Here is a 72,089-nt window from a genome sequence, read left to right on the forward strand (position 1 = left end):
CCATCCCCTTGTTCAGTTTAAAACCACCTGTGTAGCTGTGGAAAACCTGCCTGCCAGAAAGCTGGTCCCCCACCTGTTAAGATGCAATCCGTCCCTGCAACAGTTCCCCCTTACTCCAAAACAAAACTTCTTCCACTTGCTTCTCCAGTTCCCCAACACGGTGCTTCAGGAGCTATACCTGGATGCACTTCTCGCATTTGTATCAGCCAGAGGCACTAGTGGTGTCCTTGGCCTCCCACATACTGCAAGCATCACACTGAATCAGCTTGCTTGATATCTCCTTTCGTCTCTCCCTCTCCAGCGTTTTGCGTAGCCTCCTCACCGAAGACTCTCAAGCCAAAGACACACACGTTTCTCACAGGGCACTTCCCTCACAAGGCCGCTCCCTCACTGACACTCCCTAAGAGCTGTCTTGCAAATATTGACTGCTAAATTGCCTAATTTACCAATTTACAAACCAAATTAATCAGTTTTCAACTGTTTTCCCCCTCTGACTCACTTCTAACTCTCCTCCCACTCGGGCTGGAGCCAATCAGTGCTTTCTCCTGCTTATCTTTATCCACGGGAAACAACATGTTCTTTGTGCTACTCTTAAAGAAACAAAAGAGAAAGTATGATTCAATAAGTGTGGATTCCACTGCAGACATCTCACACACTGATCAACTGACATTTACTGTCTGGTACATTCGAGGATGTGAGCCTGTGGAACGTTTCATTAAGTTCATCCCCATCTTTTCTCATGGAGCAAATAATCTAGCAGACACTATTGTGGATTCCCTTAATGAGAACAAAATTCCACAATCAAACTGGTCAGTCATCTGCCAATGCCTCATATATGTCTGGACGCTATACTGTATTGCAAGCACAGATTCATCAACTGAATGAGTTCACCATCTATGTCCCCTGTGCTGGACACAGCCTGAACTTGGTGGGTGTAAAAGCGACAGAGTGTTGTCAACAGACTGTAAAACTCTTTGCCTTTGTTCAGTGTCTGGATTCCTTTTTCTCTGCTTCTACACATCAATGGAATATTCTGGCATCTTTAGGACAACATTTTGTAGTCAAGCGTCTATCTGCCACGAGATGGTCGTCATTTTTATTCCTGTGAGTGGTCGTGTGAGTAGGGGCCCCAGTGCACTGCTTTGTCCGGGGGCCTATAATGCTGTTATGACAGTCCTGGGTGCAACAAAACCTGGGTGTGCTCGTACATCAGTCACTGAAAGTAAGCATGCAGGTACAACAGGGAGGAGTGCCGTTTAAGAATAAGGGTAGGCCAGTTAAGACTGAGATGTGGAAAAGCTTTTTCACCCAGTCAGTTGTGAATCTGTGGAATTCTCTGCCACAGGAGGCAGTGGAGGCCAATTCACTGGATGTTTTCAAGAGAGAGTTAGATTTAGCTCTTAAGGCTAATGGAATTTAGGGATATAATAATAATAATAATAATAATACATTTTATTTATGGGTGCCTTTCAAGACTCAAGGACACCTTTCAAAATTTAGTAACAGAATAAAAAAACATGTAAGCGGAATGAAACAAAACAAAAAATAACGACAAAAAAAAAAAATAATAAAGACATCAACAATACACAATTCAAAGACACAATTCAAAGACACAATTCAAAGAGAGAGCAGCGGCAGCTAATTGCGCCAGCGTTCACTCTCTCTTCCGGCAGCCATCTTGGAAACGGAACAATAAGGATCTTTAACATAGAAACATCCCCCCATAATGGTTACCATTATGAGGGAAGGCACAATGTCCAGTCCCCATCCCCAGTTCACCCATAGTTGGGCCTATTGAGGATTCCACAGTTGCCTCTATGGAGGCCCGATGTTCCAGGCCGTTCTCGCCGGGTGATGTTGGTCCGGTGTCGGGAGAATCCTCTCAGCGGCTTGGAACACCTGGAACGTCCGCTTCCTTACCGGAGCCGACAAGGCCGCGACTGTTGGAGCTCCCGCAGCTCCGCAATATTTTTCTCGGCGGTCTCAGCTCACCGGAGCACCAGCGCGGCGACCCAGGCAAGGCATCGCCCGCTCCGCACCGCGATAGCGCTCCAGCGCTGTGCCGCCGCCTAAGCCGAAGGTGCTGGGCGGTCCCCGACAGGAAACGCCGCTGCAGGCCCGATGGTAGGCCGCGAGGACGGGTCGAAACTGCAGCCCGGAGAAAAGCTGCCTCTCCGACCAGGTAGGGACCTAGAAAATAGTTTCCCCCTCCCCCCCCCCACACAAAAAAAGTCTAGACCTTCTAAAACAAAACACAAAACTCACTAAAAATTAAAGAAAAGAGTGGAAAAAACGGACAGCTGCTGGCTAGGCAGCCGTGCCCCAAGACGGCGGCCCCTTCTCGGGATATGGGTGTAATGTCTAGTGTAAAACCTGGTTGTGACTAGCATAATAAAGAGACTTTAATAAAACATAATAAAAAGCATTTGATGTCATCCCACACCAGAGACTGCTTCGGAAGCTTGACTTCTATGGTATTCGTTCCAACACGAAACGTTGGATTTCCAGTTTCCTGACAAAACGTCTTCAGCGTGTGTGTGTGAACGGAAAGAGGTCCAATTGGCATCCAGTGTTGAGTGGTACACCCCAGGGCACAGTACTTGGCCCACACCTATTTTTGCTTTACATAAATGACATCCATGAAAACGTCGCAAGTACGACCAGACTTCGCTGATGATTGTTTGCTGTACCGTCCAATTAAGTCAGCTGATGATGAAGATGCTCTCCAAAAGGATCTCGATACTATGGTTGAGTGGTCACAACAATGGGGCATGCAGTTCAACCCTTCCAAATGTGAAACCATGCGTGTCACCAGAAAGAGGAATCCAGGTGAAACATCTAACAATATACTTGGTGCCACCCTTGAAGAATCCAAACAAACCAAGTATCTTGGCATCAAATTGCAGAATGATCTGCGTTGGAATGGTCAGACTCATCATGCAACGGTGAAAGCAACAGGTGTCCTAAACTTCCTGAGGCGCAACTTTCATCATTGTTCAACTTCTGTCAAGGAGAAGCTATACTTCACCCTCGTTAGACCTCATTTGGACTACGCAGTTGCAGCATGGGACCCATACACAAATAAAAACATTTCTTCCATCGAACGTGTCCAAAGACATGCAGCTCGATTTGTTACTAACACCTATGAGAGAGAAGCAAGTGTCACCAAACTTCTGAATTCTCTGGGGTGGAACCCTCTCCAAGACAGATGTGAAGCTCACCGTTTTACCTGTTTTTACAAAATGGAAATTCACTAAACTAAATTTAAAGTAGCTCTTTCTTCCCAATGACTCTTTCTGGCTTAATCCCTCCCTTCACCACGTCCAGTTTAAATTCCAGTTGGAATATTTTGGAGGACCAAGAAACCAAGAACCAAGAACCAAGACGTCCGACACCGATGAGATCTGCAAGTCATTTAATGAAAGCCTCCCCTCCAGAGGGTGCATGTTGATGACGTGCACAAACGTTGCAGACATTATATCTCCCCCTTCAACTTCGGTATCACAAATTAATCGTAATTTTCACAAAAGGGATTTATCATTTAAACATTAAGACAGCATCTTATGAGGCTTAATAACTGCTTCTAATTAATAAATTCAAATAAACCAGTTAGATTGAGGGGGGATCTTATAGAAACGTACAAAATTCTTAAGGGGTTGGACAGGCTAGATGCAGGAAGATTGTTCCATATGAGAAAAGCATTTTTCACACAGAGAGTGGTGAATCTCTGGAATTCTCTGCCACAAAAGTTGAGGCCAGTTCATTGGCTATATTTAAGAGGGAGTTAGATGTGGCCCTTGTGGCTAAAGGGATCAGGGGGTATGGAGAGAAGGCAGGTACAGGATACTGAGTTGGATGATCAGCCATGATCATATTGAATGGCGGTGCAGGTTCGAAAGGCCGAATGGCCTACTCCTGCACCTATTTTCTATGTTTCTATGTTTATACTTATCCTGACATAAATCTTACTTCGACCTTAGTCGTCAATATAAGCTATTTATAATACCGTGGGGGGGTGGGGGAGGTTTGGACATTGCCTTCTTTTACTCTTGCCTAACTATTTTACATAACACGTCGAGTTGTGAGGGTTGACAATCGCGTGCTTCACGTACGAGTCATATTTCCGCCTCATTCAGTGTTGTATTCCTGTGGTGTGTGAGTGTGGCTTGACACGCAGCGAGCAGGTGCCCACCACATTACCTTGCAATGTGCGCTGTCATTGCTCTCTTGCATTAGGGACACTTGCTCCATCTGGGAGAGGAGCTCCTTCGTCTGGTTAACTTTCCGTCTAGTCTGGGAGACTTGCTCTGTCTGGGGGGCTGTTTCTAACGTCTGGTAGACTATCCATCTCGTCTGGGAGAGTTTTCCTGCTCTTTTACTGCATGTTGTCGGGGCATGGCTCAGCTGCTTCATGCACGAATCGCATGTCCTTCCTGTTTCTGCGGTTCTCAGTACCACTCAGTGTCGGTGGAGTAACTCCGAGGGGCCAGGTGTTTTCGTGCAATCTGGCCACGTTGCCACTCGGTTGGTTTGGCACGAAACCACACCTGTTGTTGGCGCTCCAGGCACGGCACCGGTTCGACGCTTGTCTTATCGTTGAAGTATGCTGCCTGTTTTTCTTGCCGGACAGCTAGTTGCAGTCCCATAGGAGGGACAGGATGGGGCTGTAGGAGCGATAAAGGCAACAGCAGTTTGCTTCTTATCAGTCTAGTGTTCAGTAGCTGTGGGGGCATAACCGCATGTCCCATCAAGGGGGCTGTTGCAATATTCGAGCATGGCATACATGGGGTCACGGTTGCTGCGCTTGGCTTTCTTCATGATATTTTTCATGGTTTACACACAGCGCTCCACCTGCCCATTGCTCCGTGGGTAGATGGGACTTGAGGTGACATGGGCAAATTCCCATTCATGCTTGAACTTCTGAAGTGGGATCTTGTTGTGGCTAGATCAATATATACATGTCTGACACCGACAACATCTTGTAAGAAGAGTTTATTTTCAAATTGCAAACAGAAGCTTCTAGAAGGTCACTTGACCTCAGTCACGAGGCACAGGCCAACTCGACAGCTTGGACTCCTGGCCTCAAGTGGCGCTGGCATTTACATTACATTTACATCACAATGGGGAGAAAGCAGGAACGGGGTACTGGTTGTGGATGATCAGACATGCTCATATTGAATGACAGTGCTGGCTCAAAGGGCTGAACGGCCTACTCCTGCAATGTTTCTATGTCACCTGACACCTGAGGTCCTGACTGATGTCGGACTTAATGTAGCTCTGTCTCCCTACACACTTCTCTATCCCAGCGTCTCTTAATACCTGAACCTTTAATCTTTCAGCACTTATAGTCACGCATTGCAGGATATTTAACCCACCAAGTCCAGTGCTTGACCAATGGATGCCTGGATGGTTCGAGCTTGTTCAGACGTTTGTTAAAAGGTCTCAGTGACTCTGGTACTGTCACTCTCTCTAGCAGTGTGTTTCAGGTACTCACCACTTTCCCGGTTCAGATTCCCACTAAGTCTCTAAGTCTCCGACCGCCGGCCTGCGGCCAACAACATCCTGAAGCCGCGGTCTCCAGTAAGAAAGCGCCGATTCGGGACCTGAAAGCCGCGGAGTGTGTTCGAATGTCCCAATAAAAGGGCCTGTACATCGGGCCGTCTGTAGCAGCGACTGCGGAGGTTTATGGCCCCGACCACGGGTGAACAATGGAGGAGGACTGACTGAACTTTGTGCCTCCCACCACAGTGAAGAATACTATGGTGGATGTTTGTGTTAAACCTTATTGTGTATTGTGTGTTCTTTTTTTTTATTGTATCGCTGCTGGCAAATTCATTTCACTGCACTTACATGGGTATGTGATGAATAAAATTGACTATTGACTCTTCCCCCTCACCCTAAATCTATATCCTCTAGTTCTATCCACCTTAGAGGGAGAAAACTGTTGTACAATCTACCCGGTCAAAGCCCCTCAGAATTGTATACCCCTCCATCAGGTTCCCCCCTCAGCCTCCTTCACTAGAACAGACCCATGTCTCTGCAGTCTCTGCTCGCTCATAACTGAACCTTTCATTCCAGGTAATATCTCTGGGGAATGGTCTTTGCATCCTCTCCAGTGGGATGAAATCCTTCTTATCATGTTGACCACAACTTTTTTCCACATTTCTTCCCATTTCTTTCACATTCCAGCATGTGCAATATTTATCTTTCCCATTAATGGGCTACAAAGAGTGTTCACATCACCCGGAACCAGGAGCAAACGTGGATCTGGAGTGTTCACATCACCACACAGAATATTACAGAGACATTGATTTCTGACACCCACAGTATCTTTAATTTTATAAAATTACAATCACAATTTGAACTGCCATGTTTGATTTGTGGGATGGATAGTTCATAGCATTACAAATTGAACCTTGCAGTAAATCATATATTAAAGAATATAGTATCTGGAGGTCATCAGAGATCTGAATTTTCTGGGTGTGAAGTTAGAAGACAGGATATACATTAGTCAGTAAGATAAACACATCTCAAATAGGGAAAATTGTATTGTTCATTAAGAAATGTTTCTGATCTTTGAGTTTGTTAAGCCTACACTCCACTTGCATTTTTATGCTATATCTTCACAAGTTGCTCAACGTGTGCTTGACAATTTTCGACAAGTAAGGGAAGGGATTGGGACTGTGACAGAAAGTTTTGCTTCTTTAGCCATGGGTTAAGTATCAGATGACTGGAAGGTCACTAAGGTCACTCTTTAGATTCTGGAGTAGTTCCTGAGGATTGGCGGGTAGCAAACGTAACTCCACATTTTAAGAAGGGAGGGAGAGAGAAAACGGGGAATTACAGACCAGTTAGTCTAACATCGGTAGTGGGGAAACTGCTAGAGTCAGTTATTAAAGATGGGATAGCAGCACATTTGGAAAGTGGTGAAATCATTGGACAAATTCAGCATGGATTTACAAAAGGTAAATCATGTCTGACGAATCTTATAGAATTTTTCGAGGATGTAACTAGTAGCGTGGATAGGGGAGAACCAGTGGATGTGGTGGATCTGGACTTCCAGAAGGCTTTCGACAAGGTCCCACATAAGAGATTAGTTTACAAACTTAAAGCACACGGCATTGGGGGTTCAGTATTGATGTGGATAGAGAACTGGCTGGCAAACAGGAAGCAAAGAGTAGGAGTAAACGGGTCCTTTTCACAATGGCAGGCAGTGACTAGTGGGGTACCGCAAGGCTCAGTGCTGGGACCCCAGCTATTTACAATATATATTAATGATCTGGATGAGGGAATTGAAGGCAATATCTCCAGGTTTGCGGATGACACTAAGCTGGGGGGGCAGTGTTAGCTGTGAGGAGGATGCTAGGAGACTGCAAGGTGACTTGGATAGGCTGGGTGAGTGGGCAAATGTTTGGCAGATGCAGTATAATGTGGATAAATGTGAGGTTATCCATTTTGGTGGCAAAAACAGGAAAGCAGACTATTATCTAAATGGTGGCCGACTAGGAAAAGGGGAGATGCAGCGAGACCTGGGTGTCATGGTACACCAGTCATTGAAAGTGGGCATGCAGGTGCAGCAGGCAGTGAAGAAAGCGAATGGTATGTTAGCTTTCATAGCAAAAGGATTTGAGTACAGGAGCAGGGAGGTTCAACTGCAGTTGTACAGGGTCTTGGTGAGACCACACCTGGAGTATTGCGTACAGTTTTGGGCTCCAAATCTGAGGAAGGACATTATTGCCATAGAGGGAGTGCAGAGAAGGTTCACCAGACTGATTCCTGGGATGTCAGGACTGTCTTATGAAGAAAGACTGGATAGACTTGGTTTATACTCTCTAGAATTTAGGAGATTGAGAGGGGATCTTATAGAAACTTACAAAATTCTTAAGGGGTTGGACAGGCTAGATGCAGGAAGATTGCTCCCGATGTTGGGGAAGTCCAGGACAAGGGGTCACAGCTTCAGGATAAGGGGGAAATCCTTTAAAACCGAGATGAGAAGAACTTTTTTCACACAGAGAGTGGTGAATCTCTGGAACTCCCTGCCACAGAGGGTAGTCGATGCCAGTTCATTGGCTATATTTAAGAGGGAGTTAGATGTGGCCCTTGTAGCTAAGGGGATCAGAGGGTATGGAGAGAAGGCAGGTACGGGATACTGAGTTGGATGATCAGCCATGATCATATTGAATGGCGGTGCAGGCTCGAAGGGCCGAATGGCCTACTCCTGCACCTAATTTCTATGTTTCTAAGATGTCCCTTGTTCACAAACAGCAGCATGGATAACCCTGGGAACTATAGGCCGATGATCTTAGATCAGCGGGAGGGGAGACGTTGGTTAAGATTCTGAAGGAGCAATTGATGTTCACTTGGAAATGTCGGGAGTGGTTGGGGATCGGTGTGGTTTTATGCAGGGAGATGAGGTCTCACAAATCTGAGTTTTTTGAGGAGGAGTAACTAAGACAATTGACAAAGGCAGGGAGGTAGAGGCAGTTTGCATAGAGTTCAGAAAGGCTTTGACATGGTCCCACAAGGTAGGCCAGTGCACATATTTAAGGTACAGGTGTGTTAGCTAATAGGTCCAATATTAGCTTGGTGGCAGAATGCAAAGGGGAGTGTGGAGGGTTGATTTTCAGACTGGAAGTCTGTAACAAGTGGTGTACCACAAGATCAGAGCTGGTACCTTTCCTGACTTGAATGAAAAGATATGTGATCTATATTAGTAAGTTTGCAGATGACACAAAACTGTGTTGTTGGTGAAGAAGGTTGTGTCAGAATAAATGGGGGCATAGCTGGATCAGCTGGAAAGTTGGACGGAGCAGTGGCAGATGAAATTTGGACACGCTAGAGGCACGAAACATATTCCCAATGTTGGGAGAGTCCAGAACCATAGTTTAAGAATAACAGGTAGGCCATTTAGAACAGAGACGAGGAAATACTTTTCACACAGACAGTTGTGAATCTGTGGAATTCTCTGCCACAGAAGGCAGTGGAGGCCCATTCTCTGGATGCTTTTAAGAAAGAGTTAGATAGAGATCTTAAAGATAGCAGAGTCAGGGGATATGGAGAGAAGGCAGGAACGGGGTACTGATTGTGAATGATCAGCCATGATCACAGTGAATGGCGGTGCTGGCTCGAAGGGCAGATTGGCCTATTCTTGCACCTATTGTCTATTAACCAGACAAGAGTGAGGTGATACGCTTTGGGAAGTCAAGATCAGAAGAACATGTAGAGTAAGTGGCCTTCGTGTTGATGTAGAGATACCTTGACGTGCAAATCCTTAGCTGGATAGGATGGTAAATCTGGCATTTGGCACCTTACATTCACCAGCCGGGGCACTGAGTGTGAGAGTTCGGACGTCATGTTGCAATTGTACCACACTGAAGGGTACTATGTGCAGTTCTGGTTGTCACACCTCAGGAAGGATGTGGTGGCAGTAAGAGAGCATGTTGTCTGGAATGGAGAGCTGTGGTGACGGGGAGAGATGGGTTAAGCTGTGTTTATGCTCATCAGAATGTAGGAGGCTTGGGTGCTTTATATCATATACTAGACCAAGTGCAGACCCGTTGGGTCTGTTCCCCCAACGTGCAGTTGTGGGGGAGGAGGCGGAATGCAGCGTCACACACACTAACTATCCCCCCACCCCCCCGCACTCACGCTAATTACCCCCCTTGATATTATATTAATATTATTAATTTGCTCCTTTTACCCCATAAACACCCTATCTACTGACGCATAGCCCCCAACTTGCAGTCACACCTAGAGAGGGGTGGGGGGGGGGGGGGGTAGAGAGTGAGGGCAGAGAGAGAAGTGGTAGAGACAGAGAGAGAGACAGAGACACAGAGAGAGGGGCAAGAGGGAGGGGGGGGTGGAGAGGAGGATAAGAGGGAGGGTTGGGTGTGGGAGGAAAGGAGGGGAAGAGAGAGGATGAGAGTGAGGGGGAGAGAGAGGGGGGTGAGGTGGGGAGCAGGGAGGGGGAGGTAGGGTGGAGGGAAGAGGGTAGGGGGTGTGGAGGGGAGGGGGTTTAGGGGAGGGAGGGTGAGGGGATGGAGGGGAGGGGAGAGAGAGGGGGAGGAGAGAGGGGGAGAGGAGAGGGGAGGGAGAGGAGAGGGGGGAGAGGAGGAGGGGAGAGGAGGGGGAGAGGAGAGGAGAGGGGAGAGAGGAAAGGGGGGAGAGGAGAGGGGGGGAGGAGATGAGAGGAGAGGTGAAGAGAGGGAGGGGGTAGAGGAGAGGGGGGAGAGGAGAGGTGGGGAGAGGAGAGGAGAGGGGGGAGAGGAGAGGGGGGAGAGGAGGGGGGAGAGGAGGGGGGGGGGAGCGGAGAAGGGGGGGTGAGGAGGGGGGAGAGGAGGGGGGAGCGGAGAGGGGGGGGTGAGGAGGGGGAGAGGAGAGGGGGGAGAGGAGAGGAGGGGGAGAGGAGAGGGAGGGGGAGAGGAGAGGGGGGGAAGGGGGGAGAGGAGAGGGGGGGAGAGGAGGGGTGAGGTGGGGAGAGGGAGGGGGAGAAGGGAGGGGGGGGAACCTAAAAAAACATTTTAGAACCAAAAAAGACACATTCTGCAAGCATTGTAGAACCAAAAGAGACACTTTTTGCAAACATTTTGGAACCAATAAACACTTTTTGCAAACATTTCAGAACCAATAGACACATTCTGCAAGTGTTTTAGAACCACTAAGGACACTTACATTTGAGTAGACATTTGTTCAGTTATTCACAGCTCAGAGAAACGTGACCCTCTGCCTTCCTCCAGCTTGCAGACACTGATTGAGGCACACAACTTCCTGGTTTTATAGTCCCTCCCCCCTGCCGCCAGCAGGGGCAGCGGAGATAATGGGGAATTTTGTAAAAGCATTAATATCTCTGTCATTTTTCATCGACGGAAAAAGTCCTCGGCACACATACGGCGGAGGGGGGCTCTGAGCAAGGTGGCCAAAAATGACGGCCGTAGGTGGCGGCGTTCTCTCGGAAATCGCAGCACAGATGGCCAAAACCGGTCAAGAACAGACTTTTAGTAATATAGATATCATTATATCTTAATGTTGAGAACATTAAGATGGCCATGGATAGGATGGAAAGTTGATCTTTTTCCCATGGTAGGGAAGTCTAGAACGAGAGGGCATTTGTTTCTGGTCGGGGGGGGGGGGGATTTAAAGGAGGACAGAGGGATAGGATTTTCACACAGAGGGCATCGGGTATCTGGAGCAAGCTGCCAGAGGAAGAATTGGAGGCAGATAAAATTATAATGGTTAAGAGGCTTTTGAATATGTACTTCGAAAGGACATGTTTAGACGCCAAGTTTCATGCAATAACTGTCTTTTTAATTAACAGCAATGTGTGAGTTGAAACTTTATATCCATATCTTTGATAAATTCTCAACATTCATCAGACAGCAGGTTGACACATTGGAGTTTGTAAAGCGAGCTAGTTCAGGCACTGGTCCGGAGTTGGTATGAGTTCCAGTTCTACAGTTGTGTACACGCTTGGCTCTGCTCTTTACGCTGGCATTTTCAGATAGCGGTCGATGTTTCTGATCATGTTTTCCAGAGCATACAGGGCAAGAATACGTTTTATCATTGTGATATGTCCACCTTTCCATTGATTAGAAACCACAAACATGCATTGCTTATCCATTCCAGTAGATGCTGACAACTGCTGAAACTGAGGGGAAGAAAGGAGAGAAACAAGTATTACCTGAATGAGTTCTAATTCAGGTTTGACAAGCAGAAACATAACCTTGGTCCCCTCTCCCCCCTCCCCAACAAACACAGCCAGACCCCAGTCTGCAAAGACTGGGCCCTTCTACACCCACTCCTCCCCATTCACCACTTCACACCTACTTAAAGCAAGACTCCAGTCTGAAAAGACTGGACTCTTTCCCACCCCAACCAACATTTCACACCCACTCACAGCCTGACCTCAGTCTGCAAAGACAGGGCCCTTCTGCACCCACTCCTCCCCATTCACCACTTCACACCTACTTAATGCAAGACTCCAATCTGAAGAGACTGGACCCTTTCCCACCCACCCCTCTCCAATAACCCCTTCACACTCAATCACCCACACCCTCCATGCTGAACGTTTGAATATGTGTGTGTTTATGATTGTGTTTATAGTTTGTTTGGTTGTGTGTTTGTCTTTTTGCACAAAGTCCGTGAGCATTGCCACTTTTCATTTCACTGCACATCTCGTATGTGTAAACTTGACTGACTTGAACAACATCACTTCTCCATCATCAACAATAAAAATAGAGGAGGTGGAGAAGCTTGTCGGAAAACAGAAATGCCGGAAATCTCCAGGATCAGGACAATGTTTCCCCCTCTACTCTCAAGCTCTGTGCCGTACAACTGGCACCGGTCTACACAGACATTTTTAACCAGTCCCTGCAAACCTGTGCTGTCCCTGCCTGCTTGAAAGTCTCCACCATTGTCCCTGTACCCCAAAAGGCCAGGATGACTACAGACCTGTCTTAATGACTAGAGACCTGTCGCACTGACCTCTGTAGTATTGAAGACCCTTGAAAGGCTTGTGCTGGCCAAGCTCAAAAAATCTCACAAACCCCTGCTGGACCCTCTACAGTTTGCATATCGGGCCAATAGATCTGTGGATGATGCAATCAACCTGGGCCTGCACTTCATCCTACAGCCAGGGGACCTATGTGACGATTTTGTTTGGTGATTTTATCTATGCATTCAACACCATTGTGCCAGAGCTACTACACGCCAAACTTTCCGAGTTGAATATGCCTGAACCCCTCTGTCGGTCGATCACCAGCTTCCTGACAGACAAGAAGCCGCATGTGAGGCTGAAAGCACATCTCGGACCCGCAAACCCTCAGCATAGGTGCAAGGCTGCATATTCTCCCCACTCCTCTACTCTCTCTACACCAATGACTGCACCTTCACGGACTCCTCTGTCAAGCTTCTCAAGTTTGCAGGTGACACAACCATGATTGGACTGATCTGTGGAGGAATCTGCCTACTGACAGGAAGTGACACAGCTGGCGTCCTGGTGCCATCGCAACAACCTGGAGCTCAATTCTCTTAAGACAGTGGAATTGATTGTAGACTTTGGGAGAGCTTCCCCTCCCTACACCCCACTCACCATCAACAACCATCACCATCACAGTCACATCTGTGGAGTCTTTTAAGTTCCTGGGAACCATCATCTCCAAGGACCTTAAGTGGGTGGCTACCATCAACTCCACAGTCAAAAATGCACAACAGGATGTACTTCCTGCGGCAGCTGAGGAAGCACAGTCTGCCACAGGAAATGATGGTCCAATGCTATACGACCATCGTAGAGTCTGTTCTCAACTTCTCCATCAGGGTCTGGTTTGGCTCAGCCACCAAGCACGACACCTGGAGGCTGCAGCGAATCGTCCAATCAGCTGAGAAGGTTATTGGCTGCAACCTTCCCTCCATTGACGAACTGTACACTGCAAGGGCCAGGAAGTGAGCGGATAAGATCATCTCTGACCCCTCTCACCCTGGCCACAAACTCTTTACATCACTTCTCTATAGAAGGTGACTCCGAATTGTCAAAGCTGCCACAGCCAGACATAAAACAGCTTTTTTTCCACGAGTAGTAGCTGTACTTAATAACCAAAAATCTGTAGCCTCCTTTTGCTCTGATATTTTGTTTGGTCACATGTTTGATCAATGGTGTTTTATTATTAATGTTTAGTGTTTTATGTGTCATTTGTAACTGTCACCGTATGTCATGTCACATGTGGGCGGAGCACCAAGGCAAATTCCTTGTATGTCAATACTTGGGCAATAAACTTATTCATTCATTCATTCATTAACATCTTCAATACCTTAACTACATTCATGTGAAGATGAATCTTGGATCCAACTCCATAGCTCCCTAAAAGTGATAACACAAGCAAATAGATTGGGAAAGAAGGTGTACAGTATTCCAGGTGTGGTCTCATCAAGGCCCTGTACAACTGCAGTAGGACCTCCCTGCTCCTCTGACATTTGTTGGGGCATTGAGTATAAGTGAAGAAGTTAAGTGAGTGAGCAACTCCATCAGACTCCAATAATGGTGGGTGCCAGGGATAGTTGTGGAGGAAGATACCTGGTTGTGTTTAAGAGGCTTTTAGATAGGCACATGGATATGCAAGGAATGGAGTGGTATTGGTCACAAGCAGCAGAGGAGATTGGTCCATCAGTACAGACACTGTGGGCAGAAGGACCTGTTCCTGTGCTGTACTCTTCAACCTTTTATGACAAGATTAAGGATGACAAAGGATACTGAGGGTTTGATCCAGAAGAAAGCAGGAGGCAAATGGCAGTTAATGGCAAGTGAAATCAACTGACTGCGTCTCTTGGCAACTGTGTCTCTCGAGGAAGATGGGAGATGTAGCAGAGAACTTCAGCAATTTAGATGGACACAAAGGGGGCATGAATTAAAGAGATAAAGTTATCAAGAGCAAAAGAGTAGCCAAGGAAAGTGTGGGTCCACTGGGAGGTAAAGGTTCTATGTTTACTGCCAGGCTATGTGGCAGGATGCTAAATAATTTCAGAATGACAGGCAGTGACTAGTAGGGTGCCGCAAGGCTCCGTGCTGGGACCCTAGTTGTTTACAATATATATTAACGATTTATATGAGGGAATTAAATGTAACATCTCTAAGTTTGCGGATGACACAAAGCTGAGTGGGAGCTGCGAGGAGGATTTTATGGGGCTACAGGGTGACTTGGATAGGTTGAGTGAGTGTGCAGAAGCATGACAGATGCAGTGTAATGTGAATTAATGCAAGGTTATCCACTTTACTGGCAAGAACAGGAATGTAGATTATTAAATAAATGGTGTCAGATTAGAAGGAGAGGTGCAACGAGACCTGGGTGTGCTTGTACATCAGTCACTGAAAGTAAGCATGTAGGTACAGCAGGCTGTGAAGAAAGCTAACGGTGGCCTTCATTGCAAGAGGATTTGAGTTTAGGAGCAGGGAGGTCCTACTGCAGTTGTACAGGGCCTTGATGAGACCACATCTGGAATACTGTGTGCAATTTTGGTCTCCTAATTTGAAGAAATATATTATTGCTATTGAGGGAGTACAGCGTAGGTTCACCGGGTTAATTTCCGGGATGGCGGGACTGACATATGACGAAAGAATGGGCTGGATTAGCTGGAATTTAGTATGCGAGAGGATTTTACAGAAACATACAAAATTCTTAGAGGATTGGACAGGCTAGATGCAGGAAAAATGTTCCCGATGTTGGGGGAATCCAGACCCAGGGGTCATAGTTTAAGAATAAGGGGTAGGGCATTTAGGACTGAGATGAGAAAAAAACGTTTTCACCCAGAGAGTTGTGAGCCTGTGGAATTCTCTGCCACAAAAGGCCAAGGAGGCCAATTCATTGGATATTTTCAAGAGAGGGTTAGATTTAGCTCTTAGGGCTGAATGAAGGAATATGGGGGAAAAGCTGGAACGGGGTACTGATTTTGGATGACCAGGACTGTTTGGAGTCTGTAGACTGGGCAATGTTCAAGGACTCGTCAACGGACTTGAACGAATACGCCACAGTCGTTACAGACTTCATAAAGAAATGTGTGGAGGACTGCATCCCTACAAAAACCTTCCGAGTGTTTCCCAATCAGAAACCTTGGATGAACTTTGAGATCCGCACTCTCCTGAAGTCCAGACACAGGGCATTCACCTCCGATGATACAGTGGCCTACATGAAGACCAGATACGACCTTGGTAAGGCCATCAGAAAGGCCAAAAGGGACTTCTGCTCCAAACTGGAGGACGAGACAGATGTTCGGCAGCTGTGGCAGGGTCTGAATGCAATCACCTCCTACAAGGCAAAACCAGGAGGCAGCTCGAATGCCGGTTGTAACATCACTCCCTGACGAGCTCAATGCATTTTACGCACGCTTTGACAGGGAGAATACTGATGTGCCTTCCCGATCCCCCATTCGCTGCGATGGCATTTCAGTCTCAGTCACAGAGGCCGATGTCAGGAAATCCTTCAGAGGGGTGAACCCCCGAAAAGCACCTGGTCCTGATGGTATACCCGGCCGTGTTCTAAAAACCTGTGCGGACCAACTGGCGGGAGTTTTTACGGACATTTTCAATCTCTCACTTCTGAGGTCTGAGGTCCCCACCTGCTTTAAAAGGGCATCAATTATACCGGTGCCCAAGAAGAGTAAGGTGACATGCCTCAATGACTATCGACCAGTGGCACTAACGCCGGTGGTGATGAAGTGCTTTGAGAGGTTGATCATGGAGCAAATCAACTCCTACATCGACAAAAACCTGGACCCACTGCAGTTCGCGTACCGCCACAACAGATCAACGGTGGATGCGATCTCGGTGGCCCTCCACTCCGCACTGGACCACTTGGACAACAAAAACTCATATGTCAGGCTGTTATTCATTGATTACAGCTCGGCATTTAACACAATCATCCCCTCCAAACTGGTTACCAAACTCGCAGAACTGGGTCTCTGCGCATCCCTCTGCAACTGGATCCTCGACTTCCTCGTCCACAGACCACAGTCTGTTCGTATTGGTGGAAATGTGTCAGCCTCAATAACAATCAGCACGGGAGCACCTCAAGGCTGCGTGCTCAGCCCCCTGCTGTACTCACTCTATACCCATGACTGCGTAGCGAACCACAGTGCGAACTCCATCATCAAGTTCGCTGACGACACCACTATTGTGGGGCGTATCACTGATGGGGATGAGTCAGAGTACAGAAGAGAGATCGAGCAACTGTCCATATGGTGCCAGCGCAATAACCTGGCCCTCAACACCAGCAAAACCAAGGAACTGATTGTGGACTTTGGAAGGAGTAGGAGGGGGACCCACAGCCCCATTTATATCAACGGGTCGATGGTTGAAAGGGTCAAGAGCTTCAAATTCCTGGGCGTGCACATCTCTGAAGATCTTTCCTGGTCCGAGAACACTAATGCAATCATCAAAAAAGCACATCAACGCCTCTACTTCCTGAGAAGATTACGGAGAGTCGGATTGTCAAGGAAGACTCTCTCTAACTTCTACAGGTGCACAGTCGAGAGCATGCTGACCGGTTGCATCGTGGCTTGGTTCGGCAATTTGAGCGCCCTGGAAAGGAAAAGACTACAAAAAGTAGTAAACACTGCCCAGTCCATCATCGGCTCTGACCTTCCTTCCATCGAGGGGATCTATCGCAGTCGCTGCCTCAAAAAGGCTGGCAGTATCATGAAAGACCCACACCATCCTGGCCACACACTCATCTCCCTGCTACCTTCAGGTAGAAGGTACAGGAGCCTGAAGACTGCAACAACCAGGTTCAGGAATAGTTACTTCCCCTCAGCCATCAGGCTATTAAACCTGGCTCGGACAAAACTCTGATTATTACCAACCACTTTCTGTTATTTGCACTATCAGTTTATTTATTCATGTGTGTAGATATTTATATCATGGTATATGGACACATTTATCTGTTTTGTAGTAAATGCCTACTATTTTCTGTGTGCTTAAGCAAAGCAAGAATTTCATTGTCCTATACAGGGACACATGACAATAAACTAACTTGAACTTGAACTTGAACTTGATCATATTGAATTGCATTGCTAGCTCAAAGGGCTGAATGGCCAATCCCTGCACCTATTTTCTATTTTTCTATGTTAAATGAATACTTCTCTTTCATATTCACCAAGAAGATGATATCACTGACAGTGAGGTCAGGGAGAGGTAGACACAAAATGCTGGAGTAACTCAGCGGGACAGACTGAGGTACTTTGATAGTGTGGACCAGGTCAGTATTAAGAAGGTGCAGCTGTTGATGTCTTGGAACACATAAGGGTGGATAAATCCCCAGGGCCAGATGAGATTGATTGCAGGTTGCTGTGGAATTAGATGGCTGAGCCCGTGGGTGTTTAGCATCTTCGTTAGTTGCAGGTGACATACCGGGAAGCTAGCGAACATTGTTAGTCATATAGAGCAGCAGAGATAAGACAGATAACTATACACCATGAGTCTTACATAAGATTCTTACATACACCATGAATCTTACATAAGTAGTAGGGAAATGATTGGAGATAATTATACACAACAGGATTTCATTTGAGTGTAAGTGGGGGGAAATCTGTCTCACCAATTTGACTGAGATTTTGGATGAAGCAAGTAAGAAGGTTGATCAAGGCAGAGTGATAGACATCATCTACTTGGAAGGTAGACAAAATATGCTGGAGCAGATGCTGGAGACATCATCTACTTGGACTTCACTCAGACAGTTGACAAGATCCTGTATTCTAGGCTGGTTCAGAGGTTAAGGCCAATGGAAGCCAAGGCAAGATGGCTAATCTGATGCCAAATTGACTGTGATAAAAGACAGAGGGTGTTGGAAATCTGACTAGTAGTGTATCATCGGGATTTGTGCTGTATGTTACATTTTTTTAATGAAGCATCATTGCTTGTGTCAATAGAAGTGAATCTTGTCAATCTGAATGATCATGCTCAGTGAAAAGACAATGGCAAGAGGAAGAAGCATAAGTAAGGTTTAGGACAAGACCTTTGGGGAATACAAAGAAAGCAAGAACTAATTAGGGAACTAGGTATATGGCATGCCTGGACACTTGGTAGTTGAATTCAAATTTGGCTTGGCCATATAAGGCAGACAGTAGTGGTGGAGGGGTGTTATTGTGGAATTGTGGATGGGGAGGAAAGTTGTTAAACGATACAGCAGAATGTAGATCAGTTGGAAAAATGGGCAGAGAAATGGCAGCCGGAGCTCAATCCAGACATATGTTGCATTTGGATAAGAGAAGAGTAGACATGAAATGTCGGCAACATGAAGAGTATTGATGTACAGAGTGATCTTGGAATCCATGTCCATAGTTCCCTGACAGTGTGAACACATAGATAGGGCAGTAAAGGTGTACAGCATACTTGCCTTCAACAGTCAGGGTGCTGAGTGTGAACGTTGCCAAGTCATGTTGCAGTTACATACAACTTTGGTTATGCTGCTTTTGTAATATTGTGTGAGGTTCTAGCCACCCGATTAACAGAAATCTGTGGAGTCTTGAGAGAGGATGCACAAGAGGTTTACCAGGATGTTGCTTGGATTGGTGAGTATTAGATATAAGGAGAGGTTAAACAAATTTGGATTGTTTTCCCTGGAACGTGAGGCAACCTGATAAAAGTTTATAAAACAATAAGCCGCATAGTCAGGGTAGACAGTCTGAACCTTTTCCCCAAAGTGGAAATGTCAAGGACTAGAGGCAGAGCTTTAAGCTGAGTGGGACAAAGTTGAAAGAAGTTGTGTGGGGCATGTTTTTTATCTATAGCATTGTGACTATCTGGAACATGCTGCCAGGGGTGGTGGTGGAAACAGATATGACAGCAATGTTTAAAAGGCATTAACAAACACATGAACAGGCAGGGATCAGAGGGATATAGACCATGTGCAGGCAGATGGAATTAGTTAGACTGACATCATGTTAATTAGCACACATATGGTGGGCCGAAGGGCCTGTTCCTGTGCTGTATTCTTCTTTGTTCACTAGGTTTAGTGGCGGCTCCTAACGGCAGCGGCTCGACTACAGTCGTCTGTCTTTTTTTATTTTTGTCTTGTTAAATGTATGTCTTTGAGTCCGTTTTTTTTTGTTTTTTTTAGCTGTGTATATGTGGGGGGGCTGTGGGGAAACCGTTTGAATCTCTTCCCTGTGCGGGAACCCGACTATTCCCTGTCGGGTCACGGATGTCGTTGGGCCTAACATCGTGGAGCCGGCGGCGACCTCCGGCCGGGACTAACCTGAGGGCTCCAGTTGCAGAGTCTGCGGAACTGAGATCGCGAAGCTGGACAACTTCGGAGCGGGGAGAGCTGTGGTGACGTGCGGCTGCGACCCGACTTTGGAGTTCGGAGGCACCGGCCGCAGACCCGGTGTACGGGAACATCGGGAGCTCGCAGGTCCCTGGTGGGAGACCGCTTTTACGAGCTCCGCTACGGCGACTTCTCCTGCTGGAATCGCGGGTTTAAGGACATGGAGCCGGGGCCTAACATCACCCGGCGTGGCTTAAACGGCCTTAGGACTTACCATCGCCCGCCGGGGGCTTTAACATCGGAGCCCCAGTTCGCCTCAACACTGCAGTTGGACTGCTGGACCACGGGAGAAGGAACAAAGGGAAGAGATAAAGACTTTGCCTTCCATCACAGTGAGGAGATGTTGGAGACTCACTGTGATGGATTTTTATGTAAAACTGTGTTAAGTGTGGGTGTTGGATTGTGTGTAAACTAGAAATGATATTTCGTTCAAACCTAGGTTTGAATGACAATAAATTGCATTCTATTCTATTCTATGTATTCAATCACAGTTTGTCTGGGAATTAATAGGAGGAACATCCAAGAAACCAGAACATTTGCAAGTCCCAGGAATACTGGATTATTAGCCTTTTACTGTTTTTGAGGATGTAACTAGTAGAGTGGATAAGGGAGATCCATTGGATGTGTTATATCTGGACTTTCAGAAGGCTTTCGACACATAAGAGATTAGTATACAAACTCATAGCACACGATATTGGGGGTTCAGTATTGGTGTGGATAGAGAACTGGCTGGCAGACAGGAAGCAAAGAGTAGGAGTAAACGGGTCCTTTTCAGAATGGCATGCAGTGACTAGTGGGGTACCGCAAGGCTCAGTGCTGGGACCCCAGCTATTTACAATATATATTAATGATTTGGACAAGGGAATTGAATGCAACATCTCCAAGTTTGGAGATGACACGTAGCTGGGGGGCAGTGTTAGCTGTGAGGGGGATGCTAGGAGGCTGCAAGGTGACTTGGATAGGCTGGGTGAGTGGGCAAATGCATGGCAGATGCAGTATAATAGCAAGATTAAACGAGAACTTACCAGTTTGAAGTTTGATCTGTATTTTATGAGGAGGAACGTTGAGGGAATACGTGAAGAACCCGCTTCCAACGCATGCGTGCCATTCTTCAAAGCAGCGGTGTGAGGTCACAGAAACTATAATGACCTAACATAGTAAGATTATCAAAGAGATACCAGTTTTGATATGATCATAGGAGGGTGGGAGCGGAGGGCACGTATTCCCTCAACGTTCCTCCTCATAAAATACAGATCAAACTTCAAACTGGTAAGTTCTCGTTTAATCTTACTATTTTACTTCGGAGTCACGTGAGTGACTACGTGAAGATTTCAAAGCTCTGTGACCTCATGCCGTGGAACGAGTCCATGCTTCACAACTGCCTTGGGTATCGGGAGAGAGTATCATTAGCAATTTTAGACACACTTATACAAAGACTTGTGTGATATAACGAGTAAATACATTTATTAATTGAAATCATAGCCCTGTAACCCTTCGGGCAAATTATAATATTGAACGTAAAATGCTTTCCGAAAATGATGATGGCTCCAAAAACTGGTTTATTATAAAACCTTTGGAAAGTCCTTTCGGATGACCATCCTGCTATTCTGAGGATTTGGTCCGTGGGTACCTCAGAATTTTTGCTGCGGATTTTGCTGCAGCCCTGGTGGAATGAGATTTAAAACCATTAGTGTTTATTCCTGCCATCTTTAGGACACATTTGAGCCACCTTGAGATAGTTTGGGTCGTGACCCTTTTGTGCGGTTTCTTGTAAGAAATTAACAAAGCCATTTCCTGACCTCGAATGCTCTTAGTATATTCCATGTATAATTGGATATGTCTTGCTATACACAGACGTTCGTCATATGGATATGCCATAAATTCAATCACTTGACCCGATGAACCTGGTCTGTTTGTTTTATTAACTCATGTATGACAAACACCAGTTTCTCTCGTGAGATGATCAAGGAGTCCAGGCTCAGTTTGCTTAATGACTGGACTCGTTGTGCAGTAACTAACGCCATGAGCATAACCATCTTCATGGTCAGTTTCTGCAGTGATAATGCTGTTTATGGGCTACCAGCTCCTCAGCATGTTTAAAACGACACCCACATCCCAGATTTTGGAGTACCTGGTTTTAGGGGGATTTGCATTGAATATGCCCCTCATAAGTTTTGTTACCAGGGGGTGCGTTCCCACCGTGTGCCGCTCCGTTCCTTGTGATAGGTAATTGGAGAGTGCACTTCTGGCAGTATTGATGGCACTGTAGCCCAATCGTTTATCATAATGGAGGTTTGTTAAGAATTCCAATACGGCCGGAATATTCTTGGCCCTTAGGTCTAGGTTGTTGTCAAAGCAGTATATGCCCCATTTCTTGATGTGTCCGAGTTACTGCTTCCGTGTTGACAGTCTTTGTGCGGATGTGATGAGATTCATCGTCCTGTCTGACAGCCCCATGCCGTGTAGTGGGTCTTTCAGACTCTACAAATCAACAAATCCATAGTCTTATGGCATGGGTGACTGCCCCCCCTCCAGTTACTGGATGAATTAATAAATTCGGGCTATGTCCAATAATGGAACATGGTTCTAACACCATCCCCTGTATGACCGAATACCACGGTTGAGTAGGCCAATCGGGTACTATGAGAATCCCAGATGCCGAATATTGTTGAATTTTCCTTTGTACCCGATTGATGATGCAGAATGGGGGAAAAGCATAAAAAACGCCATTTCCCCCAATGCAGTGAGAAAGCATCTGTAGCTTCTGCCCCAGGGTCTGGTTCCCAGGACACATACCTTGGTAATTCAACCTGGACGCAAAAATATCAATATCTGGTCTACCATATTTTGCTGTAATTTCAGCAAATACATTTTATTTAACATCCATTCCGTGTTTTCATTAAATTTACGTGACCTGGTGTCTGCCACTGAATTTAGCTTACCTTTATGTTGCCGATATCCAAATGTTTCTTTGGATACACCATTTTGTAATACCATAGACGAGTTGTCAATAATGATGGGGTTGGAGCAATACCTAATGCTATGTTCCCACCACTGTAGTTCAATTATAGCTTCCGTAGGCAGCTCCATAGGTCTATCAAAATGACCTTTGTTAAATTTGAGTGATCTAATTTTTGCTCTTTGCAAATTTTGATAATTTAATGGCCCAAAATGTGTGGCCGGGAATGTAGCCACAATCTTCCCAATTATCCGGCCTACCCGTCTAATGGAGGGTCTGTTGGTGTTAAGAAGCTCGCTGCAATCCTCCTGTAGGGCTGCGGCTTTATTTATTGGTAAAGTTACTAACATATTGACCGTGTTAATGGTGAATCTAGATAATCCATATTCGTTTCTGGTATCAATTTACACTTAACTACCGTCTGTGTTCCCCTTTGATGGGTACTGTATAGTATGCATCTTTTAAGTCAATGCTTGTCATATAGAAACCAGCTGATACTAATTCTTTAGCAGTGATAAAGGTATCCATCTTAAAATGAACATATTGAACGAATGTGTTTAGGGTTGAAAGGTCAATGATAATCCTGCAACCCCCATCTTTTTATTTTTAATAAATATGTTTGATACAAATTTTAATTGTTCATGAGTAGTATGCTCAATCACACCTTTTGTATACAATCGTTGTAGCTCCATGTGGGCTTTAGATTGTTCGGTTTTTGTAAGGACGAAATGCCTTTCTGGTGTATATTGTACTGGGGGGTTATTGGGATGAGTAAATTCTATCAGATAACCCTGAATACTGCTTAGAACATACGAGTCTGTAGTGATTTTACACCATTCGTCACTGTAGTATTGCAACCTCCCTCCCACCGTCGTGGGTCCCTTTTTTACAAAAGAACCACACCCACCTACCTCCATGGTTACTGGTGGTTGTATTATTTTCTTTGTTTTCTGAAAAAAGGGGGTTTTGTTTTTATTCGTGTTCGTGGTTGTACTGGAGGTTTAGGCTTCCGCATCTTCCAGGGTGGCCGTCCCTGGCCATACCCTAAAAGAAGGCTGCTGCAGGTTATATTGGGTTCTGGCACTGCCACTGATATAAGCCACACTTTTCGGTCTTCCATGTGGCTGGTACCGTGATCCAAAATAAGCCTTTGCGCTGGTTTTGATGAGCCCCAGTGTCTTGGCTTCCCCAAACAAAAGGGTTGGGGTTTTAACGGCTCTTTGTTTGCAAATTGTTGCATATTTAGGATCCAGTGCTGGCTGAATAGCCGCCCTCCGCATGCTATTCAGCTCATATTGTACATTACAGAACAGGGCTAGTTCGTCTTGGTGGCCTTTAGTTTGCTCTGTTTTGTCCAGGGTGCGGATGTAAGCTGTGATCCCTGCCGTAAGCCCCTTTAAGGCTTTCTGGATTTTGAGATCATGGTTCCTGATTTCCTTCCCCATATGCTTCCAAATGCATTGGTTGACACTGGGGATTTGTAATACATCACAGTTACCAGGTGGCATATGTCTGGCCAGTGTCTCTGTGAATATTTGTTGTTGGAGTTGATGGCCAGACATGTAGTTAATACTGGCTGCCATCCTGGAATCCAAGTCTGCCCCTGTTTGACTTGGTTTGAAGTAATCAGCCACCATGTCCAGCAGTGTATGTTTTTCTGCAGATTCAGGATCATGGGAAGCTGTGTGATCAGGGTCTGGCCCATCAGGGTCCTGCCCACTCTCCTCCGAAGAGGTCGAGATTTCAGGGGGTCCCTCACGGGGTACCCATATGGGGCTTGTCTGCCCACTGTGGCTAGTCTCCACATTCATGGGACTGCCACTGTGAAGGAGCTCCTCCAGCAGCTCCTTTAGACGGTGAGCTGCACTTGCTATTTTTGGCTGCTCCCATTCCTGCAGCCTTTCAGCAGTGTGCTGCTCTTTGTATCCCAGCTGTTCCCGTCCCCGGTACTCACGGGTGCTGGTTTGCGGGCTTTCCTCGTCCCGCCGCTGGCCACACCGGTCCTGACTGTCGGTCCACGTCTGTTCCCGGTCAGCCGTTTCTTATAGAGTCCTGACTGTCGGTCCACGTCTGTTCCCGGTCAGCCGTTTCTCCTGGCTGCTCCGTATGCAGCCACTCATAGCGGGTTTGTTCCGTCTGCCGCACCCGTTCAGCCCTGGTCCGATATTGATACGGGCTGGTCGCCCGCTGCTGCTCCAAGTCGGGCTCTGCTAGATGGTGCGTTTTTGTTTGAACTTTGCCTCCCGGCCGGTGAGTAAGTTTCGTCGGTGCCAGAATGATTTCTGGCACAGCTGATTCCTCTACCAAGGCCTCTAGAGCCGACGGCTGCTGTCTCTGCCGTTCATCCACGTTTACAACGCGTTTCTCGGGCAGCTTTTTTGCAGACCGCTTCCTTTTCACTCTGTCCATTTTTCTGTGAATAAAAATGCAGAGTCCTTACCTGCCTTTTGCTGGTCCTTTGTTCCTTATCCCGTTACTGGTGGATGTCCTCCACCCTTCTGTTGACTCGTGCAATGCGTGTAGCGATATGGCACGCATGCGTTGGAAGCGGGTTCTTCACGTAGTCACTCACGTGACTCCGAAGTAAAATGTGGATAAATGTGTGGTTATCCACTTTGGTGGCAAGAACAGGAAAGTAGACTTTTATCTGAATGGTGGCCGATTAGGAAAAGGGGAGATGCAACGAGACCGGGGTGTCATGGTACACCAGTCATTGAAAGTAGGCATGCAGGTGCAGCAGGCAGTGAAGAAAGCAAATGACATGTTAGCATTCATAGCAAAAGGATTTGAGTACAGGAGCAGCGAGGTTCTACTGCAGTTGTACAGGGTCTTGGTGAGACCACACCTGGAGTATTGCGTACAGTTTTGGTCTCCTAATCTGACGAAAGACATTCTTGCCATAGAGGGAGTACAGAGAAGGTTCACCAGACTGATTCCTGGGATGTCAGGACTTTCATATGAAGAAAGACTGGATAGACTCGGCTTGTACTTGCTAGAATTTAAAAGATTGAGGGGGGATCTTATAGAAACTTACAAAATTCTTAAGGGGTTGGACAGGCTAGATGCAGGAAGATTGTTCCCGATGTTGGGGAAGTCCAGAACAAGGGGTCACAGTTTAAGGATAAGGAGGAAAACTTTTAGGACCGAGATGAGAAAAACATTTTTCACACAGAGAGTGGTGAATATGTGAAATTCTCTGCCACGGAAGGTAGTTCATTGGCTATATTTAAGAGTTAGATGTGGCCCTTGTGGCTAAAGGTATCAGGGGGCATGGAGAGAAGGCAGGTACAGGATACTGAGTTGGATGATCAGCCATGATCATATTGAATGGCGGTGCAGGCTCGAAGGGCTGAATGGCCTACTCCTGCCCCTATTTTCTATGTTTCTATAATATGTTTACTCCCGACATGACAGATTATTACCTTCTGCTGCAGGAGCTTGTAGTCATAAATACACGCATGGTTCTTCTCCTTTATCCCAAACTTTTCAAACTTGGTCCCGATCACAATCCTGTGAACACCTGGAAGAAACATTTGATTAATATCAGTATTTCGCTACCACAAAACGACGGGAAAGATGGTACTGATCAAAAGAAAGCACCTACATTTCCGTGCTGCGATGGTCTGTAATTCCTGAAACCGCAACATTATATCGTCACTGATGCTGTACATAGTGGTCATGTCAAAAATGAAAGCAACTCCGTGAATGGCATTTCCCGGAATGACTGGATACTCTTCAGGAAAGGTCGGTTTGAAATCGTGCAGCTGAATTAGACAAGGAATTAGACAAGGAAGAAGTGGTTACAATGAGAGCTGCAAGAACACTGATCCTCACCGTTAAATAGCACTGAGCTTGATGCTGACTGGATGTAACTGTCCTGTCAGACACAACCCATTCATCCCCTTCAATCATTTACTGACATCCACGTGGACACATTGCTCACTCTTGGTTTGTTATCAGTGGGGTCTCTCTGTCTCAGACAAACTCCACCTGCAAATGTTGCTCTCCCTAGTGGTCATTATCCATTTCCTTCCCTTGTGAGTTACCTCTGGCCCGAAGAGCAGATTTGGAGTTTGCTCTGAGCTCCTCAGTATTCAGTCCATTACTCTGTAACTTACACCTGCGTAAATGTAGGGGGCCTGGTAACAAAGTTTGCAGACTATTCAGTAATTGTCCCTGTGTGGATGAATGTTTCAGACCACAGGATGATAGAGATTGGTCAGTCAGCAAAAAAATGTAACATTGAATTTGTGCCAGTGTGAGCTGTTGGTTGTGTGTCTCAGTAATCTGGTGAGAAAGTGTAGGTACAATGTCTATGTTTGTGACTGATATAAAGCCACGTGAGGGGATGCAGGAGGCTTCAGCTGTATGGAGTAAGTGAACAGGCAAGAACATGGCAGACGGAATACAAGGTGGGAAAATGTGAGGTCTTTACGGCACAAATAGCAAGGCAGAGTAAACGGTGAGATCAGCTTTTCCAGGTTTACAAAACATGGAACAGTTCAGTATGCAACCTGGATGCAACATAACTTCCTCAAACTCAACAGCAATAAAACAGAATTCCTCCTCATAGGCTCCAAATCCACACTCAGCAAAATCAATAACCCCACTCTCACCATCGACGGCACCACTGTCTCCCCATCTCCCCAGGCCCGCAACCTTGGCGTGATCTTTGATTCCACCCTCTCCCTTGAGCCTCACATCCGCCATGTCATTAAAACCTCCTTCTTTCACCTCCGCAACATCGCCAAACTCACACCCTCTCTCACACCGCCCGCTGCTGAAAGACTCATCCATGCCTTCATCTCCTCCCGACTGGACTACTGCAATTCACTTCTCCTTGGCATCAGCTCCACCTACATCAACCGACTCCAACTGGTCCGGAACGCAGCCGCCCGACTCATCACCCACACCAAATCCTGGTATCACATCACTCCAGTCCTCAAACAACTTCACTGGCTTCCCATCTCCCACCGGAACACCTACAAAATCCTGGTCCTCACCTACAAAGCCCTCCAGCATCTGCCCCCCCCCCATATCTCACTGACCTCCTCTCCTCCTACCAACCCTCACGGTCCCTCAGATCCACATCAGCCGGTCTCCTCTCCATCCACAAGTCCAACCTCCGCAGTTTTGGGGACAGAGCCTTCTCCAGGGCAGCTCCCAGGCTCTGGAACTCCCTCCCCCAACTGATCCGCAATTCCGTGTCCCTCACCATCTTCCAGTCCCGCCTCAAGACCCATCTCTTCACCTCTGCCTATCCTTAGCCCCACGTCCCCCTCCCTTTTCATCTGTGCTTGAATTGCCTCATATTGTGTTTTGAATTGAATTCTATCTTTAATTTGTGTACTAGTCATGTCTCTACTATTTATTTCATTCCGCTTACATGTTTTTCCTCTACTTGCTAAATTTTTGTAAGGTGTCCTTGAGACTCTTGAAAGGCGGCCATAAATAAAATTTATTATTATTATTATTATTATTATTATTATTATTATTATTATTATTATTATTATTATTATTATTATTATTATTATTATTATTATTATTATTATTATAATTATTATTATTACAGCACAGGAGAGGACCCTTCATCCCACAATGTCAGTGATGGGCATGATACAAAGATCTATATCCCTCTATTCCCTGCATATTGGTGTTCATAGAAACATAGAAAGTAGGTGCGAGAGTAGACCACCAGGTCCGTCGAGCCCGCACCGCCATTCGCTCATGGCTGAACACTAAACAGACACACTTACCCACAAACAGTAGACACAAGACACAGAACACAAGACACTACCCTCCCCTTTATACCGCTATCACCCCTCTCCACCCCAAGAACCTCGTGATCTCCTGGGGGAGGCAAAAAACCGGATAAAAACCCAGGTCCAATTCGGGAAAAAAATCCGGGAAATTCCTCTCCGACCCCAATCCAGGCGATCGACACTTGTCCAGGAGATCACTCAGGTCTTACTATACTAACCATACCTAGGTCCATATCCCTGCCCTCTCCCCGTAGCCCCTTATCCCCTTGGCAGCTAAAAAACTATCTATTTTAGTCTTAAATATATTTAACGTTTCTGCTTCCACTGCTCCCTGGGGCAGTGAATTCCATAAATTAACCACCCTCTGGGTGAAGAAGTTCTTCCTCATCTCAGTTTTAAAAGAGCCCCCCCTTATTCTGCAACTATGTCCCCTAGTTCTAGTTTCCCCGATCATTGGGAACATCCTCGGTGCATCCACCCGATCAAGGCCCCTCACGATCTTATATGTTTCAATGAGATCGCCTCTCATTCTTCTAAACTCCAAAGAGTAGAGTTCCAGCCTACTTAACCTTTCCTCATATGTCAATCCCCTCATTGCAGGAATTAATCTTGTAAACCTTCGCTGCACTGCCTCCAGGGCTAGTACATCCTTTCTTAAGTATGGACCCCAGAACTGTACACAGTATTCCAAATGTGGTCTCACTAATACTGTGTACAGCTGCAGCAAGACCTCCGTGTTTTTATACTCAATCCCCCTAGCAATAAAGGCCAAAACTCCATTGGCCTTCCTGATTGCTTGCTGCACCTGCATACTAACTTTTAGTGATTCATGTACTAATACCCCTAGATCCCTTTGCGTTGCATTACAACGCAGCTCCTCCTCATTTAGAAAATAACTTGCCCTATCATTTTTTTTCCCAAAGTGAATGACTTCACATTTATTAGTATTAAATTTCATCTGCCAAGTTGTTGCCCACTCACCTAGCTTATCTATATCCTTTTGCAGACTCTTCCTATCCTCCTCATCCCCTACTTTTCCTCCCATTTTTGTATCGTCCGCAAATTTTGATATATTACACTTGGTTCCCTCCTCCAAATCATTTATATAAATTGTGAACAACTGGGGTCCCAGCACCGACCCTTGCGGAACCCCGCTAGTTACCGGTTGCCATCCCGAGTATGAACCATTTATCCCCACTCTCTGCTTCCTATTTGTTAGCCAATCCTCTACCCATGCTAATATATTACCCCCAATCCCATAATTTTTTATTTTTAGCAATAGTCTCTTATGTGGCACCTTGTCAAAAGCCTTTTGGAAGTCCAAGTATACCACATCCACCGGTTCCCCTTTATCCACCCGGGTTGTTACTTCCTCAAAGAATTCGAGCAGATTCGTTAAACAGGACTTCCCCTTCACAAAACCATGCTGGTTCTGTCCGATGAAGTCATGTTTATCCAAGTGCCCCGTTAGTGTTTCTTTAATAATTGTCTCTAACATTTTACCCACCACCGATGTTAGACTAACCGGTCTATAGTTACCCGCCTTCTGTTTACTTCCTTTTTTAAATATAGGTGTTACATTGGCCATTTTCCAATCCACTGGGACCGTTCCTGCCTCCAGGGAGTTTTGGAAAATTATCACCAATGCATCCACAATCCCCACCGCTATCTCCCTCAAGACCCTTGGATGTAATCCATCAGGCCCAGGGGATTTATCCTCCTTCAGTCTCATTAATTTCCCTAATACCACCTCCTTGGTGATCTTAATAGTATTTAGCTCCTCCATTCCTACCGCCCCCTGTTTATCCAGCGTTGGAATATTTTTTGTGTCTTCTATGGTGAAGACTGATACAAAATACTCGTTTAATGCCTTTGCCATTTCCATGTTCCCCACCAACAACTCTCCAGTCTCACCCTCCAATGGACCAACGTTCACCTTAGCCACCCTTTTTCTTTCTATATAGCTATAAAAACTCTTACTATTAGTTTTTATGTTGTTCGCTAAATTCCTTTCATAGTCTATTTTCCCCGTCTTAATTAATCTCTTAGTTATTTTTTGCTGACCTTTAAATGCTTCCCAATCCTCTACCCTCCCACTATCTCTGGCTACCTTATATGCCCTTGCCTTCAGCCGAATACTATCCTTTATAGTTTTACTGAGCCATGGCTGACTGTTCTTACCCTTACCCCTTTTTTTCTTCATAGGAATACATTTTTCTTGAAGGTTATACAGTAGACCCTTAAACGTACACCACTGCTCATGTACCGTCTTATTCTTGAGTCTGCTATCCCAGTCAACTTTGATCAGCTCAGTCCTCATACCTTCATAATCCCCCTTATTTAGACTAAGCACCCTAGCCTGAGTTTCAACCTGCTCCCCTTCTATTTGAATATGGAATTCGACCATATTGTGGTCACTTGTTCCCAACGAGTCCCTAACTATGACATTTTTAATTAATCCTGCTTCATTACACAGGACCAGATCCAAGATTGCCTCCCCCCTTGTCGGTTCTGTGACATACTGTTCTAGGAACCCGTCTCTAATACATTCTATAAACTCTTCCTCTAGTCTACCCTGCCCAGTTTGGTTTGCCCAATTAATATGAAAATTGAAGTCCCCCATGATTACAGCAGTTCCCTTTTTACATGCGTCAACTATTTGCAGATTTATGTTCTGACTAACAGCGTCACAGCTATTTGGAGGTCTATAAATTACACCCACTAGTGTTTTTTTCCCCTTGTTATTCTCTATCTGTACCCAAGCTGTTTCACTATCCTGATCCTTCAACGCAATATCCTTCCTCTCTATTGCCGTTATTCCCTCCCTTATTAAAAGGGCCACCCCTCCTCCCTTTCTTTCCTGTCTATCTTTCCTAATTGTCGAGTACCCCTCTATATTTAACTCCCAGTCCTGATCCCCTTGCAGCCATGTCTCCGTAATGGCCACGATATCATATCTATATATACTTAATTGCACCGTTAATTCATTTATCTTATTTCGAATACTCCGTGCATTTAGATAAAGCACTTTCAGATGATTTTTACTACCCTTCCTTTCCGTTTTTGCCCCTTTTACATCTAGAGCTTTATCTTCACACATTCTATCTCCTGTCACATTTTGACTTTCCGCTTCCCCACTGATACCCTGCTCTATTTCCTCTACCCCTGCCGTTATTACCCCCCTTGATACCTCCCCCCCGCTACTTAGTTTAAAGACCTCTCTACTGCCCTAGTTATATGATTTGCCAGGACCCCAGTCCCAGCACCGTTCAGGTGAAGTCCGTCCTTACAGAACAGATCCCCCCTGTCCCAGTACTGGTGCCAGTGGCCCAAGAAACCAAACCCATTTTTCCCACACCAGTCTTTGAGCCACGCATTCAGCTTTTTAATTTTACGTACCCTCGCCGATTTGGCCCGTGGCTCAGGTAGCAATCCGGAGATCAGTACCCTCGAGGTTCTGCTTTTTAATTTATTCCCTAACTGCTCAAACTCCTTCAGCAGATCCTCCTTCCTCGTCCTTCCTATGTCATTGGTCCCCACATGGACCACGACCACTGGATCCTCCCCCTCCCTCTGCAAATTTCTCTCCAGCATCGCAGAGATATCCTTAACCCTAGCACCGGGTAGGCAACACAGCCTTCGGGACATGTTCTGCTGGCCGCAGAGAACCTTATCTACCCCCCGAATAATACTATCCCCTATCACTACGGCATTTCTTCTAACTCCCCCCTCTTGAATGGCCCCCTGATCCACGGTGCTGCAGCCAGGTTGCTCATCCCTCCCACAGCCCCTGATCCCGTCCTTACATTGAGTAAGAGCCTCGGTCATGCTCGTCAGGGACAAGGGCTGTGGCTCCTGCCACATCTCCTCCTGGTTCCCCCTACCTGCCTCGCTTATGGCCACACCTTCCTTTCCTTGCTCACTGCCTACTGAATTAGTTAAACTGGTCGGTGTGACCATCCCCTGGCACAAAACATCCAGGTAATACTCCCCCTCCCTGATGTACCGCAGCGTATGAAGTTGGGTCTCCAGCTCATCAATGCGGAGCTCGAGTTCCTCTAGCCTCAAACACTTACTGCAGCTGTAGGGATCTTCTACATCAATGGTGTCGACAAATTCCCACATCTCACAGTATTGGCACATCTCCTGGCCGCCCATCTTATATAAGTAATTAACTGGTCCTATTTAAGAATCCCCTACCCGGATTACTGTATTGATACACCCTTTATTTATATAATCCTACCTCCTATAAATGGGAAAGTACTCACCCCAGCCGTAAATTACCTACTGGTTTGGCTGTCTAGTGGTAATTCCGTACGCTCTTCCTGTCTGGTCCACTGCTCCCTTGCAGTGCGTGGCAAACCTCTTTGCCTCTGTTAGTCTCTCGACAGCATTAATAATAGTCTATTGTAGTTCAGAGCTTGTTCGTTGTCGTGTTTAATAGCCTGATGGTTGTGGGGAAGAGTTTGTTCCCATCTAAAAGCCTCTTAAATGCCACTATCGTATCAGAATGGTAAAACAGTCCAGGCACTCACAACACCCAATGTATAAAAAACGCCCCTCAGTGTAAAAAAAAGTGTTAAAATGCTCAAATGGGGCAAGGCCAGCTTTGAGGGGATGAGAGGAGGTCTTGTTCAAGTTGATTGGAGCAGGTTATTTGAGGAGAAATGATCATCAGCCAAGTAGGATTTTGTAAGTGTGCATACAAAAGTTCAGGATATGTACGTCCCTGTTAGAATGAAGGGCAAGGCAGACATATGTAAGGAAGCTTGGCTGACGAGAGAATTTGAAGCATTGGTCAAGAATAAAGACACATGGGACAGGTATAGGCATCTTGGATCAGGTGTATCCCTGGAGGAGTTTCAGAAACTAAGGAGTAAACTGAAAAAGGAAATCAGAAGGTCAAAAAACGGCCAGGAGATAGATCTGCCAGATAGCATTAAGGAAAATCCCAAATGGATTTATAAATACATAACGGGGAAAAGGGTAACCAGAGAGTGGGACCTCTCAGGAATCAAAATGGTCGCCTATGTGTGGAGCCACAAGAGATGGGCAAGATCATCAATGAGTATTTCTCCTGTGTATTTACTGAGGAGAAAGACAGAAAGACAGAGAAAATTGGGGCAGTCAATGGAAGTGTCTGGAGAGCAGTCAGTGATACCGTCAAAGAAATCCTGAAGGCACTATCGTGTTTGAAGGTGGACAAATGTCCAGGGCCTGATCAGATATATCCGAGGGCATTGGGGGGAACCAGAGAGAAAATTGCAGGAGCCCTGGTTGAAATTTATGTCGTCTTTAAATACAGGGGAGGTGCCGGAAGACTGGAGGGAAGCAAATGTGCGTATGTTCCCTCCCTGGTGCAAGGGTCAGGGATGTCACTGAGCGGCTGCAGAACATTCTGGAGGGGGAGGGTGAACAGTCAGTTGCCGTGGTGCACATTGGCACTAACGATATAGGTAAAAAATAGGATGAGGTCCGACAAGGTGAATTTAGGGAGCTAGGAAATAAACTTAAAAGTAGGACCTCAAAGGTAATAATCTCTGGATTACTACCAATGCCACGTGCTAGTCAGAGTGGAAATGGGAGGATATTCCAGATGAATATGTGGCTTGAAAAATGGTGCAAGTGGGAGGGATTCAAATTTCTAGGGCATTGGAACCAGTTCTGGGGGAGGTGAGACCAGTACAAACAGGACGGTCTGCACCTGGGCTGGAATGGAACCAATGTCCTTGGGGGAGTGTTTGCAAGTGCTGTCAGGGAGGATTTAAACTAATGTGGAAGGGAGATGGGAGCATGAGCAGAGAGACAGAGGGGTGTAAAATGAGGGTAGAAGCAATAGGTAGCAAGGTGAAAAATAAAAGTGTCAGGCAGGCAGACAAATCCAAGATAAAAATCAAAAAGGGCCACTTTACAACATAATTGTACAAGGGGCAAGAGTGTTTTAAAAACAAGCCTGGAGGCTTTGTGTCTCAATGCAAGGAGCATTCGTAATAAGGTGGATGAGTTGAATGTGCAGATAGTTATTAATGAGTATGATATAGTTAGGATCATGGAGACATGGCTCCAGGGTGACCAAGGCTGGGAGCTGAACATCCACAGATATTCAATATTCAGGAGGGATAGACAGAAAGGAAAAGGAGGTGGGGTAGCATTGCTGGTTAGAGAGGAGATTAACGCAATAGAAAGGAAGGACATTAGCTTGGAGGATGTGGAATCGATATGGGTAGAACTGTGAAACACTAAGGGGCAGAAAACGCTAGTGGGAGTTGTGTACAGGGCACCTAACAGTAGTAGTGGAGTTGGGGATGGCGTCAAACAGGAAATTAGAAATGCGTGCAACAAAGGTAAAACAGTTATAATGGGTGACTTCAATCTACATATAGATTGGATGAATCAAATTGGCAGGGGTGCTGAGGAAGAGGATTTCTTGGAATGTATGCCGGATTCAGATTCAGATTCAGATTCAGAAAACTTTATTGTCTGTCGTAACAGAAAATCTTCTTTGACGTGGCTCAACATACAGACAGGACAATGTACTGATAAGCAGTCATACAACACAGATTTCTGCGAGCACACACAGTGTGTATAGATCTTAAAAGCAAGTATAAAGATTAAAAACTGTAAAAATAGACAAGATAAAAGTTGTGGATACGTGTAAAGTGACAGTGCGTCAGGGTCAATTTGTCCATTGTTCATTTTTTATTTAAGCTGTTTATGGCAATGGGTATGAATGAGTTTTTGTGGATGTTTTTCTTGGATAGGGGGACTTTATATCGGCGGCCTGATGGCAGAAGTTGGAAGGACTTGTGCAGGGGGTGGGTGGGATCCTGTGTAATGATAGTTTTCTAAACCAACATGTAGAGGAACCAACGAGAGAGCAGGCTATCCTAGACTGGGTATTGAGTAATGAGGAAGGGTTAGTTAGCAATCTTGTTGTGTGTGACCCCTTGGGCAAGAGTGACCATAATATGGTTGAGTTCTTCATTAGGATGGAGAGTGACATAGTTAATTCAGAAACAAGGGTTCTGAACTTAAAGAAAGGTAACTTTGAGGGTATGAGACGTGAATTGGCCAAGATAGACTGGCAATTGATTTTTAAAGGGTTGACGGTGGATATGCAATGGAAGGCATTTAACGACTGCATGGATGAACTACAACAATTGTTCATCCCAGTTTGGCAAAAGCATAAATCAGGGAAGGTAGTGCATCCGTGGACAACAAAGGAAATCAGGAAATCAAAACAAAAGATGAAGCATACAAATTAGGCAGAAAAAGGAGCCGACCAGAGTCCAGCCGAGGAGGACTAAGGGCTTAATTAGGAAAGGGAAAATAGATTATGAAAGAAAACTGGCAGGGATCATAAAAACTGACTACAAACATTTTATAGATATGGAAAGAGAAAAAGATTAGTTAAAACAAATGTACATCCCTTGCAGTCAGAAACAGGTGAATTGATCATGGGGAACAAGGACATGGCAGAACAATTGAATAACTACTTTGGTTCTGTCTTCACTAAGGAAGACATAAATAAACTGCCGGAAATAGCAGGGGACCGGGAGTCAAATGAGATGGAGGAACTGAGTGAAATCCAGGTTAGTCGGGAAGTGGTGTTAGGTAAATTGAAGGGATTAAAGGCCGATAAATCCCCAGCGCCAGATTGGCTGCATCCCAGAGTACTTAAGGAAGTAGTCTCAGAAATAGTGGATGCATTAGTGATAATTTTTCAAAACTCTTTAGATTCTGGAGTAGTGCCCGGGGATTGGGGGGTAGCTAATGTAAAAAAGAGAAAACGGGGAATTACAGACCAGTTAGTCTAACATCGGTAGTGGGGAAACTGCTAGAGTCAGTTATTAAAGATGGGATAGCAGCACATTTGGAAAGTGGTGAAATCATTGGACAAAGTCAGCATGGATTTATGAAAGGTAAATCATTTCTGATGTATCTTATGAGTTGGATGATCAGCCATGATCATATTGAATGGTGGTGCAGGCTTGAAGGGCCGAATGGCCTACTCTTGCACCTATTTTCTATGTTTCTATTCAAGAAGAGAGAAAGTGGGTGACAGTGAGAAAGGGCGGGAAACATGGAATGCAAATTTCCCCGGGGGTTGTACCTCTTGTGAACAGGTTCACCCACTTAGAAGCTGTGGGGCCAGAAGACGTTATCACACTGAGTGGCGGACTGGCTTGCGAAGCAAAAAGGGCTGTTGAGCCAAAACCAAAGAGGCCAACGTCAGGCAACACCATTGTAGTGGGAGACTCCATTGTGAGAGGTACGAACAGGGGTTTCTGTAGAAATAGACGGGATTCAAGGATGGTGTGCTGCCTTCCTGGTGCCAGGATCCAGGATGTCACGGACAGATTGCAGAAAATCCTAAAGGGCGAAGGTGAACAGCCGGAAGTGGTAGTGCATGTCGGCATAAACGATGTCGGAAAGAAGGGGATGAATATTCTGCAGCGTGACTTTAGAGAGCTCGGAAAAATGCTGAAAAGCAGGACCTCCATGGTTGTTATCTCCGGTTTGCATCCAGTTCCTCGTGCTGGCGAGAGCAGGAACAGGGAGATACGGGACATGAATGTGTGGCAGAGGAACTGGTGCAGGGGGCAGGGATTTAGATTCATAGGTCACTGGGATCTGTTTTGGAGTAAGGGGGAACTATACAAAAGGGACGGATTGCATCTTAACAGTTGGGGGACCAGCTTTCTGGCAGGCAGGTTTGCCACTGCTACACGGGTGGTTTTAAACTGAATAAGGGGGGTGGGGTGCCAAATGGGATAGTCGAGGACGGAGTTAAAGGGAAAGAGAGTAAAGGAATGGTTAATGACCCCAGAATTAACGGGAAAGGAAGCTCAGAAAGGGATAGGTGCATATGGCCAAGTGCAATAGGGATCGATGTGAAAGGTGAGATGCGTAAGGAATTAAAAGTATTGTATATGAATGCGCGAAGTATAAGTAGTTGAGCTTGAGGCTCAGTTAGAGGTTGGTAGATATGACATTGTGGGGATTGCTGAGACGTGGCTGCAGGAGGATCGGGCCTGGGAACATAATATTCAGAGTTATACATCCTATAGAAAGGACAGGCAGGTGGGCAGAGGAGGGAGGGGTAGATCTGCTGGTGAGGGAGGGAATTCAGTCCCTTGTGGGGGAAGACGGTAAGACTGACGAGGTAGAGTCACTGTGGATTAAGTTGAGGAATTGTCAAGGCAAGAAGACACTAATTGGTGTTATCTACAGACCCCCAAATAGTAGCCCGGATGTAGGGTGTAAGTTGCAGCAGGAGTTCAAACTGGCATGTAACAAAGGTAATGTCACTGTGGTGATGGGGGATTTCAATTTGCAGGTAGACTGGGAAAATCAGGTTGGTTCAGGACCCCAAGAAAGAAAGTTTGTAGAATGCCTCCGACATGGATTCTTAGAGCAGCTTGTAATGGAGCTGACCAGAGAAAAAGCAATTCTGGATTTAGTGTTGTCCAATGAACCAGATATGATAAGTGAACTCGAGGTAAAGGAGGTAGTGATCATGATAGGATTAGTTTTAATCTGAAATTTGTGAAGGAGAACGTTAACTTGGAAGTGGCAGTGATGCAGTTGAACAAAGGGGACTATGAAGGCATGAGAGGGGAGCTGGCCAAAGTAGACTGGAAAGGGATCCTAGCAGGAATGACGGTGGAACAGCAATGGCAGGAATTTCTGGGCATAATCCGGAAGACGCAGGATCATTTCATTCCAAAAAGGAAGAAAGGTTCTAAGAGGAGTAGGAGGCAACCGTGGCTGACAAGAGAAGTTATGGATATAATAAAACTAAAAGAAAAGATGTATAACACAGCAAAGAATTGCCGAAAGCCAGAGGATTGGGAAAATTTCATAGGACAACAGAAGGAAACAAAACGGGCAATACGGGCTGAAAATATGAAGTACGAGGGGAAGCTGGGCATGAATATAAAGAAGGAGAATAAAAGCTTCTTTAGATATGTGAAGAGAAAAAGAGTAGCAAAGTCAAATGTGGGTCCCTTGAAGGCAGACTTAAGTGAAATTATTATGGGCAACAAGGAAATGGAGAAGAGTTGAATAGATACTTCGGATCTGTCTTCACTAAGGAAGACACAAACAATCTCCCAGATGTACTGGAGGACAGAGGATCTAAGGGGGTAGAGGAACTGAAATACATTTTCATTAGGCGAGAAATAGTATTGGGTAGGCTAATGGGACTGAAGGATGATAAATCCCTTGGACCTGATGATCTGCATCTCAGGGTCCTCAGGAAGGTGGCTCTAGAAATAGTGGACGTATTGGTGATCATTTTCCAATGTTCAATAGATTCAGGATCAGTTCCTGTGGATTGGAGGATAGGTAATGTTATCCCACTTTTCAAGAAAGGAGCAAGAGAGAAAACGGGAAATTACAGACCAGCCTGGTGGGAAAGATGCTGGAGTCAATTATTAAAGAGGTAATAATGGGGCATTTGGATAGCAGTAAAAGGATTAGTCCAAGTCAACATGATTTATGAAAGGGAAATCATGCTTGACTAATTTTCTGGAATTTTTTGAGGAGGTGGCAAGGAAAATGGATGAAGGCGTGCCAGTGGATGTAGTGTATCTAGACTTTCAGAAAGCCATTGGTCCCGCACGGGAGACCGGTGACTAAAATTAGAGCACATGTATTGGGGTAGAGTGTTGACATGGATAGAAAATTGGTTTGCAGACCGGAAGCAAAGAGTAGGAGTGAACGGATCCTTTTCAGAATGGCAGGCAGTGGCGAGTGGAGTGCCGCAATTGTTTACCATATATGTTAATGATTTGGAAGAGGGAATTAGGAGCAACACTAGCAAGTTGGCGGATGACACAAAGCTGGGTGGCAGTGTGAACTGTGAAGAGGATGTTAGGAGGTTGCAGGGTGACCTGGACAGGTTGAGTGAGTGAGCAGATGCGTGGCAGATGCGGTATAATATAGATAAATGTGAGGTTATCCACTTTGCCGGCAAAAACAAGGGGGCAGATTATTATCTCAATGGGGTTAGGTTAGGTAAGGGGGAGGTACAGCGAGACCTTGATGTCCTTGTACACTGGTCACTAAAAGTTGGCTTACAGGTACAGCAGGCAGTGAAGAAAGCTAATGGAATGTTGGCCTTCGTAACTAGAGGATTTCAGTATAGGGGTAAAGAGGTTCTGCAGTTGTATAGGGCTTTGATGAGACCACATCTGGAGTATTGTGTACAGTTTTGGTCTCCTAATTTGAGGAAGGACATCCTTGTGATTGAGGCAGTGCAGCGTAGGTTCACGAGATTGATCCCTTGGATGGTGGGACTGTCATATGAGGAAAGATTGAAAAGACTAGGCTTGTATTCACTGGAATTTAGAAGGATGAGGGGGAATCTTATAGAAACATATTAAATTATAAAAGGACTGGACAAGCTAGATGCAGGAAAAATGTTCCCAATGTTGGGCGAGTCCAGAACCAGGGGTCACAGTCTTAGAATAAAGGGGAGTCATTTAAGACTTAGGTGAGAAAAAACTTTTTCACCCAGAGAGTTGTGAATTTATGGAATTCCCTGCCACAGAGGGCAGTGGAGGCCAAATCACTAGATGGATTTAAGAGGAGTTAGATAGAGGTCTAGGGGCTAGTGGAGTCAAGGGATATGGGTAGAAGGCAGGCACGGGTTATTGATAGGGGACGATCAGCCATGATCACAATGAATTGCGGTGCTGGCTCGAAGGGCCGAATGGCCTCCTCATGCACCTATTTGCTATGTTTCTATTTTCCTACGTTATGGAATCACTACAGGGAAAATGATGGGAACCATAGGCCAGTGAGCTTAACATCTGTAGTCGGGAAATTACTCGAGAGTATTCTGAGGGGTAGGATATACAGGCATTTGGATGGCCAAGAGGTGATATGAGAAAGCATGATTTTGTACATGGGAGGTCATGTCTCATAAATCTGATTTAGATTTTTGAAGATGTGACCAAAAAGGTCATCTGAGGAATAGTTGATGGAATTTATTACAGAGAAATATAAAGAAATGTGAGGTGTTGCACTTTGGGAAGTCCAACTTGGGCAGGACCTACATGGTGAATGGTGGGGCTCTGGGTAGTGTTGTGGAGCAGAGGGATCTAGGAGTGCAGGTGCATGGTTCCGTGAAGGTTGAGTCGCAGGTAGGTAAGGTGGTCAAAAAGGCTTTTGGCACATTGGCATTCATTGGTCAGAGTACTGAGTATAGACGTTGGGAGGCCATGTTACATTTGTCTACAACTTTGGTGAGACTGCATTTAGAGTATTGTATTCAGTTCAGGAGTAGGCCATTCGGCCCTTTGAGCCAGCACCGCCATTCAATGTGATCATGGCTGATCATCCACAATCCGTTCCTGCCTTCTCCCCATATCCCCAGACTCCGCTATCTTTAAGAGCCCGATCTAGCTCTCTCTTGAAGGTATCCAGAGAACCGGCCTCCACCGCCCTCTGAGGCAGAGAATTTCTCAGACACACAACTCTCTTTGTGAAAAAGTGTTTCCTCATCTCCGTTCTAAATGGCTTACTCCTTATTCTTAAACTGTGGCCCCCAGTTCTGGAATCCCACAACATCGGGAACATGTTTCCTGCCTCCAGCGTATCCAAACCCTTAATCTATATAATTAAAAATCTCATCTTGACCACTTCCTGTTTGCACTGTGCTTTGATTTTAGAAAAAACGCTACCACATGTGGCTGTGATTTTTTGGCCATCTTACTCAGAGTTCTCCTCTGCTGCGCAGCTCCCGAGGATTTTCCCCATCGATTAAAAATAAAAGACTTATTAGTGTTTAAAAAATGTTGAGATTCTCTCTCCTTCCGGTGGGAGGGGGGGGGAAGGGACTATAAAACCCGGAAGGGTGGGCGTGGCTCAGTCTGTCTGCAAGACGGCGAGGGAAAGGTCACGACTCTCTGTCTGAGCTGGGAAACTACAAAACATTGTGAGTATGCAATGTACTTGAATAAATGATTTGTTAGCCCTTGATGAAAATGAAATGAGTTATTTGGCCTGCCCTGTGCTTTAAACTGCAATGGCAATGGAAATGAAGTGAAAATGTAATGAGCTGTTTGGCTTGGGCCTGCCCTGTGCTTGAAACTGCAATGACAATGGAAATGAATTGAAAATGCAATGAGCTGTTTGGCTTGAGCCTGCCCTGTGCTTAAAACTGCAATGGCAATGGAAATTAAGTGAAAATGCTACCAGCTCTTCGGCTTGGGCCTGCCCTGTGCTTGAAAGTGCAATGGCAATGGAAATGAAATGAAAATGCAATCAGCTGTTTGGCTTGAGCCTGCATTGTGCTTAAAACTGCAATGGCAATGGAAATTAAGTGAAAATGCTACCAGCTCTTCGGCTTGGGCCTGCCCTGTGCTTGAAAGTGCAATGGCAATGTAAATGAAAATGCAATCAGCTGTTTGGCTTGAGCCTGCCCTGTGCTTGAAAGTGCAATGGCAATGGAAGTGAAGTGAAAATACAATGAGCTGTTTGGCTTGAGCCTGCCCTGTGCTTGAAAGTGCAATGGCAATGGAAATTAAGTGAATATGCAATGAGCTATTCGGCCTGCCCTGTGCTTGAAACTGCAATGCAATTGAAAATGAAATGAAATGAGTTGTTTGACCTGCATGAAACCACTAATTTCGGCCCATAAGGCCCTTATTAGCAGAGAAACCAGTCCCTTTTGCCCAAAATGCCCCTATTAGCCCAGGAGGATCAAAAGGCCCGTGCCAGAGCAGGTAAATCCAGAAAAAGTGCCTTTCACTGAGATTTCACTCAGATTTTTTTAAGAGCCCCTTCGGCTCATCAGGCCTGTGCTAGCCCAGGAGTCCCATTGGCCCATCAGTAACTAATCCCCTTGCAAGTATTAAGCCTCATCCCAGTATTTTTCTCCCTCCCTTCATTTGCTCCCTGTGAGATCCAGGCCAGGATAGACTTTCCTGCTTCATTGTTGTGATCTGCAGAAAAATATGAAAAATTTCCAAAATTGATTCTCCACCCTCTCCCCCTTCTATCTCACAGAGTCTCTCACCTGTTTTGGGCAGAATTTCTGGCATTTTCTGAGCTGCCAGCCCACCAGGCCTGAGTGACTGAGCTGCCAGCCCACCAGGCCTGAGTGACTGAGCTGCCAGCCCACCTGGCCAGAGTGACTGAGCTGCCAGCCCACCTGGCCAGAGTGACTGAGCTGCCAGCTCATCAGGCCTGAGTGATTGAGCTGCCAGCCCAAGAATCCATTCGGCCCACAATGTCCATATTAGCCCTCTGCAAACCAGTCCCTTCGGCCCACAACACCCTTACTACCACTCCTGAAAGCCCCCCCCCCCCACACTGGCCAGCAATATTGGAATTGGTGGAGAGGTGGAATATTGTGTTAGGGGATCAGCCCTCCCTTGTCAACATGGGACCCAACGGGTCCCACTTAGTCTAGTCATTTTATATGTTTCAATAAGCCTCCCTCTCATCCCTCTGAATTCCAGAGTATACAAGCCCAGCCATTCTCTCATTCTCCATTCTCTCAGCATATGACAGTTGCTCCATCCCAGGAATTAACCTTGTAAACCTACGCTGCACTCCCTCAATAGCAAGAATGTACTTCCTCAAATTTTGGGACCAAAACTGCACACATTACTCCAGGTGTGGTCTCACTAGGGCCCTGTCCAACTGCAGAAGGACCTCTTTTTCCTATACTCAACTCCTCTTGGTATAAAGGCCAACATGTAATTCGCTTTCTTCACTGTCTGCTGTACCTGCATGTTTACTTTCAGTGACTGATGAACAAGGACCTCCAGATCCCGTTGTACTTCCACTTTTCCCAACTTGAGACTATTTAGATAATAATCTGCTTTCCTGTTTTTGCTACCAGATTGGATAACCTCACATTTATCCATGTTAAACTGCATCTGCCATGCATCTGCCCACTCACCCAACCTGTCCAAGTCACCCTGCATTCTCAAAGCATCATCCTCACAGTTCACACTGCCACCCAGCTTTGTGCCATCTGTAAATTTGCTAATGTTACTATGAATCCCTTTATCCAAATCATTGATCTATATTGTAAATAGCTGCAGTCCCAGCACCGAGCCTTGCGGTACCCCATTAGTCACTGCCTGCCATTCTGAAAGGGACTAGTAAATCCCTACTCTTTGTTTCCTGTCTGCCAACCAATTTTCTATCCATGTCAGCAGTCTACCGCCAATACCATGTGCCCTAATTTTGCCCACTAATCTCATATGTGGGACCTTATCAAATGCTTTCTGAAAATCTAGCTACACCACATCCACTGGCTCTCCCTTGTCCATTTTCCAAGTTACATCCTCAAAACATTCCTGAAGATTATTCAAGCATGATTTCCCCGCCGTAAATCCATGCTGACTCGGACCGATCCTGTTACTGCTATCCAAATTTCATCGTTTATGATTGACTCCATTACCTTCCCCACCACCGATGCCACGCTAACTGGTCTATAATTTCCTGTTTTCTCTCTTCCGCCCTTCTTAAAAAAGTGGGATAACATTAGCTACCATCCAATCCACAGGAACTGGTCCTGAATCTGTAGAACATTAAAAAATGATCACCCTTGCGCCCACGATTTCTCGAGACACTTCCTTAAGTACCCTGTGATGCAGACCACCAGCCCTGGGAATTTATCAGCCTTCAGTCCCATCAATCTACCATTTCCTGCCTAATGTGGATTTCCTTCAGTTCCTCCATCACCCCAGATCCTCTGGACACTAGTATATCAGGAAGATTGTTTGTGTCCTCCTTAGTGAAGATGGATCCAAAGTACCTGTTCAACATCTGCTATTTCCTTGTTCCCCATAATAAATTCACCCTTTTCAGTCTTCAAGGGTCCGACTTTGGTCTTTCGACAAGGTCTCACATAAGAGATTAGTATACAAACTTAAAGCACGCGGTATTGGGGGTTCAGTATTGATGTGGATAGAGAACTGGCTGGCAAACAGGAAGCAAAGAGTAGGAGTAAACGGGTCCTTTTCACAATGGCAGGCAGTGACTAGTGGGGTATCGCGAGGCTCAGTGCTGGGACCCCAGCTATTTACAATTTATATTAATGATCTGGATGAGGGAATTGAAGGCAACATCACCAAGTTTGCAGTTGACACTAAGCTGGGGGGCAGTGTTAGCTGTGAGGAGGATGCTAGGAGACTGCAAGGTGACTTGGATAGGCTGGGTGAGTGGGCAAATGTTTGGCAGATGCAGTATAATGTGGATAAATGTGAGGTTATCCACTTTGGTGGCAAAAACAGGAAAGCAGACTATTATCTAAAAGGTGGTCGATTAGGAAAAGGGGAAATGCAGCGAGACCTGGGTGTCATGGTACACCAGTCATTGAAAGTAGGCATGCAGGTGCAGCAGGCAGTGAAGAAAGCGAATGGTATGTTAGCTTTCATAGCAAAAGGATTTGAGTATAGGAGCAGGGAGGTTCTACTGCAGTTGTACAGGGTCTTGGTGAGACCACACCTGGAGTATTACGTACAGTTTTGGTCTCCAAATCTGAGGAAGGACATTATAGCCATAGAGGGAGTGCAGAGAAGGTTCACCAGACTGATTCCTGGGATGTCTGGACTTTCATATGAAGAAAGACTGGATAGACTTGGCTTATACTCGCTAGAATTTAGGAGATTGAGAGGGGATCTTATAGAAACGTACAAAATTCTTATGGGGTTGGACAGGCTAGATGCAGGAAGATTGTTCCCGATGTTGGGGAAGTCCAGGACAAGGGGTCACAGCTTAAGGATAAGGGGGAAATCCTTTAGGACCGAGATGAGAAGAAACTTTTTCACACAGAGAGTGGTGAATCTCTGGAACTCTCTGCCGCAGAGGGTAGTTGAGGCCAGTTCATTGGCTATATTTAAGAGGGAGTTAGATGTGGCCCTTGTGGCTAAAGGGATCAGGGGGTATGGAGAGAAGGCAGGTACGGGATACTGAGTTGGATGATCAGCCATGATCATATTGAATGGCGGTGCAGGCTCGAAGGGCCGAATGGCCTACTCCTGCACCTATTTTCTATGTATCTTTGTATCTATGGTCTTAACTAATGTTTTTCTCTTCACATACCTAAAGAAGCTTTTACTACCCTGCTTTATATTCTTGGCTAGCTTATCTTCATACATCTTTTCTCCCAATGTTGTCTTTATAGTTATCTTCTATTGCTCTTTAAACATTACCCAATCCTCTGGCCTCCCGCTCAGCTTTGCTATGTTGTACTTCTCATTTATTTTTATACTGTCCCTGACTTCCCTTGTCAGCCACGGTCGCCCCTTAAGGGCCTGTCCCACGAGCATGCGACCTGCATGCAGCAAGCGCGACCTAACATACGGCCTCGCGGGGCTGGTCCCACTTCGATCGCCGCAGCCATATGGAGTTGTGCGGAGCTGGTTCCGACATCACGCGGGGCTCCGAAAAACTGACCGTGCTCAAAAATTCCGCGCGGCAATGGCCTGCCGGCCCACAGCTGCCTCGACACCATACGTCACGCACAAACTTCCCGCGGACTTCGCTCAAACTTTATGTCACTCACTCGACCTCCGCGTGGCCCCCGCATGCTGGTGGGACCGGCCCTTTAGCTCGCGCTTTCCGCATGCAGGTCACATGCTTGTGGGACCGACCCTTTACTCTCCTTGGAATCTTTCTTCCTCTTTAGAATGAACTGATCCTGCACCTTTTGTATTATTCCCAGAAATATCTGCCATTGTTGTTCCACTGTCATCCCTACTAGGGTATCTTTCCAGAACCAGAATTTCTGAGCTACAGGGAGAGGTTGAGTAGGCTGGGACTCTATTCCTTGGAGCACTGGATGAGGGGAGATCTTATAGAGTATAAAATCATGAGAGGAATATATCTGGTAGATGCACAGATTCTCATGTTCAGAATACATGAATCAAGGACCAGAGGACATAAGTTTAAGGTGAAGGGGGGAAAGATTTAATAGGAATCTGAGGGATACATTTTTCACACAAAGGGTGGTGGGTGTATGGAACGAGCTGCCAGAGGAGATAGTTGAGGCTTGGACTATCCCAACATTTAAGAAATTGGTAGGCAGGTACATGGATAGGACAGGTTTGGAGGAATATGGGCAAAATGTGGGCAGGTGGGACTAGTGTAGAGGGGACATGGTGTGGGGAAGATGGGCCGAAGGGCCTGTTTCCACACTGTGGTTCTATGACACATCTCCTTTCAACGTTGCTCCTTTCATCTTAAGATGTGACCTCTAGACTTTGACATTTCCACCTTGGGAAAAAGGTTCTGACCATCCTATCTATGTCTCTCATCATTTTATGCACTTAACCATATAACCATATAACAATTACAGCACGGAAACAGGCCATCTCGGCCCTACAAGTCCGTGCCGAACAACTTTTTTCCCTTAGTCCCACCTGCCTGCACTCATACCATAACCCTCCATTCCCTTCTCATCCACATGCCTATCCAATTTATTTTTAAATGATACCAACGAACCTGCCTCCACCACTTCCACTGGAAGCTCATTCCACACCGCTACCACTCTCTGAGTAAAGAAGTTCCCCCTCATGTTACCCCTAAACTTCTGTCCCTTAATTCTGAAGTCATGTCCTCTTGTTTGAATCTTCCCTTTTCTCAAAGGGAAAAGCTGATCCACATCAACTCTGTCTATCCCTCTCATCATTTTAAAGACCTCTATCATGTCCCCCCTTAACCTTCTGTGCTCCAGAGAATAAAGACCTAACTTATTCAACCTTTCTCTGTAACTTAGTTGTTGAAACCTAGGCAACATTCTAGTAAATGTCCTCTGTACTCTCTCTATTTTGTTGACATCCTTCCTATAATTGGGCGACCAAAATTGTTCACCATACTCCAGAATTGGTCTCACCAATGCCTTGTACAATTTTAACATTACATCCCAGCTTCTATACTCAATGCTCTGATTTATAAAGGCTAGCATACCAAAAGCTTTCTTTACCACCCTATCTATATGAGATTCCACCTTCAAGGAACTATGCACGGTTATTCCCAGATCCCTCTGTTCAACTGTATTCTTCAATTCCCTACCATTTACCATGTACGTCCTATTTTGATTTGTCCTGCCAAGGTGTAGCACCTCACATTTATCAGCATTAAACTCCATCTGCCATCTTTCAGCCCATTCTTCCAAATGGCCCAAATCACTCTGTAGACTTTGGAAATCCTCTTCATTATCCACAACACCCCCTATCTTGGTATCATCTGCATACTTACTAATCCAATTTACTACACCTTCATCCAGATCATTGATGTACATGACAAACAACAAAGGACCCACACCGATCCCTGAGGCACCCCACTAGTCACCTGCCTCCAATCCGACAAACAACCATCCACCATTACCCTCTGGCTTCTCCCATTCAGCCACTGTTGAATCCATCTTGCTACTCCTGCATTTATACCCAACAGTTGAACCTTCTTAACCAACCTTCCATGAGGAACCTTGTCAAAGTCCTTACTAAAGTCCATATAGATAACATCCACTGCTTTACCCTCGTCAATTTCCCTAGTAACCTCTTCAAAAAATTCAAGAAGATTAGTCAAACATGACCTTCCAGGCACAAATCCATGCTGACTGTTCCTAATCAGACCCTGTTTATCTAGATGCTTATATATATTATCTCTAAGTATGTTTTCCATTAATTTGCCCACCACTGAAGTCAAACTAACAGGCCTATAATTGCTAGGTTTACTCTTAGAACCCTTTATAAACAATGGAACAACATGCGCAGTACGCCAATCCTCGGGGACTATTCCCGTTTCTAATGACATTTGAAATATTTCTGTCATAGCCCCGGCTATTTCTACACGAACTTCCCTCAATGTCCTAGGGAATATCCTGTCCGGACCTGGAGACTTATCCACTTTTGTATTTTTCAAAAGTGTCAGTACTTCTTTTACTTTGAAACTTATAGTATCCATAGCTACTCTACTAGTTTCCCTTACCTCACATAATTCAATATCCTTCTCCTTGGTGAATACCGAAGAAAAGAAATTGTTCAATATCTCCCCCATCTCTTTTGGCTCTGCAGATAGCTGTCCACTCCGTCTCTCCACTGGACCAATTGTATCCCTCGTTATCCTTTTGCTATTAATATAGCTGTAGAAACCCTTTGGATTTACTTTCACCTTACTTGCCAAAGCAACCTCATGTCTTCTTTTAGCTTTTCTAATTTCTTTCTTAAGATTCATTTTACATTCCTTATACTCCTCAAGCACGTCATTTACTTCATGCTGCCTATAATTATTGCAGATCTCCCTCTTTTTCCGAACAAGATGTCCAATTTCCCTTGAAAACCAGGGCTCTTTCCACTTTTTACTGTTTCCTTTCAACCGAACAGGAACATAAAGCTTCTGTACTCTTAAAATTTCCCCTTTAAATGTCCTCCATTTCTCTTCTACATCCTTCCCATAAAACAAAATGTCCCAGTTCACTCCTTTTAAATCATTTCGCATCTCATCAAAGTTAGCCTTTCTCCAATCAAAAATCTCAACCCTAGGTCCAGTTCTGACCCTCTCCATAATTATATTGAAACTAATGGTATTGTGATCTCTATACGCGAAGTGCTCCTCAACGCATACCTCCGCCACCTGTCCCGTCTCATTTCCTAACAGGAGGTCCAACACTGCCCCTCCTCTAGTAGGTACCTCTATGTATTGCTGCAAAAAACTATCCTGCACATATTTTACATACTCCAAACCATCCAGCCCATTTACTTCTACTGTATCTGGAAAAATCCTCTCCAATAGCTTCACTCCCACTGATTTGGGGCTGACCAACCTATACTTCCCTTTATTTCTCTTCTTAATCAGAGCTTGTTGCACAGAAGGATCGGGATCCAAGTGTATAACTCCTGAGCTTGACAACATCTTTCCATAACATGTATATAGAGTTGTAAAGGAGGCATATGGTGTGCTTTCTTTCATCGGACAGGGTATTGAGTGTAAGAGTCAGGAAGTCACATTGCAGCTTTACAGGACTTTGGTCAAACTACATTTGGAGTATTGCATGCAGTTCTGGTCATCTCAATGTAGGAAGGATTGGTAGGTTTAGAAAGGGCGGAGAGGAGGTTTTCTGGGATGCTGGGATTAGGGGGTGTTAGCTGTGGGGAGAGGTTGGACAGGCTTGGATTGTTTTCTCTGGCTTTATAGGTGGCTGGTCATGCCTTATGAACTTGATCATGTTTTCTGAGATGATGAAGGTGATCAATAGGGTAGGGCGGTGAATGTTGTCTACATGGATTTTAGCTAGGCATTCACTGAAGTCTCCCATTGTCGGCTGATCCACAAGATTAAGATGTATGGAATTAACAGTGACAATTGTATGGATTCAGAACTGGCTTACATTTAGAAGACATGTTGTGATGGAAGGGTGGCTCTAGGCCTGTGACCTGTGAAGTTCATAGGGATCTGTGGTGGAAGTTTGTGATCTATCTGGATGAGCTGGATGTAAATGTAGTAGAAGTTTGCAGGCAACACTAAAGATAGCTAGAGTTGTGGACAGTAAAGATCGCTGTCACATCAGGATATAGATCAGCTACAGAAATGGGCAGAGAAATGGCAGATGGAGTTTAATGCAAGCCAGTGTGAGGTGTTGCACTTTGGGAAGTCAAATGGAAGGAAAAAGTCTACATTTAATGGATAGACCCTAAGCAACATTGATGTGCAGAGGGATCTTGGGTTCAGATTCATAGGTCCTTGGAAGTGGCAACATAGTAGATAGAGAGATTAAAGGAGCCATGTGTTATGCTGCTATCATCGGGCAGGGCATTAAAGTAAGAATGTCCATGTCGGGACACCTATTTAGATTGTAATAGGGGTCAGAAAGCTGGAATAGAGGAGGGAGCAGGACTGGAAAGTGATACAGGTCAGGATTTTATTGATTGGTGGATGGGTGGATAAAAACAAGATAAAAAGAGGACTAGTGGATAAAAGAGTATGATATGAGGAAAGAATTGAAATGGGTGCACAGCAGGTTTGGGGGGATAGGCTAGCTAAAGGAAGTGAGTAGAGGATAAGAAGTGAGAAAAAAAATTAAAACTGGAGTCTTACCTTCCGCCCTCTTCCTAGGTAATGTCCTCTACAACTGCAGGACTTATAACACCTCCTTTTAGTTAATTTACAGCATTCATTGCCTTTGATGCTCGGTCTGCCAACGCCTGCTGGATCACATGGTCGTCCACCATTTTAACTCCTCTTCCCATTCCTGCACTGACCTTTCTGTCCTGCACGTCCTCTTTTGCCAGAGTGAGGCCACTTGTAAACGATACAGCACCACATGTTCTGCTTGTGTAGCCTATAGCCTAACGGTATGAACATTGAGAAACAAGGAAGCACAAATAGACACAACTCAGTGGTTCAGACAACATCTCTGGAGAGAAAGGATGGGTGACGTTTCAGGTTGGAACCCTTCTTCAGACTGAAAGTAGAGGGGGGAACTGGGGGTAAGAAAAGGCCAGAAATAAATCAGGGCTGGCAACAGATGACTAAGGAAGGCTGGAGCCCACAATGGCCCTTTGTTGGCTAGTGAAGATGTGATAAGGAGAGAGATTCAGAAATGCCAACAGTGGAACTGGTAGGATGACGGGTGGGGAGGACGGGAGGGAATACAGGGATTACTTGAAATTAGAGAAATCAACTGGTAACCACTGCCATGTAAGCAGCCCAAGTGAAATATGGGGTGATGTGCTGTGACAGTGAAGGAGGCCCAGGACAGGAAGGTCAGAACGGGAAGGGGAATTAAAATGTTTGGAAACTGAAAGATCATGTAGGCCAAGGCAGACTGAACGAAGGTGTTCAGTGAAACGATCACCAAGTCTCCATTTGGCCTTGTCGATATATTGGAGCCCACACTGGATACAGTACATGATGTTAGAAGAGGTGCAAGTGAACCTCTGCCTTACCTGAAAGGACTACTGGGGTCCCTGGTCAGAGTTGAGTGATCAGGTATTAGGACACATGTCCTTGGAGGATGTGTAAGAAAGAACTGCAGATGCTGGTTTACATCAAAGGTAGACACAGAATGCTGGAGTAACTCAGCGGGTGAGGCAGCATCTCTGGAGAGAAGGAATGGGCGACGTTTCGGGTCGAGACCCTTCTTCAGACTGATGTCAGGAGAGGGGGCGGGACAAAGGAAGAATGTAGGTGGAGATAGTAAGACTAGTGGGAGAACTGGGAAGTGGAAGTGGATGGAGAGAGAGAGCAAGGGCTATCTGAAGTTAGAGAAGTCAATGTTCATACTGCTGAGGCGTAAACTACCCAAGCAAAATATGAGGTGCTGATCCTCCAATTTGCACTGGGCCTCACTCTGACAATGGAAGAGGTCCAGGACAGAAAAGTCAGATTGGGAATGGGAGGGGGAGTCGAAGTGCTGGGCCACAGGGGGATCAGGTAGGTTATGATGGACTGAGAGGAGGTGTTCAGTGAAACGATCGCCAAGCCTGTGCTTGGTTTCACCGATGTAGAGACGTTGACACCTGGAACAGCAGAATCTGTAGATGAGGTTGGAGGAGGAGCAGGTGAACCTCTGTCTCACCTGGAAAGATTATTTGGATGGATGGAGTCGATGGGGGAGGTAAAGCAACAGGTGTTTGTCCTTGGATGGTCCTTGGAGGATGATGTGTTGTTTGCTACGGCTGATGGGGTGAAAGGTGAGGATTAGGGGACTCTGTCCGTGTTACGACTGGGGGAAACAGAGGGAGCAAGAGCGGAACTGTGGGGTACATATGGGAGACATGTTCACCATTTTGTTTCTCTTCTCTTCTCCCCATCCTCTGCTTCTTGAGGACATGCCCCAACCTGCTCTTAAACCAAAGAGAGACACAACATCCTGCAGTAACTCAGCGAGACAAGCAGCATTTCTGGAGAGAAGGAATGGGCATTCTTTCACCCATTCCTTCTCTCCAGAGATGCTGTCTGTCCTGCTGAGTTACTCCTGCGTTTTGTGTCTATCTTCGAATAAAACCAGCATGTGTTGTTCCTTCCTACACACTGTTATTAAACCATGTCTGAACTCTCCTTACCAGCAATTGCTCGCAACACCATTCCAAGGCTAGGATTCACCATTATTCTCTTTCTCTGTGTGTTACTCCAGGACCAATCTCTGTCACCGTCTCTGTGTGTTACTCCAGGACCAATCTCTGTCACCGTCTCTGTGTGTTACTCCAGGACCAATCTCGGTCACCGTCTCTGTGTGTTACTCCAGGACCAATCTCTGTCACCGTCTCTGTGTGTTACTCCAGGACCAATCTCTGTCACCGTCTCTGTGTGTTACTCCAGGACCAATCTCTGTCACCGTCTCTGTGTGTTACTCCAGGACCAATCTCTGTCACTGCATCCTTTATGTTATTTCAGGATTAATTTTACTTGGTGCTGTCTGTGGTTAAACTTGGCTTATTTCACGCCCTTTCCCCCCCGATGATTCACATCTATCACAATGTAACCTAGAATGATGCTACTTAACTAAAACCATTAAACCATGGTGCAGCGATAGAGTTGCTGCCTTACATTGCCAGGAACTCGGGTTCTGTCTGTATGGAGTTTGTACGTTCTCCCCGTGATTGTGTGGGTTTTCTCCGGGCGCTCCGGTTTCTTCACACATTCCAATGACATGCGGGTTTGTAGGTTAATTGGCTTCTGTAAATTGTCCCTAGTGTGTGCAGGATAGAACTAGTGTACAGGGTGGTTACTATTCAGTGGGCCGAAGGGCCTGATTCCATGCTCTCTCTAAACTAAACTAAACATTGTAATCTAGAATGATGCCGCTTAATTAAAACCATTCAACCAGTAACATCACAAGTATCATATGATTAGTGTATATAATAGTGTATGATAAGTGTAACTGTTACTAGAATGGTATGATTTGTGTCATGTGATATATTCTATATCACTCATAAATATGTGAGTATGCGCAGTGTACTTTTATAAAATAAAGAGGACCCACACTGGCAACAGCGTGGACTGAAAAGCTGTGCATGTTTCTATCTACATGCTGAAGCCGTAATATCTTACAATATGGGAGAGCACAGATCAGTGGATTGTACTCAAGAGTATTTGACAACAACATGAGCATCATCCAGTTCTTGACAACAGTCCATGTGACCGGGCAGCACTTCCTTCAAACAGTCACTGGGTGCATCACTTCAAATCACAGGTTCGTCTCTCATGGGACTTGAATCTACATCTGAACCATATCTGACATGTAGAAAGATGTTTCCCGGGCAGACTGGCAAATAAATGAGGAAACTCACGTTTGTTCCTATGGGAATTCTTCCCTCCAGTATCATGTGATGAAGCACTTTCGGTTTCACACACGGCTTCAACATTGCATTCCATCCGGCTGTATCCCAAAACTTTAACTTAGCCAACGTGTAGGTTCTCAGCTGTGAATGTTCAAAAAGACATACACTATGTCCAGCACTATTTGTGGAGAATGAAGCGTTGTGCACAGCAGGATCCCATCAGCAAAATAATGATCAACAGAATATCTGCTTTTGTGTCGGAAGGAACTGCAGATGCTGTTTAAAACAAAGATAGACACAAAAGGTTGGAGTAACTCAGTGGGACAGGCAGCATCCCTGGAGAGAAGGAATGGGTGACGTTTAGGGTCGAGACCCTTCTCAGACCAAAAGGGTCTCGACCGAAACTTCACCTATTCCTTCTCTCCAGAGATGCTGCCTGACCCGTTGAGTTACTCCAGCACTCTGTGAAACGTTACCTATCCATGTTCTCCACAGATACTGCCTGACCCGCTGAGTTACTCCAGCACTCTGTGTCCATGTGCTTCTGTGTTGTGGGCTGATGGCTAAACCTTAACACTGTGACACAAACCTTGTTACCTGCCCTGTTCCCAGTGAAGAGAGATCCCAGGGACATGGGGAGAATTCCCGGATGAGAACTGGAATTGGGTTTTACAATCGATCAGCAGACATTTGTTCTCAGTGAGTGCGTGGCTGTTATTCCCTATAAACATCCCAAGAGTTCAGTTGTCGGGTAAATCAGGGGGATAAAGAATGGGCGGTGATGTCGCCTCTCCAGCAAAGCAATCTATGTGTGTATTAAATAACAAGAGAGTGGGTGTAGATCCATCACTATATTATTGATCTGATCCATGCCCGGTTTCACTATATTGCTGACCCGATCCAAGATCCAGACCGGGTTTTTCACAATGTCATCTTGTGGAAGGCAGCTGAGCTGGGTCAGTTACTCAGTTTAATAGGGAATGAAAAACTACATGTTTAAGAAAGAACTGCAGATGCTAGAAAATCAAAAGTAGACAAAAGAATGCTGGAGAAACTCAGTGGGCGAGGCAGCATCTATGGAGAGAAGGAATAGGCGACGTAAACTGCATGGAAGCTTTGATTTCGTCTCTGACAATGGATATTAAAGAACTTTGTATGAAGTTAAAGGTACACGAAAAAGCTGGATAAACTCAGCGAGTTAGCAGCATCTATGGAGCGAAGGAAATAGGCAACGTTTCGGGCCGAAACATTTCCTCAGACTGGTATGAAGTTAAACGACTTTATAGAGTGGGTACCTCCGATGTGAGAGACTTGGTATTCGTCCCGGTCGGGACTAATGTCACGGTCGTTCCATCTGGATCCAGAGCGGAGAAGAAGGTGTTGATGATGGAGGATTTCCCAGCCGCTGCCATACCGTACAGCAGGATGTTGATGTAACCCACATGCCCATCGGGAAGGTTGTAGTTGATCAGGTAATCCTTCAGGACCTTCAGGTTCCTGCCAGAGAACAAGGAGGAGAGCGTTTACCAGGTGTCTGGGTGAAACACATGGACCAGATCATCACATCTCATTGTGTTTTGCTCACCGTTCCAGCATCTACAAAGTGCTGGAGGAACTCAGCGGGTCAGGCAGCATCAGTGGAGCGAATGGACAGGCGATATGTCGGATCAGTCTGAAGAAGGGACCTGAACCAACACGTCGCCTGTTCATTCCCTCCACAGATGCTGCCTGAGCCGCTGTTTCTCTGGCACATTGTGTTTTTGCATCACATCTCACTGTGTCGGTCCTGAACACACTCTGCGATTGAGGCAACTTACCGCTCGTCCATTGGTGGTTTGTGAACGCAGTCGTCCTTTGAAAAATCTGAAATAGAAGTTAAAATAATTAATGTGTATGTTTTTAATCTCGAGAGGGAGATCTCAGTACTAACGTGAACTGACCGCTTCCCATCCTGGTACAGTGTGTAACAAGAATAAGTGGCGATGAGCCGACAAATGGCGATGAGCTAACTGCGTCGCGACTAGAAATCCAAGTATATGTTTCACTTCCACTTTGTGCGGGCTTTGTCATTGGTGGTTGAGCGAACGTGATGTTACTTTTACACCACCTTCATTCTGCCCGGGCCCATCCCGTGTCTCTACCCACGTTAACCCGTCAAACTACTCCATTCCCCTTTCCAATCCCATGACCCGACACCTTCAGCAAGTAAACCGCTAGGATTGGGAGTTGAGTGGTTGAAGGAGGGAGAAGACTGGATGGGGTGTGGGTTCCTTGTCTGCTCACAGGCAGCTGTGAGTGGACGCTTCACGCTAGTAATGAGAATCGCAGAGCCATCAGAGGCCATTCAGCCCGTTGTCCTGGTGCAGCTCCTGTTCAGCACCACACTTGATCTTTATCCTCAACCTCATCAAGCCTCCACTGAGTGCACAACCAGGACCGTTGGGAGTTTCATTGCACTGTCCTGTCAGGTTCTTGGTCCGGATGAAAACTTGTATCCTCATCACTGCCTCTTATGAGTCTGCCAATTACTCCCTGATAATGGCTCATTTGTCACATGGAAGAGGTTCTCCATCCAAATGTGCCACCACTGTGAACCCCTGGATCAGCTCTTCTCTTCAGCTTCTTTGCCCAACTACTCCAATCCCTCCACCAAGCTGATGTTCCAGCTTGCAGGCAGCACCTTGGTCAACTACCCATGCCTTGCCCAGGACAAGAAGTCTTTCCCGTAGTGAGCCAGATGTGTTCACCAGGGAATGTGGATATTTTGGGATAGAAGTTACTGATATAAACATCGTAGAATGCACCATGAAAAGTGTGTTGGGTTGTGTAGATTGGTTTATGCATGCAACCAATCATATATAGGTTAGCACCACTACCCCGACTGTATCATTTATTTACAGGTTGCATCACGGTTTTGTTTAGGATCAACTATCCCCAAGATCGCAAGATTGCAGAGTGTTGTAGATGTAGCCCAGTCCATCACACACTCCACACTCCCCACCATTGTAGATGTAGCCCAGTCCCAGTCCATCACACACACCACACTCCCCACCATTGTAGATGTAGCCCAGTCCATCACACACCCAACACTCCCCACCATTGTAGATGTAGCCCAGTCCATCACACACACCACACTCCCCACCATTGTGGATGTAACCCAGTCCCAGTCCATCACACAGACCACACTCCCCACCATTGTAGATGTAGACCAGTCCCACACAGACCACACTCCCCACCATTGTAGATGTAGCCCAGTCCATTGAACAGACCACACTCCCCATCATTGTAGATGTCACCTAGTCCATTACACACACCACACTCCCCACCATCGACCCAATCTAAACTTCACGCTGCCTAGGGAAAGCAGCCGACATGTTCCACCCTGGTCATTCTTTGTAGAACTCATGGACTTCATTGGCCATTACCAATTTCCATCCTGCACTCAAATTCACTTGGATCATCTCTGACTCCTTCCTCCCATTTCTTGATCTCACCGTGAGTCTGGTCTTGACCTGAAACGTCATCCATTCCCTTTCTCCATAGATGCTGCCTGACCTGCTGAGTTACTCCAGCACTTTATGTCTATTTCCAGTAATTCCTTCTTTTCCCCACTGCGGTCCGGCAGAAGGTACAGAAGCTTGAAAGCGCACATCACCAGACTAAGGAACAGCTTCTTCCCCTCTGTTATCAGGCTTCTGAATGGTCCTTCCATAAGCTAGGGTACTGTCTGATTCATCTCAACCTCATTGTGGATATTGGACTTTGTCTCTGGAACTGTTGCGCTTCAATGCTGAGAACTATATTCTGCACCCTGTACCTGCCCCTTCGCTCTTACTTTGGTACTGTACTTGATTGCATTGTTGTATCGTATATTATCTGTTTGGATAGCATGCAGAACAAAGCTCTTCATTGTACCACAGTACACAGGACCACAATAAACATCAGGAGTCAAGCGTATTTAATTGTCATATGTGCCAAAATGGAAAAAATAAATTCTTACTTGAGGCAGCACAACAGGTATTTAAACACAGTACTCACTAGATAACATAACAAACATGAGGGTATGAGACGTGCATTGGCCAAGATAGACTGGCAATCGATTCTTAAAGGGTTGATGGTGGATGTGCAATGGAAGGCATGGATAAACTACAACAATTGTTCATCCCAGTTTGGCAAAAGAATAAATCAGGGAAGGTAGTGCATCTGTGGATAACAAGGGAAATAAGGGATAGTATCAAAACAAAAGATGAAGCATACAAATTAGCCAGAAAAAACAGCCTACCAAAGGACTGGGAGAAATTCAGCGTCCAGCAGAGGAGGTCAAAGGGCTTAATTAGGAAAGGGAAAATAGATTATGAAAGAAAACTGGCAGGGAACATAAAAACTGACTACAAAAGTTTTTATAGATATGTGAAGAGAAAGAGATTAGTTAAAACAAATGTAGGTTCCTTGCAGTCAGAAACAGGTGAATTGATCATGGGGAACAAGGACATGACGGACCAATTGAATAACTACTTTGGTTCTGTCTTCACTATGGAAGACATAAATAATCTGCTGGAAATAGCAAGGGACCGGGGGTTAAATGTGATGGAGGAACTGAGTGAAATCCAGGTTAGCCGGGAAGTGGTGTTAGGTAAATTGAATGGATTAAAGGCCGATAACTCCCCAAACGGGGAATTACTGACCAGTTAGTCTAACTTCGGTAGTGGGGAAAATGCTGCAGTCAGTTATTAAAGATGGGATAGCAGCACATTTGGAAAGTGGTGAAATCATTGGACAAAGTCAGCATGGATTTTGTCTGACAAATCTTATAGAATATTTTGAGGATGTAACTGGTAGAGTGGACAGGGGAGAACCAGTGGATGTGTTATATCTGGACTTTCAGAAGGCTTTCGACAAGGTCCCACATAAGAGATTAGTATGCAAACTTAAAGCACACAGCATTGGGGGTTCAGTATTGATGTGGATAGAGAACTGACTGGCAGACAGGAAGCAAAGAAGAGGAGTAAACGGGTCCTTTTCAGAATGGCAGGCAGTGACTAGTGGGGTGCCGCAAGGCTCAGTGCTGGGAGCCCAGCTCTTTACAATATATATTAATGATCTGGATGAGGGAAATGAATGCAACATCTCCAAGTTTGCGGATGACACGAAGCTGGGGGGCAGTGTTAGCTGTGAGGAGGATGCTCGGAGGCTGCAAGGTGACTTGGATAGGCTGGGTGAGTGGGCAAATGCATGGCAGATGCAGTATAATGTGGATAAATGTGAGGTTATCCACTTTGGTGGCAAATACAGGAAAATAGACTATTATCTGAATGGTGGCCGATTAGGAAAAGGGGAGATGCAACGAGACCTGGGTGTCATGGTACACCAGTCATTGAAAGCAGGCATGCAGGTGCAGCAGGCAGTGAAGAAAGCGAATGGTATGTTAGCATTCATAGCAAAAGGATTTGAGTATAGGAGCGGGGAGGTTCTACTGCAGTTGTACAGGGTATTGGTGAGACCACACCTGGAGTATTGCGTACAGTTTTGGTCTCCTAATCTGAGGAAGGACATTCTTGCCATAGAGGGAGTACAGTGAAGGTTCACCAGACTGATTCCTGGGATGTCAGGACTTTCATATGAAGAAAGACTGGATAGACTCGGCTTGTACTTGCTTGAATTTAGAAGATTGAGGGGGATCTTATAGAAACTTACAAAATTCTTAAGGGGTTGGACAGGCTAGATGCAGGAAGATTATTCCTGACGCAGGGCTCGAAATTAGAGGGTGCCCGGGTGCCATTGACCACTCAAAGTGCAGCAGGGAAACCTAAATGCTGACTCATTTTGCCCGGCTTTGCAATCAAATACTGGTTTATACCGATAGACACAAAAAACTGGAGTAACTCCGTGGGTCAGGCAGCATCTCTGGAGAATAGGAACGTGACGTTTCGTGTCGTCGGCGGCGGCTGTATTCATCTAGTATCTTTGATTGTGGGGCAAAGATACTAGGTGATGGTGGCGAAGGGTCGAAGCGAATGACGGGCTCCGAACTGCGGCAACAGTGGCCGCGACAGCGACTCCATCGCCTCCTCCTCCCGCACCCCGCCCGGCAGAAGGAACCTCCCTCTCCCCCTCCTCTCGGCATGGGGCAGGGGCCGCTATCGCCCTGATTACGGCCACTGCTTGCAAACTCGCCAACGGTGCTTTCAATACAACCATCCCGCACGCAGAAGCCGGGAGGAGGGAGAGAGGAAGGGGGAGGCGGAGGCCTCCTTCCGCCGTCTGAAGCAGCTGCATGACAGATCCTACAGCTATAGGATCTTTGAGCTGCAACGCTCGGCCCCGCACCTTCCTGTCGGCTGGCGGAAGAGGGGAGGCGGCGGCACTTTGGCATTAGACAGGGACGGCCAAGGCAGCGGGGCGATGTCCGAGGAGCGCTGACCTTCCTTTCTCCCCATCTCCTCTGCACCTCCCACCCCCCCCCCCCTCTCTCTCTCTTGTACGCCCCCTCCACCCCTCTTATCATGGGACCCCTCCTCTCAATCCCGCACTGATCCCCATTCCCTCCTCCTCTATTCAGTCCTCACTGACATCCCCTGTGCTCCCCTCCCCATCTACCCCCCCTCCCCAATCTATTCACCACCCTACCCACCTCGCATTGATTCTCCTGCCACCCCCCGCCCGCATCCATCCTATTCTGGTCCCCCAATTCATCCTGTACTGACCCCCCTTCCCATCCATCCTGCACTTATCCCCCCATTCATACTGTACTGATTCACCCATTCATCCCGTACTGACCCACCCTCCATTTACCCTGCACCAAACCCCCCATCCATCCTGTAGTGATCTCTCCATTCATCTTTAACTGATCCCCCATTCATCTTAACTGATCCCCTCATTCATCTCCGCAACATCGCCAAACTCAGACCCTCTCTCACACCGCCCGCTGCTGAAAGACTCATCCATGCCTTCATCTCCTCCCGACTGGACTATTGCAACTCACTTCTCCTTGGCATCAGCTCCACCTACATCTTGGGGGGCGCTCCTCTGTGTGCAGCCATGTCAGCAGCGCGTCAGTTTTTCCAACTTTTTTTTATTTTTTAGTATGTTTTAAAGTATGTATTTTGTGTTTCTTTGTGTGTTTTGTGTGGGGGGTGGTGTGGGGGGGTGAGGGGGAAACCGCTTCGGTCGCCTCCTCCATGGAGAGGCGACTTTTTCCAGGTCGCCTCCCCCGTGGCCTAACATCAAGGATCGGGCGGCCTTTCCCGGAGACGTGCCCGGGGCTTCAGCGGCGGGCGCAGCGTGGACTCTCGATGTGGAGCGGGTGAGCCCTCGCTGGGGCTCACTGGAGGGGAGCACTCCGTTTCGCTGGCCCGGGGCAGCCGGCAGCCTGAAGTCGCAGCCTGAAGCCGCGGTCTGCAGAGCTCCAGCTGGTGCGGCGTCTACAGCCCGGGATCCCTCGTGGGGGACCCGGGGGAAGAAGAAGCCATCACTGCCGGCCCGCGGCCAACTTCTTCCGCGGGGCCGGCATGGACTTACCATCACCCCTGGAGGGGAGCTTCTACCGCCGGCCCTGCAGTCTACGGTGCTTTGGCTGCGGCGGGGACTTTAAATCTCGACCGCCGGCCTGCGGCCTACAACAATCTAAAGCCGCGGTCTCCGGTGAGGATGAGGAACAGCCGATCCTGGACTGACTGGACTCTGATCCTGTACACGGGGGGGAAATGGAGGAGGACTGGCCAAATGTTTGTGCCTTCCACCACAGTGATGAATGCTGTGGTGGATGTTTGTGTTACAGTTTTATTGTGTGTTCTTTATTATTGTACTGCTGCTGACAACCCAAATTTCCACCGACCCTGGTTGTGTGGCAATAAATTATATCTAATCTAAATCTAATCTAATCTAATCAACCGACTCCAACTGGTCCAGAACGCAGCCGCCCGACTCATCACCCATACCAAATCCTGGCATCACATCACTCCAGTCCTCAAACAACTTCACTGGCTTCCCATCTCCCACCGGATCACCAACAAAATCCTGGTCCTCACCTACAAAGCCCTCCACCATCTGGCCCCCCCATATCTCATTTACCTCCTCTCCCCCTACCAACCTTCACGGTCCCTCAGATCCACATCAGCCGGTCTCCTCTCCATCCACAAGTCCAACCTCCGCAGTTTTGGGGACAGAGCCTTCTCCAGGGCAGCTCCCAGGCTCTGGAACTCCCTCCCTCAACTGATCCACAATTCCGTGTCCCTCACCATCTTCCAGTCCCGCCTCAAGACCCATCTCTTCACCTCTGCCTATCCTTAGCCTCACGTCCCCGTCCCTTTTCATCTGTGCATTAATTGCCTCATACTGTGTTTTGTATTGAATTCTGTCTTTACTTTGTGTACTAGTCATGTCTCTACTATTTATTTCATTCCCCTTACATGTTTTTCCTCTACATGCTCAATTTTTGTAAGGTGTCCTTGAGACTCTTGAAAGGCGCCCATAAATAAATGTATTATTATTATTATTATTATCTTTTACTGATCACCCATGCATCCTGTACTGATCCCCTCATTTATCCCGTACTGATCCCCCAATTATCTTTTACTGACCTCCCATTCATCCTGTACTGATCCCCTCATGCATCCTGTATTGATCCCCTCATTCATCCCGTACTGATCCCCCATTCATCCTATACTGATCCCCTCATTCATCCTGTAGTGATCCCCCATTCATCCTGCACAGACCCTCCGATCCACACTGTCCTGACCCCCCCCCCCCCAATTCATCCTGTACTGATCCCCCCCCATTCAACCTGTGCTGACCACCCCTCCCTCAATCCATCCTGTACTGATTCCCTCCCATTGAAGAAGAATGGGGGGAATGTTTTGAAGAGGGGTCTCGACCCAAAACGTTGCATATTTCCTTAGCTCCATAGATGCTGCCTCACCCGCTGAATTTCTCCAGCATTTGTGTCTACCCCCATTTATACTGTACTGACCCCCCCCCATCCTTCCGTACTGACCCCCATTCAACACCACTGACATCTCTGTCCTCACAATCTTACATACTCCAACCAACACGTACTAATTCACTTGCCTCAATCCATCCTTCTAGAGTGTGCGGATGTGCGGAGCTCTTCTGGAGAGTGCGCATGCGCAGGACATTTCCGGAGTGTGCGCATGTGCAAAGTATTTTGGGCGGGAAAAGCCTGCGGAATCAGCCATGTTTGCCAGACGTTTCTGAGTTTGTGTATTGCAGAAATAAGTTGTTTAAAGCTTAAATAAAGTTAAGTTAATTACGAGTAGTGAAAGTTTCATTTATCTCATAACAATTTAAGCAACTTATCTCAGAAGTCAAACAGTCCGACTTGGGATGGAGAAGCTACTGAAACCACAACGCTTGGATCTGGATCCCAACTCACCTGCTGCTGCAAAGAATTGGAAGCACTTGCTTCGTAAACTAAATAACTTCCTTGATGAGTGTGGCAATGATGCACCAGACAGACTCAAGACATTAATAAGCTTTGTCTCTTGTGATGTATATGATTACATAGAGGAATGTACAACTTATGATTCTGCTATTGATGTACTAAGCAAACTCTTCATTAAGACACCCAACGTGATATTCGCTCGACACCTCCTTGCTACTCGGAAACAAAAACCTGGTGAGTCACTTGATGAATTTTTACAAGAACTTCAAAGACTTAGTAAAGACTGTGCCTTCAAAGCAGTTACCGCTGATCAATATCAACAGGAAGTTATTCGAGATTCTTTTTATCAATGGTTTGGCATCGCCTTTAATACGACAGAGACTATTAGAACACAAAACCTTGGATTTACAGTCAGCTTCCAATCAAGCTTACTCTTTAGACTTGGCTCAGAAAAATTCAGATGCTTATGGCTCATCTAATGTGTATTCTGCTGCAACTACTACAAAAGAATTTCACCCACGTACTAATATGGAGCAAACGGAAACAATTTCTACTGATAAAGGTGCCCTTGCCGCAGCATATAATTATTCAAAAAGGAACTGTTACTTTTGCGGGGGTAATATTCATAAGAGAGAGACATGTCCTGCTCGAGAGGCAACTTGTAATAGTTGTGGCAAGAAGGGACATTATTCTAGAGTATGCAAGTCCAAAGCAACTACTAAAAGTGTGACTGCTGCCATATACACGCCTTCTTTATGTGCAATTACAGCTGCATTTCCTCAGAGCTTGTCTCATGCAGCTACAACGGTATCCATTAATGGCCATACACTTAATGTACCACTTGAATCTTGCAGTTCACAAAGTTTTATGTGAACAAGTTGTGTCCCGACTAAATCTAACTATAATTCCTTCAAATAGAGAAATCTCGATGGCTCTGACAACTCTCAACACTCAAATTATAGGATCTTGTATTGTAGACTTTATTCTGAACAAAACTAGCTATAAATCTGTATGTCTTGGTATTTTGAAAAATTTGTGTAGCGATATAATTCTAGGTCAGGATTTCCAGAAACTGCACAGATCACTTCAAATAATGTATGAAGGAACTATGCCTGATCTTGTATTGTCAAAGCCACCAGTATTGTGTGGTCTTTCTGCTGCATCTGTTGAACGTCCTTCATTATTCACTAATTTATCCTCCAAGTGCAAGCCAATTGCTACAAAATCAAGACATTTTAGTAAAGATGATAGGAACTTTATCAACACAGAAGTAACTAATCTTTTACAAGAAGGGATTATAGAATCCAGTTCTTCCCCTTGGAGGGCACAAGTTGTCGTGGTTAAGGACCCCTTGGAGAGACATTGAAAGAGACTCTGCATTGATTACTCTCAAACTATAAACCAGTTCACGGAGCTTGATGCATATCCATTACCTCGAATAGAAGAGATTATCAATACATTAGCTAAGTATAAGATATTCTCTACTTTTGACTTAAAAAGTGCTTACTATCAAATTCCTCTGAAGGAATCAGAGAAGAAATACACTGCGTTTGAAGCAAATGGGAAATTATATCACTACTGCAGAGTTCCTTTTGGGGTAACTAATGGCGTGGCTGTTTTTCAGAGAGAGATGGACAAACTTGTTGAACAGGAAAACCTTAAAGATACTTTCCCTTATCTTGATAATATAACTATTGCAGGAAAAGACCAAACTGAACATGATGAAAATGTACAACGGTTTTTAGATGTTGTACTTTCTAAAAATCTAACATTAAATGAGGCTAAGTCAATAACATCAGTATCATCGATTAATATTCTTGGTTATTGGGTTGGAAATGATATAATCAAGCCTGATCCAGAAAGACTCCGCCCACTCCAAGAGATACCTGTTCCAGCAACATTAAACTCTCTACGAAGGGTTCTTGGGATGTTTGCATATTATGCTAAATGGATACCAAATTTTTCTGACAAAATTCAACCTTTGATTAGAGCGAAATCTTTCCCCCTTGACTCTAGAGCAATTGGTGCCTTTACTTCTTTAAAGAAACAATTGGAATCTGCGACGTTACACGCCATCGATGAGGATCTCCCCTTTGTTGTTGAATGTGATGCCTGATTTAGCAGTATCAGCAACATTAAATCAAGGAGGACGACCAGTTGCTTTCATGTCTCGTACTCTCCAAGGTAGTGAATTGCACTACCCATCCGTCGAAAAGGAAGCTACAGCAATTATTGAAGCAGTGAGGAAATGGAGTCATTTCCTTGCTCGCCAGCACTTCATTTTGATAACAGATCAGCGTTCAGTAGCTTTTATGCTGGATAATCGGAAACGAACAAAGATTAAAAATAGTAAAATTCATGAATGGAGGATTGAATTATCCGCATATAGTTATTCAATTGAGTACCGCCCTGGCAAGGATAATGTTGCTCCGGACACATTAACTCGAGCATTTTGTGCCTCTGTTCATTCTTCTGCACTCACTGACTTCACAATGGGCTGTGTCATCCTGGAGTCACTCGTTTGTTACACTATGTTCGTTCCAAAAACTTACCTTTCTCTACAGCAGATGTGAAGATGTCATGTGCTTCATGTAGAATCTGTGCTGAATTAAAACCAAGGTTCTTCCGTCCTGAAGAAGGAAGATTGATCAAAGCTACTCAACCTATGGAACGTTTGAGTATTGACTTCAAAGGGCCTTTATCATCCTCCTCTCGAAATTTTTATATACTTACCTTAGTTGACGAATATTCGTGGTTTCCATTTGCCTTTCCTTGTCCAAATATTTCAGCTGCGTGGGTTATCAAATGTTTAGATCAACTGTTTTCATTCTGTGGATTTCCAAGTTACATACATTCTGATATGGGCACCTCATTCATGTCAAAAGATTTAAAGGACTACCTTTCTAAGAGAGGAATTGCAACAAGTAAAACAACACCATATCATCCTATTGGAAATGGTCAGGTTGAGAGGTATAACGGAATCATTTGGAAAGCAGTGAAACTGGCTTTAAAGTCAAATGATATACCAGATCAGCAGTGGGAATGTGTTCTACCAGATGCATTACACTCCATCAGATCTCTACTGTCAACTGCTACCAATACTACTCCACACGAGCGGTTCTTTAACTTCAAACGCCGTTCTTCTAGTGGTACTTCTCTGCCATCATGGTTGACGAGCCCTGGGCCTGTGTTGCTTCGTCGTTATGTCCGATTAAATAAGAATGAACCTTTTGTTGATGAAGTTGAACTGACTGATGTCAACCCTTCTTATGCAACTATCAAGTATCGGGATGGACGTCAGTCAACTGTCTCACTTCGTGACCTTGCACCATGTCCATCTTCTCCATCAGCTCCGTCACTTCCTGATAACACTAATCGAGAACTTCCTCCGTCAGCTCCGTCACTTCTTGATAACACTAATCGGGAACTTCCTCCAACACTTCCAGCATCCTCTATGGAAACTTCTACAAGAAATTCTAAAATTGAAGATCTAAATAACAATATGAGTGAAGTTGATGACCAAGCAAAATAAATTACCCCCAGCTATTGAAACACCGGTATCTCCTGAGGCTCCAGTGCTGCGACGGTCATCAAGACGTATTAAACCTCCGTCTCAACTTATAAATAGGAGGGGAGAATGAAGTGGGCGCATGTACGCATGTGCGGAGCTCTTCTAGAGTGTGCGCATGCGCAGGACATTTCTAGAGTGTGCGCATGCGCAGGACATTTCTGGAGCGTGCGCATGCGCAGGACATTTCCGGAGTGTGCGCATGTGCAAAGTATTTTGGGCGGGAAAAGCCTGCGGAATCAGCCATGTTTGCCAGACGTTTCTGAGTTTGTGTATTGCAGAAATAAGTTGCTTAAAGCTTAAATAAAGTTAAGTTAATTACGAGTAGTGAAAGTTTCATTTATCTCATAACACAGAGCGAACATTGACTATGTTTGATAACGGAATGCAATCAAATGTGTTTTAATTCCCAATGTTATTATTTGTTTTGACACCTTTAAACATTTTACCAAAAGAACATTTACTGCAGTTATGTCCTTTGGCCATCTCTTGTCAGTTAGTGTAATGTTTAACCTGTCAGATGGGTATAGTCGGTTTTAACAGCTATTATCATAAAATGCCTTTAGAAATGTCCTTACAACCTGTATATTTTGTTATGGATGAATTATATGAGAAGCCAGAGTGTTTCTGTACACATAGCAATAACGACCCCATGCTATGGCCTTGTCATGGTAATTTTTGGTCCTTCACAGAAAACATGCTTGCATCAATTGCAATGTGTAAATAGAGTTGAGATATTGTATTATAATTTTGCTGCATGTCATTGCGGTATATATAATGTCTTGATTGGTGAATATGTTTAGTTTGTGACTTTATTTGAAGCGGAAATAAGATGTGAATGTAGACAAAAGTGCTGGAGAAACTCAGCGGATGCGGCAGCATCTATGGAGCGAAGGAAATGGGCATCGTTTCGGGCCAAAACCCTTCTTCAGACTGATGGGGGGGTGGGGGTGGGGGGCAGAAAGGGAAAAGAAGGTTGAGGAGCTCGAGGGGTTCTGATGGGTTTCGGCCTGAAACGTTGTCTATTTCCTTCGCTCCATAGATGCTGCTGCACCCGCTGAGTTTCTCCAGCACTTTTGTCTACCTTCGATTTTCCAGCATCTGCAGTTCCTTCTTGAACATAATATGTGAATGCTTCATTGAGCTTAATTCCAACTGGTAACTACACTCTTCGTCCAAGCACATTATCACATGCTTCATGCAAACCGTCTTAAATGACCACCTAAACTGTCATTTGGCAGCCTAAAAAGCTGTCAAAGTTGCCCGCCTGGCAACAGGGAAAAAAAGTTAAGCGAGAGCCCTGCGATGTTGGGGAAGTCCAGAACAAGGGGTCACAGTTTGAGGATAAAGGGGATAATCTTTTAGGACTGAGATGAGAAAAGCATTTTTTACACAGAGTGGTGAATCTCTGGAATTTTCTGCCACAGAATGTAGTTGAGGCCAGTTCATTGGCTATATTTAAGAGGGAGTTAGATGTGGCCCCTGTGGCTAAAGGGATCAGGGGGTATGGAGAGAAGGCAGGTACAGGATACTATGTTCGATGATCAGCCATGATCATATTGAATGGCGGTGCAGGCTCGAAGGGCTGAATGGCCTACTCCTGCACCTATTTTCTATGTTTCTATTGCATTGAGCCTTCAGGCTTGATTTTACAACACTCTTACCCCTTATCAAATGATGTTGACAAGTGGCCCTTTTTGATTTTTGCCCTGGATTTGTCTGCCTGCCACTTTTACTTTTCACCTTGCTACCTATTGCTTCTACCCTCATTTTACACCCCTCTGTCTTGCTTCTCACACATTTAAGAAACCCACCACCTCTTATTCTCTGTTTATTCTCTTTTTCTTCTTTCCTCCTACATGTTGGGTCGCAGTGCTTCCCTTCTCTGCCTCCTGCCTCACACACTGTCTACTAGCTTCCTCTATTTGAATCCCTCCCCCCAACCGTCCATTCCGGAGGTTTTATTTTTCTGATGCCATTTAAACTTCACCTGGATTTCAATCACTTAAATGCGAAAGTAATTAGGAATGGGGAGCATTGGAACAAAAATTTGCGCTTGGTACATATTAGAAACATAGAAAATAGGTGCAGGAGGAGGTCATTCGGCCCTTTGAGCCAGCACTGCCATTCATTGTGATCATGGCTGGTCGTCCCCAATCAATAATCTGTGCTTGCCTTCTCCCCATATCCCTTGATTCCACCAGCTCCTAGAGTTCTATCTAACTCTTAAATCCATCCAGTGATTTGGCCTCCACTGCCCTCTGTGTCGGGGAATTCCACAAATTCACAACTGTCTGGGTGAAAACGTTTTTTTTCACCTCAGTCTTAAATGACCTCCCCTTTATTCTAAGACTGGCCCCTGGTTCTGGACTCGCCCAACATTGGGAACATTTTTCCTGCATCTAGCTTGTCCAGCCCTTTTATAATTTAATATGTTTCTATAAGATACCCCCTCATCCTTCTAAACTCCAGTGAATACAAGCCTATCCTCCACTGGCTCCCGGTGCACTCTCGAGATCATTTAAAATTCTGTTATTTGTTTTTAAATCTCTGAATGGGCTCGCCCCGCCTTACCTCTCTGAGCTGCTCCACCCATACGCTCCTGCCCGGTCCCTCAGGTCAGCTGATCAGCTGCTCCTGGAGGTACCGAGGTCTATGCGGAAGCTCAGAGGGGATAGAGCCTTTTCTGTTGCTGCTCCGGCACTCTGGAACGCTCTGCCGTTGCACGTCAGACAGGCCCCCTCACTGTCCATCTTCAAAGCCAGTGTTAAAACACATTTATACTCCCTGGCTTTTGACCATGCATGAGACTTTGCTCCTGTTTTTAGTGTTTTTAATATTTCTTTATTTTGAATATCTTTACTTACTCCATCTTTTAATTGTTATTATTGGTGTGTATTAACTTTTTTGTCAATGAATAGTGATGTACAGCACTTTGTTGCAACTATGATTGTTTTTAAAGTGCTCTATAAATAAAATTATTATTATTATTATTATTTTCAATCTTTCCTCATATGACGGTCCCGCCATCCCAGGGATCAATCTCATGAACCTACGCTGCACTGCCTCAATCACAAGGATGTCATTCCTCAAATTCGGAGACCAAAACTGTACACAATACTCATGATGTGGTCTGACACATGAAGGCCAATGTGCCAAAAGCCTTTTTGGCCAACCTATCTACATGTGATGCTACTTTCAACACACTATGTACCTGTTGTTCTAGGTCCCTCACTTAATTCACCTTTTTGCCTCGGATCCAGCTCATCGGCACTGACACCTCCGAACCCACTGATCATTTCACTTCCCATCTGCGTCTGATTCTGAAAGCACTTGCACTACAACTGAACATCCAAAAAAGTAAAAATCAAGACTCATCTGCTCCTCCAAGTGCAGCGCTCTCCTCAGTTGTGCTTCAAATATCTGCGAGGCCCTTTTGTGTAGTGTGCTCACCATATTATAGAAATTATGTCCTATTGCCCGGAACAGTGCGGAACAGATTCACCAGGATGTTATCTGTGATGTCTGGCGTTAGTTAGATGCCAGATTCATTCGGGTGGGACTGGTCTCATTGGAGCGATAATGCAGATGGGTGACATTACTGTGGCTTGTAAATTTATGTAAACTACAGCAGGATTGAGTAAATTGTCACAGTTATTTCCCAGGTTGAGGAAATCTAAACCTAGAGAATTTAAGTTTAATCAAAAGGGGAAAGATTTAAGGGAATTCTGATGGGCAGATATTCCACCCCAAAGGTGGAGCAATCTTTTCATATGAAGTGGTGGGGGGCAGATACCGTCACAGCAAATAAACATCATTTGGACAGCTGTTTGCCTCGTACAGGAATGGAGGGATATGGGACAAGTGAATGAGATTACTGTGGATAGGCATTACGGTCAGCAGAAATACAGACTGAGTGAGTGGGAGCTCTCTCTAAATTCACTGGAAATTAGGAGGATGAGAGGGGTCTTATAGAAATATCTACAAATCTTCGGGGATTGGACAGGCAAGATAAAGGAAAAATGTTCCCGATATTGGGGGAGTCCAGAACCAGGGGTCACAATTTAAGAATAAGGGGTAGGCAATTTAGGACTAAGATGAAGAAAAACTTTTTCACCCAGAGAGTTTTGACTCTGGAATCCTCATGCACAGAAGGCAGTGGAATCCAATTCACTAGATGTTTTCAAGAGAAAGTTTGATATAGCACTTAGGGCTAACGGAATCAAGAGATATGGGGAGAAACCAGGAATGGGGTACTGATTTAGGATGATCAGCCATGATCATAGTGAATGGTGGCCCTGGCGCGAAGGGCCGAATGGCCTACTCCTGTACCTATTTTCTATGTTTCTAAACCGTTGCGTGGACAGCCCAGATGGGCGATTTGCACATTTACTCTCAGACCGATCTTGCTGTCTGGTCTGTGGGATTGAATTAACATCTTCCTGTCAATTGGTCTGAAGCACTTCAATACAAAATAAACTTCAGATTAAACAGAGCCTCGTCTTGTGTTCACCAGCTGGAACTAATATTCCCCACTGAACAAAGGGTACAGCACAGTTACTCAACTCCCCCTTTCTCAGATTCGAAACGGCACTTCATTTTTTTCCGCATTTTCTGTTCTTTCAATTGTATGCCGGGGAGAGGTAATTAGTATTTGTAACTAGTGTTAATTTAAAATGAATATAGCAAGTTAATACATCTTCACCTGTTTACAAGCGTGGATAGAGCAGCAGGATGGAGTTTGTGCTCATAGAAACATAGAAAACTATAGTTGTTGGGAGGTCATGTTGCAATTGTTTCAGACATTGGCGTGGCCACACTTAGTATTTGTTTCAAATTGGGGAATCATGGTATGGGAAAAATGGTGTCAAGCTGGAAAGGGCGTAGATACGATTCACGAGGATGTTGCCAGGAATAGAGGGCCTGAAATACACAGAGAGATTCATCAGGCTAATACTTTATTCCTTGGTGTGCAGGAGGTTGAGGAATGATCTTTTAGAGCTGACCAAAGTCATGAGATAAATAGATCAAGTAGATGCACAGTGTGTGTGTGTGTGTGTGTGTGTGTGTGTGTGTGTGTGGGGGGGGGGGGGGTTAAAGAAAGAGCGTTGATGTCACAGCCCTGTTTCCACCAATCTTTCCACCACCACACACAAGAAGCGCAAGACATACACCATTGCATGCAGATGCCGAGAAGTGTGTTTACCTCAGGCTGAACAACTTCTAATCTTGTGTGTGCACTCGAAGAAGAAGAAGACAGCATAGGGGAATCAAGAACCAGGGGGCATAGGTTTAAGATGAGCGGGGGAGATTGATTCGGAACCTGAATGGTAACTTTT

At 45.6% G+C, this 72,089-nt stretch overlaps 1 protein-coding gene across 1 annotated transcript; it reads right to left on the reverse strand.

The window, feature by feature from the left end:
* Window positions 1–4,448: 4,448 nt before the first annotated feature.
* Window positions 4,449–55,933, reverse strand: LOC116967573. Its single transcript, XM_033014191.1, has 7 exons — window positions 55,723–55,933; window positions 55,600–55,645; window positions 55,078–55,279; window positions 53,792–53,923; window positions 26,369–26,528; window positions 26,187–26,284; window positions 4,449–4,664 (listed from the first exon to the last, which is right to left on the reverse strand). The coding sequence occupies exons 1-7, from the start codon at window positions 55,850–55,852 to the stop codon at window positions 4,449–4,451; spliced, it is 984 nt and encodes a 327-aa protein (XP_032870082.1). The 5' UTR covers window positions 55,853–55,933.
* Window positions 55,934–72,089: the final 16,156 nt, after the last annotated feature.

Source organism: Amblyraja radiata, chromosome 40 (assembly GCF_010909765.2).
Source record: "Amblyraja radiata isolate CabotCenter1 chromosome 40, sAmbRad1.1.pri, whole genome shotgun sequence".
Classification (NCBI taxonomy): Eukaryota; Metazoa; Chordata; class Chondrichthyes; order Rajiformes; family Rajidae; genus Amblyraja; species Amblyraja radiata.

Bases quoted from the DNA above. Each gene is read 5' to 3' on its own strand.
- LOC116967573 (XM_033014191.1), bottom strand. From the start codon at position 55,852: ATGACAAAGCCCGCACAAAGTGGAAGTGAAACATATACTTGGATTTCT. The intron at 55,280-55,599 runs GTAAGTTGCCTC...GTTCTCTGGCAG, and splicing joins AAACCACCAATGGACGAGCG to GAACCTGAAGGTCCTGAAGG. The intron at 26,529-53,791 runs GTGAGTTTCCTC...TGTCTAATTCAG, and splicing joins GAATTCCCATAGGAACAAAC to CTGCACGATTTCAAACCGAC.